The sequence below is a fragment of the Copadichromis virginalis genome, linkage group LG1 (assembly GCF_057382275.1).
Source record: "Copadichromis virginalis isolate Kocher_CV1m ecotype Utaka linkage group LG1, C_Virginalis_male_GT1.1, whole genome shotgun sequence".
Taxonomy (NCBI): Eukaryota; Metazoa; Chordata; class Actinopteri; order Cichliformes; family Cichlidae; genus Copadichromis; species Copadichromis virginalis.
This window is the reverse complement of record NC_140618.1, coordinates 42,392,686-42,464,774: the sequence shown is the minus strand read 5'-3', so window position 1 is coordinate 42,464,774 and position 72,089 is coordinate 42,392,686. Positions and strand designations below refer to the sequence as shown.

Sequence of the window (72,089 nt, the reverse complement as noted above, 5' to 3'; positions counted from 1 at the left end):
ACTTTGTATGGGATTCTTGACAATTCAATTGAGGATAAATTCATCAGTCACCAGCCTCAAAAATCGCAAGATCACAGCACCTCAGATAGAGCCCAGATAAATGCTACACAGAGTGCCAGTAGCAGACACATCTCTACATCAACTGTTCAGAGGAGACTGCACGAATCAGGCCTTTATGCTGAAATAGCTGCTAAGAAACCACAACTAAGGAAAAGCAACAAGCAGAAGAGATTTGTTTGGGCCAAGAAAGACAAGGAATGGACTTTAGACCAGTGGAAATCTGTGCTTTGGTCCGATGAGTCCAAATTTGAAATCTTTGGTTCCACCTGCTGTGTCTTTGTGGGATGCAGAAAAGGTGGCGTGATGTGTGGGGGTGCTTTGCTGGTGACACTGTTGGGGATTTATTCAAAACTGAAGGCACACTGAACCAGCATGGCTACCACTGGTTCCATCCGGTTTGCATTTAGTTGGACCATCATTTATTCTTCAACAGGACAATGACCCAAAACACACCTCCAGGCTGTGTGAGGGCTGTTTGACCAAAAAGGAGCATGATGGAGTGCTGGGCCAGACGACCTGGCCTCCACAGCCACTTGACCTAAACCCAATGGAGATGGTTTGGGATGAGATGGATCGCAGAATGAAGGCAAAAGGGCCAACAAGTGCTCAGCGTCTCTGTGAACTCCATCAAGACTGTTGGAAAACAATTCCAGGTGACGACCTCATGAAGTTCATCGAGAGAATGCCAAGAGTGTATAAAGCAGTAATGAAAGCAAGGCGTGGCTGTTTTGAAGACTCTAAATATAAAACATGTTTTTAGTTTTTTCACACTTTTTTGTTTACTACATAATTCCATATGTTCTCAATCGTAGTTATGATGCTTTCAGTGAGAATCGAAAGTGTAAATCATCATGAAAATTAAGAAAAACCATCAATAAGACAGTGTGTCCAAACTTTTGATTGGTAGTGTGTGTCAGGTCACACAACAACCTGAGCCTATAGCAGCAAAGCTAAGGGCTGATTCAGGGTCACTTGATCCAACCTTAACTACAAGTTTTATTAAAAATGAAAATAGCACTGTATAAAGTAATTATTCCAAAGAGGGTATTTGCATCTGGAAACCAAACTGGGGGATGCTTCCACAGCACAGGTGTTCTGCCTCTTGTTCTACTTTTGGAAATGCTAGGTCCCACAAGTCAGCCTGCACTCTGAGAGTGCATTGATAAGATACAATGATTGTTTAGGGTTTTAAGGGTTTTACTCTTACTTGAGTAACTTTTTTGACGACTACTTTTCACTTTTACTTGAGTAATAATATTTTAAAGTAATGCTACTCTTACTTGAGTACAATTTTTGGATACTTGACCCACCTCTGCCTGAATCCCCTTCGTGGTTGAACACTGCAGGCACTTTCACTGAAACTGCTGTTTGGTGTCTTTGTCAGAACTGCAGCTGTTTAAAGCACTTTGAGTGCTCGAAGTAGAAAAGTGTTATATAAGAACCAGTGTATTTACCATAACTGGAAATGCAACTTTCATTACAAATGATCGGCAGCATTTAATAACTACAACAACATTTTCATTTATATCTCCCATGGAAATGAGTCTCATATAACTTAAAAGGAATGAGTACAACAGAGTCACTTTTCCATTTACCAAAACTAAATATTTAATATTCACTTTTTAGTTAAACAATAGTCAAACATCAAATATGAAAACTCAAAAAAATGTCACACAAAAATTAAAAAATTTAGGCAACCGACTTCTTCAGTGTAACAGTGTTTTCTTGGTCTCCAGTAATGACACAATATGCTGTTAATATTTAATAAATATTAAAAAAATATCAAACACAAAGGCAATGTGTGCTTTTGAATATCTGAATATCACGTTTGATGAATTCCACTGTGAACTGAAACTCTAAAACTCTAAACTGTACATCTGTCCTGGTTCTGTTATTTGTCAGTACCTACTTGGTTAACATTCATATTCAAAATGACTATCAGAAATTTCTTGTAGTCTAGTTACTGCAGCAAAAAAAGAAAAAAGAAAAACAACAACAAAAAACAAGATACTGTGCTTTGATACAGTGATCCAGACTCTTGGGTCTATAAGTTGTGAAACAGTTTACCAGCTTCCAGACTATACTGTACACTGATAAGATTCAATGAATTCTGACAAAGATGGAACATATTTCAGAAATAGTAACAAAAATAGCCGATTTAACAGATATAATAAACTAGTAATACATTAGTAGTATAAATTAGACTTGTGTGATTTACATCAGACAGTTGTGGCTAGGTGTTAGCGTATGTTGTCTGTGCTTAACTGTATGAAGCTTATTAGACATTATGAAACAGATGATATGTAAAAGAGAATTTTGCCAAAGTGCTTAAGATACTTTTTCAATTATCTTTTTTTTTTCTTAAAGACATCTACTACATCATGTGTAATTTTTTTATGTCATGTGTAATTTTCATGGCAAATATTAATCGCAGTTAAATCGCAGAAGATGGCAGTAAAAAAATCTGGAGCTGTGATGTCATCTAGTACACTGCAGTTCCAATTGTAGAACGACTGTGCTGCGTTCTTACGAAGTCCAGACTAGCGAGAACGCGAGGACGGACTCACGTACTTGAGAAACGGCCTAACAGTCTGCAGTCTATGAACTAACCTCAGCTAATGCCAGCGAATGTTAGCTGGCGTTGGTGGTGAAGTATCCTTCATTAATAGTAAAATAGTAAAATTCACACAGCAATAGTAAATCGAAGATACTGAAGTTTCGCCCATCCCATTCTTCTTATGAAGCAGTGTCAGAATTTCCAAGTAAAAAATCAATTCCTGTTGCTGTTGTGCTGGCTCCGGGTCCATTGTGTAGCTGACGCCACCAACATTAATAGGATGCTTACATTAGAGGTTCTTATTGTGTGTTTATTCTTCTTATTGCGTGTTTTGTTTGGGTTTCCGGCAATCAGAATCAGAGAAACTATATTAATCCTGTGCCTGACTGCAATTAATCACCAAAATTGGAGAGGTGATATAGAGGGGATAGTTTAACATATGAACCAGGAAATGATCGCTGTGTGTTCCATTTATTTCAACAAAGTAACTGTCTAGCCGTGAGGCTGGGTCTCGACTGACTCGAACCACTGTTAGAGGTGATTGTGAACTGGCAATTAGACAGACCACCTTTTCACAGAATGTCATATCAGGGAGTGAGCTTCTGGAATACAACTCTCCCCATCTTTAAGAATCACTTAAAAGGGCGGCTGAGGGACACACAAACATGTGATTATGTTTAATAATCATGCTTTATATTGGACATGAAAAAGAGGTAGGGTATTATAAAAAAGGAAACAACTATTAGTGTAATGGGTCAGTGCAATAACAGGACAGTCAGGGCATGTGTAATACTGGGGTTTGTGCAATATAATTGATTGTTTGAGCGTTTCCGTTTTCCGTTGTTGTTATGTATATCGTCCTCTCTTGTCCACTCTTCTTGTCATTGTTTGTTCTAGTATAATGTGATCACTGTTTTTGTCCTTGTCACATGATCTGTAAATAGTGTCTCTGCATGTTTTTACTAACTTGTGTTTAACACCAACCTGCCTGAGGGTCTGCAGATGGAAATTAGCCAAAGGCTATGATCTGGCATTTTTACATTTGTTTAAATGTTCATTAATATGCATTGCCCCTCTTTCTAAATAAAATAAAATAAATAAAAAACAAAGTAACTCTATTCTGAATATCACCTATTTAAGCAGTAACTGGGGCGACCGTGGCTCAGGGGGTTGGGAAGCGTATCTGTAACCGGAAGGTCGCCGGTTCGATCCCCGGGCTCTCTGTCCTGGTCGTTGTGTCCTTGGGCAAGACACTTTACCCTACCGCCTACTGGTGTTGGCCAGAGGGGCCGATGGCGCGATATGGCAACCTCGCTTCTGTCAGTCTGCCCCAGGGCAGCTGTGGCTACAACCGTAGCTGCCTCCACCAGTGTGTGAGAGTGAATGAATAGTGGCATTGTAAAGTGCTTTGGGTGCCTTGAAAAGCGCTGTATAAATCCAATCAATTATTATTATTATTATTATTAACTGTAACAGAATACAGTTACTTATATTTTGTTTTTTGTTGTTGCTTGTTTTTTATTCCGTTACTCCCCAACACTGGCTATATACCAGTGCGTATAGTTTGTTTTTCAGCATCATTTTTTACCTTTAGATTATAACCGGATATGAAAATTTCCTGAATTTAGTGACTCTGTATTTCAGAATTTTTTCATTAGAAGGTTACAACTCTGTAACTGTTAGGAGACCTGGGTCATCGACCCAGAGTTTTGAGTTTTCATTATTACTGAACTTTGATTTTGATATTTTTCATCATTTCTAGTCTTTTGGTTTCTTTGTTAGAGTTCTGTCTTATGGTTTATGTCTCTTGTTCTATAGTTGCTCTGTCTCCCCTGTCAGCTATATCCCCTTATATCAAGTCTGCGTCTTTGTGTTGTTTCCTGTTTTACTTTGTGTCTCATGTTAATGTCTCATTAGCCCTAATTTATCCCAGCTGTGTTTCCCTCCTGTCTCTCATTCACTGATTGCTCCCTCTGTGTATTTAAGTCCTGTGTTTTCCTTTGTCTGTGTCGTGATCGCCATCATCCAACGCTGTGTGTTCCATCCATCCATCCATCCATCCATCCATCCATCCATCCATCCGCCTGCCAGTTTAGTTTCTGTATTCCCAGTTTACCCAGTTTTTATGTTTTTGTCATTTACTAAATGACATTTAGTAATAAATCTTTATTTTTAGTCTGCACTTTTGGTTCATCATTCTTCCTATCCTGCCTGCACACGCCCCACACATGACAGACACTCAACTGTTCAAGTGCTAAAATAACTAAGCAAACCATACGAGACTGTATTTTGTATTGTGGTGTAAAGTCATAATCATGTGACCTAAGGTTGGGTATCTTGTAATAAACAAGATTAATGCATTAGTGCATGAATACATGTAAACTCACTCTTTCACTATTGTTCTTTTATGAACATATAAACAAACAACTGTCTTACCTATATTTACTTATGTCCTCTTTGCTTTCCTCCTTTCCTTTGCTTGCCCCCTGGTAACAAATGAGTGCTGATGAGGAAGAAGAGGAAAGACATGAAAGCATCCTAAATATCAGACGAGATAACCACAATACTCGAGGTCTATGGTGTCACGGGAAAAGCATTGTCTTACTTCCCCTCTATGGTTCTTCAGTTCAGTTCAGTTCGTTTTATTTCAAACATTTCAAACATGTGCTTTCACAATCATTAAAAAATACCATTCCATTATTTGTTTGAAAAGGAGTAGGCAGAAGTATTTACTTATTTGTCCCTACCCCCTCAAGTTTTACCTCTCATTCATTTAATTTTCTTTTAGTCTTAAATTAAACAAACAACATATGAAACAAAATAAAGCAAAACAAAACAAACATACATAAATCAAAAACAAGAAATAATCAAGCTCCACCACAGTATAGTTTCTTTCATATGAAAAATACAGAATGTGTAAATTTGCAGATTCACAAGTTATAGAAAAACAAACAAACAAAAAACAAAAAACAAAAAAGAACTAAAACACCATTTTTTGTGTTTCTTTATGTCCTCCAGTTCCTCCTCGTTAACGTTGCTCCTCTTAGGCGGCATCTTATCAGCGTTAAGGCCCGCTGGTTGCGAAGCTCCTTGAGAGTTGCTGAAACCCGGCCTGTCCTGACAGTTAACCTCGCTGGCTGCTGGTGGAGCGAGGCTCGGCCTGCCAGCCAGCCTTGCTGGTTAGTGTTGGTACCCGGCATGGCCTGGCAGCTAGCCTCGTTGGCTGGTGATGGAGTTCTGTCTCTGAAGAAGAAAAACAGGGGATGTTGAGTACAGACCTCTCCCTGTATTTGCTGTAACATGGGACACAATCAGCAGTGCTTTGCTAGTGGCAGCAAACACACTCACTTTGCTAGACACCCATCACCAGGTTCAGTAATGTAGAACATGCTGAAAAAATAGGATAAGTTAATTGTTAATGGTGCCAAAGGAGCTTGTAAAGAAAAGCGTCTGGACTTCTTTAAGTTGCTTGAAGACGTTTCACCTCTCATCCGAGAAGCTTCTTCAGTTCTAAGGTCAAATGGTGGAGAGTCCCAGATATAAACCTAGTGGGAGTGACCCCCCACAGAGGGACAAAAGGACCCCCTGATGATCCTCTAATCGCCTGAGCCAAGGTGGGAAACTGGGTGTGGGTCCCAATCAGCCAGGTTTTCGGGTGTGTTCATTGTGAAACCTGGCCCCACCTTATCATGCGAATTCCTGAGGTCAGATGGCCCAGGATGTGAGTGGGCATTAAGGCGTCTGGGGAGGGATCTCAAAACTGGATTATAGATGGCAGAGAGTTGGTGTCGTAAACCCCCGCCTCTGTTCAAAGATGGTCGCTCACAGTGGACATAGATGGCTTCTTTCACTCCTCTTTCAAACCATCTGTCCTCTCTTTGAAGGTTACTTTGAAGGTTGCTACAGCAACCTGTTGCAAGATGAAAACAGGCTGGCTCAGGTAAAATAAGACTCAGTGAGGACTCTGGAAGCTCTGGGTCCACCAGCTCCAGAAACCATTTTCTTATGCTTATTCAGGGTCACACTTTAGGGGGTATCTGTGACTCAGGCACATGGGTGTCACGGCGGGGTGCGCCGATGTGTGCGGAAACAGGACCCAAAAGCAGATGATGACGAGGAATAGTAATGATTAACAGAAAAGTGAACCTTTATTGCGATGACGGCAGGAAATGAACCAAGAGACCAAAGCAAACAGGCAAAACACTAAGAAACAAAACACTGAACTGACAAAACACTAAGAAACAAAACACTAAAGGTACTAAGACCAAAAACTATAACTATGACCGAGGTGGAAAAATAAACAGGCTATGACTATGACTCTGGTGAGAATAAACAGACGAACTGACAATGGCATGAAGAAAACAAAAGGCTTAAATACAGACATGAGGTGATCAGGGGAAGTGGCGACACATGAGGAAACAGCTGACTGACATGAATCTAATGACAGGACCAGGAGGAGTGAAACTAAATACAATGACCAAAGAACACATGACACTGTCAGAATAAAACAGGAAACACTAAAACTAGACATGACAATACAAACTTAACATACCAAATACGTGATGAATAATGCAAGAACTCAAACAGAAAACCCAGGAACAATAACTGCCTAAACTAAAGGCAAATAGGAAATACCACAAAACTAACAACATCTCAAAAAATGAGAACAATACAAAGAAAGCTCAAAGTGCTGGGTCGGAAACCCAGCCTGTGACAGAGCCCCCCCCTCAAGGGCGGATTCCAGACGCCCTAAAACCTCGAAAAACAAAAACAAAAACAACCCACCAAGGGCGGGCGGTGGGGGTCCAGGACGGAGGGCCAGAAACAAGGCCAAAAAAAACCAAAAACAAAACGTCCATCAAAATCACAGGAGCGCAGGGAACAGTTCATGACTCCTCAGGGGGCCGACCCGGAGGGTGACAGTCCAGAAAATCATAGTTCATGTGATCAGGGGGCCGGCCCGGAGGCCGACGGCACAGAAGTCCATGGTCGACAGTTCCGGGGGCCGTCCGTGCGGACGGCAATGGTGGCGACATGGAAACCGTTCAGGGGGCCGACCGTGCGGACGGCAATGGTGGCGACATGGAAACCGTTCAGGGGGCCGACTGTGCGGACGGCAACGGCGTAGAAACAGTTCAGGCGGCCGACCGTGCGGACGGCAACGGCGTAGAAACAGTTCAGGCGGCCGGCCGTGTGGAAGGCGGCGGCGGCGCCCAAGTGTCAGGCGTACCGGCCGAGGCTTGGAGGGCACAGGACCAGGTGACGCTAAAGCAGAGGCAGAGGCCGGACCAGGTGACGCTGAAGCACAGGCAGAGGCCGGACCAGGTGACGCTGAAGCACAGGCAGAGGCCGGACCAGGCGTAGCAGAAGCACAGGCAGAGGCCGGACCAGGCGTAGCAGAAGCACAGGCAGAGGCCGGACCAGGCGTAGCAGAAGCACAGGCAGAGGCCGGACCAGGCGAGGCTGAAGACTCTGACGAGGCCGGACCAGGCGAGGCTGAAGACTCTGACGAGGACGGACCAGGCGAGGACGAAGACTCTGACGAGGATGGACCAGGCGAGGACGAAGACTCTGAGGCTGAAGACGAGGCCGGACCAGGCGAGGACGAAGGCTCTGAGGCTGAAGCCGGACCAGGCGAGGACGAAGGCTCTGAGGCTGAAGCCGACGAAGCACAGGCTGGAGCTGCGGCTGACGAAGCACAGGCTGGAGCTGCGGCTGACGAAGCACAGGCTGGAGCTGGTCCTGGCGTAGCAGAGGCAGAACCAGGTGACAGTGAGGCAGCCACAGGTGGTGAAGCAGAAGGTGGCCAGACGGGCTCCTCAGGCCCTCCAGCTGACGAAGCGTGAGGCTGGACGGGCTCCTCGGGCCCTCCAGCTGACAAAGCGTGAGGCTGGACGGGCTCCTCGGGCCCGCCAGCAGACGTGGCGTGAGGCTGGACATGGCGAGGCTGATGTGGTTCTCCTGAACCTCCAGCAGACGAAACATGAAGCTGGCTGGGTTCTCCCGAACCTCCAGCAGACGAGACATGAAGCTGGCTGGGTTCTCCCGAACCTCCAGCAGACGAGACATGAAGCTGGCTGGGTTCTCCTGAACCTCCAGCAAATGAAGCATGAAGCTGGCTGGATTCTTCTGAACCTCCAGCAGACGAAGCATGAAGCTGGCTGGGTTCTCCTGAACCTCCAGCAAACGAAACATGAGGCTGGCTGGGTTCTCCTGAACCTTCAGCAGACGAAGCATGAAGCTGGCTGGGTTCTCCTGAACCTCCAGCAGACGAAGCATGAAGCTGGCTGGGTTCTCCTGAACCTCCAGCAGACGAAACATGAGGCTGGCTGGGTTCTCCTGAACCTCCAGCAGACAGAACATGAAGCTGGCTGGGTTCTCCTGAACCTCCAGCAAATGAAGCATGAAGCTGGCTGGGTTCTCCTGAACCTCCAGCAGACGAAACATGAGGCCGGACGGGCTCCCCGGGCCCTCCGGCTGACACTGAAATTGGCCGCACCAGCTGTACCTCCGTCTCTGGCTCCAAACCGGCCTGGATAGCAGTACCACAGCAGCTTAGCTGAGCCTGATGGCTAGCTTTTCCAGGGCAAACAGTCTCTGTATAGCCGGGCTCATTAACCGGAAAAGTAGTGTCAATTTCAACAACTTCCTGAGAGAAAACATGAGGAGCCAAAATGTAATCACTCACTTGCGTTTGTGATACGGAGCGTCGGTGGCGCGCACGCCGCTTTTTCTTAGGAGTGGAAGACGGCGGAGCGATGGGTGGAAGTCCCTGGTAACTCCGAGGTCCCCCGAGGGCCAGTCGAGTTCCCCGGAAAGAGTGCTCGTGCTCCGGAATGAGCCACGGCTTCCACCGGAGCTCCTCCTCCAAGAGAGCGCAGAATATAGACTGGCGCTCGTCGTCGTCCAAGTCTATGGTGTGCGGCGCTTCCTCGCGCTGAACTGTGACAGGAGTATGGCGAGACTGTGATGAGGGCGTGGAAACTGGTGAGCTGAGAGGTGGTGACGCTGCGGCGAATCTCAGCGAACCGACACGAACACACTCAGGTTCCGGAGGCAGCAATGGAGATGACTGATTGTGGGGTTGTTGTGACTGGTGGGCGCTGGAAGCCATTTCCTGACTCGACAGTCCCTGGGCCTGCAGCATCTCCTTTATCCTCGTAAAGGCATCAACGATGGCAGGTGAGTCCGGGAGCTGGAGAAGGCGGGGATCCCTCTCCATAATAGCTTCAGCAGCGTTGATCATTACTAGCTTGCTCTTCAAATCGGGCGCTGTAAAGAAGCGGTCGAGGATCGCTTGGATCCGAGCAGTCTCCTCCAGACACTCGGTGAGAGCAGAATCCGCTGGGTCCATGACTGGTCAGTTCGTTCTGTCACGGCGGGGTGCGCCGATGTGTGCGGAAACAGGACCCAAAAGCAGATGATGACGAGGAATAGTAATGATTAACAGAAAAGTGAACCTTTATTGCGATGACGGCAGGAAATGAACCAAGAGACCAAAGCAAACAGGCAAAACACTAAGAAACAAAACACTGAACTGACAAAACACTAAGAAACAAAACACTAAAGGTACTAAGACCAAAAACTATAACTATGACCGAGGTGGAAAAATAAACAGGCTATGACTATGACTCTGGTGAGAATAAACAGACGAACTGACAATGGCATGAAGAAAACAAAAGGCTTAAATACAGACATGAGGTGATCAGGGGAAGTGGCGACACATGAGGAAACAGCTGACTGACATGAATCTAATGACAGGACCAGGAGGAGTGAAACTAAATACAATGACCAAAGAACACATGACACTGTCAGAATAAAACAGGAAACACTAAAACTAGACATGACAATACAAACTTAACATACCAAATACGTGATGAATAATGCAAGAACTCAAACAGAAAACCCAGGAACAATAACTGCCTAAACTAAAGGCAAATAGGAAATACCACAAAACTAACAACATCTCAAAAAATGAGAACAATACAAAGAAAGCTCAAAGTGCTGGGTCGGAAACCCAGCCTGTGACAATGGGGTGATCTACCAATCCACAGATTGAACCGGTTTTGCCCCCAGTGCATCCATTTGAGTGTGCTAATGTTAGATAAGCCACTATAGAGGGAAAAAGTGCTTGATTTGTCTAATTCTAAACTCAAGGTGTATTTAAGTAGAAAAGCGCTTTGAATGTATTACAGGGGTGTGAATCATAAGACTTATGATAAAAAGGCTAAAGTTTTATGCCTTTTTTTATTGCCTCACCAAAGTAATGAAATAAATAAATAACAGAAAGTGTCTGGGTTCTTTTTGTTTTTTTTTTTACAATGGGTTCCCAGTTTAAAAAAAAAAAAAAAAAAACTTTTGTAATTTTGTCAATACAGCATTACGGCTGCCGTAGGGTGGAGCTTCGCGGAGTAATCTGGGTCCAAAAACTCCGTCCACTTCAGGTCCCAAAGTCAAACGAACACTGTCTAAATTCTTTCATCTTTAATTAAATCATCAGCGTTGCTGCTTTATCGGGTGTAACAATTAAGTTTTACATCCAGGCATCCATGAAAACGGAATTTATTAAATTTAACGGAGTTAGAAGTTAACAGGAAGTTAGCTCGCTAGTTTACACCTAAACATTTCCTACCATGTTCTGACTGAGAGATTTTTGAAACTAATTCAAACGTCCAGCTCTGCTGTCACTTCCAACATAAATGAAGACAGAAAACTAAACAGCAGTGGTGTTTGCAGGGTTACTGAAGTTGGACTAGCTGGTATATAATGTTGTGCTACGTGATTGCTAGCGACACAGCTATGTTAGCATAACATTAGCACAGTGAAGCTGGAGGATGAACGCCAACTTTTTTTCCACTCGATAAAAGTTAACGTGAGTATTCTGGTGGCAAATGCAGTCGCATAGCAGGATGCTGTACACGGGCCAAACTTCAGTCAGGAGAACAACTGAGATTATTCATCCACAATACGAGGTTAGTCATTAATATACTGCAACAACATGGGAATAGAGCAGCTGCGAGAGAATTCAACATTAATGAATCAATGTTACGGAAGTGGAGGAAGCGCAGTTTTTGGCTTTCCCCATATTTCAACAGTGCTTCATCTCTTTGCTGTGACTGTCGCCCGCCATCATTTGCAGATGATAATGGTTGTAGCCGCTGCGATGCTTTCGACCAAAACAGGCGCAGCTTGATGACATCATCAACATGCGCTATCGGGATAGAGCGATATAGTCAAAATCTCTATCGTTGGCCAAATTTATATAGTTTCTATCGTATATCGTTTATATCGCCCACCCCTAGAGTAAATATTTTGTCAGTCTATGTTTTTAAGATTTTTGGGACTGAGTACAATAGCCTGAGCTGAAATTAGAGGTCATCCAGGCTTTTATGTTGGTAAGACATGCCTCTAGTTTAACTAGTTTACTTATGCCATCTGCCTTTGTTGATAAATAAAACTGGACAATGAAAATCTAGGTGCTCTTTCAAAAATGGTCAAAATGTGCATACTACCTCTGCTATGGTCGGGCAGTCAGCTAAACGCCTTCCCCACATCATGTCTCTGACGACACGATTCCCGGTTGTGGCTGTCCCCAATGTGGCTGTCATGAAGCAATTTTTAAAGAAGCAGGAAACGGGAAGAAAGAGCTCTGGTGTGGCAAATCACAAAAGAATTGGACTAGAAATCAGTGGAAACAGGTCTTAATGAGTGATGAGTCATTATTTACAAGATTTTTGACTTCTCTAAACTGTAGGGTAAGCCAGTAGATGTGTTTCTGTACTTGTTCAGGGAAACATTAAAGATGCTTTAACAAGCCTTTTATTCAACAATGTAGTGCCACACGGTAAGCGTGCATACAGGCCATGAAGGTTGAGTGGATTACTTATTGTTGTCTTTAAACCAGAGGTGTGGACTCGAGTCACATGACTTGGACCTGAGTCAGACTCGAGTCATTAATTTTATGACTTTAGACTTGACTTGAAAAAATGTTCTAAGACTTGTGACTTGACTTGGACTTTTATACCAATGACTTGTGACTTGACTTGGACTTTTATACCAATGACCTGGGACTTGAATTGGACTTGAACCGGTTTACTTGAAAAGACTTGATATTTCACCCCAAATATAAAATTTAACATGCATATTATATAGAGATTGAAAATGTGACGTCATTCAGGGGTAAAACCGCAAAGGATTCTGGGAACTCGTGGCAAGCGGTACTAGCGCACGCAGGCTTTCAATTGAAATCAGTCACACAGCGATAAAAAAGAAACACAAAAATGTCAAGAAGCTGTTGTATTATTAACTGCAATAGCCGGTCGCATGACAGCCACGGGAAGCCGACGGGTAAAGAGATCGGTTGTTATCGGATTACGTCGTTGAAGAGAAATTGTTCGAGCCATGTTTCCGAAGTAACAAAGAGGCGACGGATGGTCTGGATTGCAGCCATTCAAAGACCAAATATAACATCCCAGAACCCTCCAGCTCACAGGTTAGTCTGCTCCAAGCATTTACACGAAGGTCAGTGTTTTTTAGTAGTTAATACGTCATTTTCATAACATAATTGGTGATATAGGTTACAAGCACGTCTGGCGCTGAACAGAAATTGTCGCGCTATGCTCCTTTGTTTATTGTGCATAAATAGTGAATTGTCCTGACACAATATTGCGTTTCGCTTCTGTTATTATGGTACATTGACAAAAACATATACTTTTATTCACAGGGTAAAACAGTTGTTTTGTATCACTAATTGTCCAGTACGATTACAGCATACAGTATTATTGTCACTGCTACATTTCTGTGATGCTACCAGAAATTATTTCCACTACTAATTAATTACCGTTGAGCTCAAAGGTCCTATTAATAAACGGTTAACGAATGTGTATTTATGAAGACAATTTGTGAGACTGGTAAACTTATGATAGGTACGATGGTCTTTCGTTCTACACGGTGCATTTCAAGGTCCTGCACCCATCCGTCGGTAAACTGTACCTGGGCTTGTTGCAGTGACCTGAAGTTACTAAACTTCATGAGTGTGTGCACTCACTCCAAGAACCGTATGATTATAAATATGCATATAAATATGCTACGATGAGATAGCTGACTTCATCTAACTAGCAAATGTTGTCCAGGCTACGTTGGTGATGCAGTTTTTTTTAATATGTATGATATTTTTGTCATGCGATTTTAAAGCCGGTCCTACAACCGCATCCAAGAATAACATGCAGCTTATCTCAGAACTGTCGGTGAAAATTATTCTTGGAGCTAGGTTTAATTGAGCTGCATTTTAAAGAGGTGCAATTTCACAATTTGTGTATATTTTCTAAGTTCACTATTTTGTCATGTGTTGAGAAAAACACAGATTTAAAAATTACATGGTCTAATATTTACATTTAGCATAACTGCAACATGCTTTTTTCGTTTTTTTTTTTTTTAAAGACTCGAAAGGACTTGAAATTCAAAATTTCAGACTTGTGACTTTACTCAGACTTTTACACCAGTGACTTGAGACTGGACTCTGACTTGCCTGACATTACTTGAGACTTGACTTGAGACTTGAGGATAAAGACTTGAGACTTACTTGAGACTTGCAAAACAATGACTTGGTCCCACCTCTGCTTTAAACAACTGTACCTGCTGATTCCAGGTCTTTCTGTTGTGCTCCTTGGTCCTTGGATAGTTCCCTTGATAATTCTTTTCACTTCTTTCTTTTCATTTGAAATCTTGCAGGGATACCCTTGTTATGGCCATTTAAGGTAAAATTATGTTCTTTCCACTCCCAGATTATGGCCCTGACAGTGCTCACTGGAACCTTATGTAGTTTAGAAATTCTTCCATAATCAGTATGATTTCAACGGAAAGGTCGCATAGGCCTTGAGAGAGCTCATTGGTTTTACTCACCAGGAGTTTTTCTTGTGTGGCACCCTGGTAATGAGACAGCTTTTTATAGGCCATCAGTTGGAACTGAATCAGCTGATATCAATTTGCACTAAGTGGCAGTATTTCTTTCTAATGACTGATAGATTTCAGTTGGTGTCATATCTTTCCATGCCTTTTTGCACCTCCCTTTCTTCATGTGTTCAATACTTCTGGGGTGGCTGTAGCTCAGGAGGGAGAGCAGGTCACCTACTAACCATAAGTTTGGTCAGCTCTGTATGCCAAATATTCTTGAGCCATATAACCCCAAGTTGCTCTCTGATGCATCCATCGGAGTATGGTTGTGTGTGTGAATGTTAGATAAAGAGCAAAGTAAAAAGTGCTTGTGTGAATGAGGCAAGCACTTTGAGTGCTCCGTGTAAGAAATCACTATATAAGAACCAGCCCATTTGCTTTTTCAGTGTCCTTTCTCATTATTACACATAGATTAATTCATGGACATCTGTTTCTTTGCATGTGTGGATTGGATGGGTTATTACCCACATTTGATGATAATTTCACCTTTACAAATGTATTTTCTTAGATAAACTGCTGTGTCCAATACTTATTTTACCTGCTGTAAATGACATTACAGGCCAGCTTTCAAGTCAAGTTGTTTGTCATTTCAGCTATGGGTGTAGTGCAGCTAAATGTTGGTATATTGCAAAAAACACCAAGGACATCCTTTTTTGATGAGAGGTGGTAGTGGAGTATTGGGTGATTATTATTATTATTAGTCGTACTGATTCCTGAAATTAACTGGAGAAAGGTGTAAGCTGTGTTAGGTTGTAGTCAGTCAGACATCGAGACCAGTTGGCAACCATCAGGCAATTACTTCAGAAAAATGTGTATTCCCTGGCTAGGAGCATTTTGTCCAATATAAGTCATTCTTTTTTGGGTGTTAAATTACACACAGTTGTAGTAAATTGCTCATAACAAACTTTAGCGAATCCGATTTGCGTGATTCATTGATATACTCTACAAACATTGTGTTGTAAAAGGGAAAAAGTCCCAAAAATAACTGTATCCATGACAGATTTGTCAGTTTGCATCTTATACTAAATACCCACAGTACTTATATTAGCTTTTTAAGACTTGCGCGTGTAACCAGTATGTAACAAAATATATAAACAATGGGCAAATCAGAAGATTTCAGGAACGACAGGAGCCCAGAGGATGGGTAACCACAATGAAAACACAACTGCAAATGATGAAGCAATAGTTCAACTGTATTTGAAATTTGTGCACTGTATTGCCGTTACAATAACAACCAAAATTGTGTGTGCGCGCACAGATACCCAAAATAAAAAAGAAAAGAATGTTAGACCCGGGTCTTTTAAAGTGTCAATAGGATCCAGATCAGGCCTGTTTGGTGATCTGGTGAGTTATTGGTGTGAGTTCAGTCCACGATCGATGGATGGTTTGCACTGTTTTGTCCTACCACAGTTCAGGCAACCAGACTTCAAGATTCAATTCCAAATGGGCTGTGGCTCGCCATCCATTGCAATGGAAAATTATTCCTCTTCTGCGGATTTCCACAAAGTCTGTAATCCAATGTTCTCCGAGGAGTCTCGGCTCCTTTCTCCAACTCAAAAAACCTGACCTAAGAGTGAGGTCAGAATTACTTCAAATGAACACGGTTCACACTTAACTAACACTTCTGTTTAAAGTATAAATCATGAACAAAATGTGTTTCAATTTCTAATGTTGTACAACTAATCAAATTCTAAACGTTTTCATTACATGGCAATGTAGCTATCACCAATCATTAAAGCAATTCACACTGCTCATTAAAAGCAGCAAACTCAATATACTCTGCTCACGGTCAAGTAACAACAGTGATGAATAAAAGTAACACAATAAAACATTTCAATACAACAGATAGACATACTGTTTTTTCCTTAACCTAACAACAGCTAATAAGTTCTCAACTAACGCTTAACAACGGGAGTGAGCGTTTAGCACACTCGCTAGCTACTTGCATAGTACCGTCACCATTAGCGTTTGTTTTTTGAAGCGAACAACATTAACATTTCAGGATGCCGATCAGCGGCTATAACAGTTTCGTTACTCACCAGTGCAAAGCACTTCGTATTCATAAAACTAGCTTCGGCTATCCAAATCTGGCGGCTAATCAAGCAGACACCAACAGCTTCGCTGTTTCAACAGCTACCACGTTTTCCCCACAGGTACTGCTATGGCGCGTGTGGTCTAAGCAGCCTTAGCAGCGCAACCAAACATGAAAAACAAGGCGGGACAAACAATCCCATTGGTTGGACTGCATTTGTATCCAGGTCAAAAAATAACCTTTGAGAAACAAAATAAATAAATAACACAAATAATGCAATTCCATACAAAATAATTTGGATTTTTTCTTTAGAGTCTCTCTCCAATCATGAGTGCTTTTAACTGAACAAAATAAAACACCTTTAATAATAATTACAATAAACAGTCTCTAATTCCATCTGTTTGCCACTGGGCTACACTCTCCCCTCCTAAATTCATGCAAGTCCCTTTGCATGGGAGATGGCTGTGACCTCACCACTTGAGAGAGTGGCTCCTGGTAAGTTCCAACCTCCTTACTCTCTTGCAAAGCATCAGTAAAAGCTAAGCTCAAGCCTTGGAATAAGGATTGCACAATAGATATCAGTGGATTACCCAACTGGGTGTACTGCAGTCTTTCTGGCGGACCTCTATTCCTCACTGAACGTCGAAGAGTGTCCGTTTTATCACCTTCCACGCTCTGTTGTGAATCTTCTTTGTTAAAGGCCTCAGGCTCACTGTCAGAGTCTTCTCTGCTTAGAAGAACAGCTCCCTGAAAGGTGGATGTGTCTGCTAAGTCATTTCCACTTCCAGGTACATCAGCAGCTGAGCGTTTTTCACTCACGGCATCCAAGGCAGTATCCTCCAAAATGATTTCTGCATTTCCATGAGACAAGTCTTCTCTGACTACCGTATCATTAACAGCTAAGCAGTCTTCAGTTAAATTTATCTGTGCTGCCTCACCATCATCGGTGTCAGGGGATGATTTTGGAATCTCGTACAATGTGGTGAATCGAATGGTTTCTCTGGGACGCCTCTCACAAAACCAAACGGTATCCTCCTCTGTCTCAGAAGGTTCAGTCTCATCATACTGTTTAGCTGATTGCCGTGTTACAGGCTTGCGTGTGGAGTTTGTCATAACAGGCTTCTCCTTAGTGGGTGTGACAAAACCACAAGGGAGTAGGAGATCTCGATGGACAGTTCGCCAAGGAGCGTCTCTGTTCTCAGGTTTTATTGTGTAAACTGGGAGATCTCCCGCCTGCTTTACCACCACATAAACATCTGACTCCCACTTATCAGCAAGCTTATGTTTCCCTCTTAGGCGTACAGCACGCACTAAAACTCTGTCTCCTTCTTCCAATTTAGAAGCGGTTACACGCAAGTCAAATCTGGTCTTATTCTTGTCAGCAATTTTTGCTGCGTTTTGTGCCGCGATCCTGTAACTCTCTTCCAGACGTGACTTCAAACTTTGCACATATTGCGAATGTGACTTGTAGCCGTCGTCTCTGAGGGGAAGACCAAAAGCCAGGTCAATGGGCAATCTGGGTTTACGGCCATACATTAATTCATAAGGTGAGTACCCTGTAACGTCGTTCTTTGTACAATTGTACGCATGAACCAATGGTTTCACAAAGCTATGCCACTGTGATTTGTCCTTGTTTTCCAATGTGCCAAGCATGCTCAACAGCGTCCTATTAAAACGCTCTACAGGGTTTCCCCTAGGATGGTAGGGCGTAGTACGAATCTTGTGAACACCCAGGATGTTGCATAGTTCTTTGATGATGTGTGACTCAAAGTCAGGCCCTTGGTCACTATGCAAACGTTCAGGAATGCCGTAATGGACAATGAAATTATCCCACAGGCACTTGGCAACTGTTTGAGCTTTCTGATTGGGAGTTGGGACGGCAATGGCATACTTAGTAAAGTGGTCTGTAAGTACGAGGACGTCCTTAATATTGCTCCTATCAGGCTCAATGGACAAAAAGTCCATACAAACAAGCTCAAGAGGTCTGGTGGACTTTATGGTGACCAAAGGAGCAGCTTTTTCAGGAAGGGATTTTCTCAGAACACAGCGATCACAGGTTTTAACCTTTTTCTCAACATCTGCAGCCATCCTTGGCCAGTAAAACCTTGTTCTCACCAGGTCGAGAGTGCGTTCAATCCCTAAGTGGCCCATATCATCATGGAGGCTATGGAGGACTGTGTCTCGAAACTGCTCTGGAAGAACAAGTTGCCAGGTTACACAACCTCCATCTTGTCGTGTTCGGTACAGTATTTGATTGTGTAGCTCAAGGCGACTGAATTCCCTGATTAGTAAGGGAATATCGGGCAGTTGCTTTCTAACGGTGGGTGGAACCTTGTCCCCAGTCTCGAGTTGAGCTATAATTTCCCTCAAACACGGGTCAGCTCGTTGTTCTGCCCTTAGCTGCTCTACTGGCATATGGGGAATAACTGGTAACCCACCACACTGATCTTCATTCACAAACTCATCTGGTATAGCAGATACAGACATGGCCAAAGAGTCTACCAGGGTGAAAGCACAATCCATCTCTTTGTTTTCACTTGGGCTACAGCCAATGAGGTGCCTCTCACAGATAGCTGGGACCACGTCTGGGCCAAGAGTGACTCCTTGACCAGACAGATGTGTTTCAGTGAACCGCTGTATACGTTCCTGCTCTTTTTGTGAAACGGTGTCATTGAGCAGTTCTCCATGTGGTCGTCTTGAAAGACCGTCTGCATCAGAATTTAACTTTCCAGCTCTGTACTGAAGCTGGAAGTTAAACGTGGAGAGTGCTGCTAGCCAACGATAGCTCATTGCATCCAACTTGGCTGTAGACAGAACATATGTTAAGGGATTGCTGTCAGTTACAACCATGAATTGGCTACCATAGAGGTAATCAGAAAATTTTTCTGTAACTGCCCACTTTAGAGCTAAAAACTCTAGTTTGTGGGCAGGGTAGCGAGACTCACTCTTGGACAAACCTCGGCTAGCATATGCTATTACTCTCATCTGCCCCTCCTGCTCCTGATACAAAGCAGCACCCAACCCCATAGTGCTGGCATCCGTATGGAGAGTGTAGGGCAACTTGGGGTCAGCAAAACCCAAGATCGGAGCAGTAGTTAGCTTTTCAATGATCGCTCGGAAAGCTTGTTCACACTCTGGAGTCCATCGCTCACCAAAGGGTTTTTTCGGATCATGATACTGAGGAGTGTTAGCTTTGGGCTTGGTACCTTTGCGAAGGGGTGGGTAACCTGAGGTCAGATTGGTGAGGGGCTTCACTAGGTTAGAATAGCTTTTAATGAAGCGTCTGTAATACCCTGCAAAACCAAGAAAAGACCTCAGTTCTTTCAGATCAGTAGGCACTGGCCAAGTTTGCAGAGCCTTCACTTTTTCAGGGTCAGTCTCCACCCCATTACGAGACACAACATGTCCCAAGTACCTCACTGATGTCTGAAAAAATTTACATTTCTCAGGGGATAATTTCAACCCGTACTCTTTCAGACGGTTGAGAACTTTGATCAGTCGGGTCTCATGTTCTTCCAGCGTTTTAGAGAAAACAATGATGTCATCAAGGAAGACAAGAACCTCCTTCAGGTTCATATCCCCCATGCATTTCTCCATGAGACGCTGAAATGTGCTTGGAGCGTTCGTAATGCCCTGCGGCATACGGTTAAACTCCCAAAATCCAATGGGACAAACGAAAGCTGTCTTCGGTTTGTCAGCCTCTTCAACCTCAATCTGGTAGTAACCAGATTTTAAGTCGAGGACAGAAAACCACTGGGAACCAGTCAGCGTGGAGAAAGTCTCCTCCAAGTTTGGGAGTGCATAAGCATCCTTCACTGTTTGCAGATTGAGCTTCCTGTAATCAACACAGAGACGCACATCCCCATTCTTCTTCCTCACCACCACTATGGGAGAAGAGAAGGGTGATGTGGACTCCCTGATCACACCTGCCTGTTGAAGTTCTAGCAAGTGCTTTCGGACAGCTTCCAGATCATTTGGGTGTATGGGGCGTGCCCTGTGCTTAAATGGAGTCTCATCAGATAGCTTGATTTGGTGTTTTACCTGATTAGTTCTCCCAAAGTCAATGTCATTTTGCGCGAAGACCTCCGGCATATTGGCAAGTTTTTGTGTTACTCTCTCTCTCCACTCAGCACTTATGGGTGAGTCCTCGAAGTTGAAGTTGAGGCCTAGCTTCTGCTTGGTGCTAGAATCTGGTGTCACCACACAATGCTCATGTGAGAGAACACGATGAAATGCACTGATTTCCCCAATCACACACTTCTGGGGAATAACAACATCATGATCCAGCTCATTAGTCATTACGACTGGCACTTTATATGGCGCTTTCTGGGGCAAGTCAATGAGGCAAGGTTTAACTAACACCCCACCTGGCAGTGCTGACAAGGAGGGATGTTCTAAGAGGACAGATTTCTCAGTGGTATGACTGTTTACATCAATGAACCCCTCTAACACTACGGTTTGTCCTGCTGGAACTAGCTGGGGGTCTTTTCCGAGCGAGGTGACCAGACCAAGGCGGTTATCCTTGCACTGCCTGTGTCGCAGCCCCAAAATCTTTAGCACTGCTTTGTAACCATATTGTGATGGTTCATACTCTTCAGCACAGGTATCACGATGGAGTTCGTAAAGTAGATCTAGTGTGTTAGTACCTATCAAAACTAGTGGCTGGGGGACTGTACGAACATCTGGAACCACCAATGCTAGTGTGGGGACTTCAACCTCAGCACCTAAAAACTCTTTGGGGAATACAACATTAATCTCAATGTAGCCTAGATAAGGCACAGATTGGCCATTGGCTCCTTCAACCTCCAAAAGCTCAAAGAGAGGCCGGATCTCATGTTGTGACAGGTTCTGATTGTAAAACGACTGGGGAACAGTGGTGACTTGAGAGCCTGTATCCATTAAGCAGCTAACACAATTGCCCTCTATTTGAACCTGTGCTGTAGTTTTCGCCCCTATTAAACCTTTGGGTAATTTGAAATTACCACGCTCAGCATTCAATGTTAACATGGCACCCTTCTTAGTGGTCACTTTAGGCTTCTTATCAGCGGGACGTGTTTGACCCGTTGCAGTCCCCATCTGTCCCACGACAGGGACTGAATTCAGTTTAACGAAGGTGTGTTTCGGTGTTGGCTTTCCCATAACTGCTGACGGATTCTCAGTTCCTTTCTTTTAGCAGCTACCAGGGCAGGATTTGGATCTGACTCACAGGTGGCCACAATATGACCATCCTCCCCACAACGGAAACAGTACCACGGTTTTGGCTTTACAGTTAAAGCGCTGTGTGGAGGGGGCCCTGGTTCAGTCTTTGCATGGTCAGGTTTTTTAGTTTCATCTTTCTGCATGTGTTCTTTCTTAGAAGCAGTGGGTTTTCTTTGTTTCATGAGTGCTGTCAATTGACTCTTCAAGTCAGCAACTTGCTTCTTTAACTTACTTAGGTCACTTGATTCAGATTCAGCTTGTGTTTCGCTTGTTTCCTGAACACTCTGTCTATGGGAGACAACCTTAGGTTTGGTAGTACCAAGGTGCCGTTTCATTCTACTAGTTTTTGTTTCTTGCCTATTTTCTGCAGTACGCAGCAGCAACAAAAGCTCAGCGAGTGATGGGGGTTGTCGATCCTTAAGTTCTAGCTGCAAGACAGCAAGCAAGTCATGATTCCAACAACCCCTGTAAAATTGTTTCAGGAGGTGTTTGTCGACCTCTTGTGGCTGTACACCTCCCCTGCGTACAGTACGGTTTAGAGATGGCACGATACCACTTTTTTATGTCCGATACCGATACCGATATCATAAATTTGGATATCTGCCGATACCGATATGAATCCGATATAGTGTTTTTTAATCAACAAAACTGTTTTTTAAATATCTTGCTGCATTTTGTATAAGTTCATACTCAAGTTTAAAACAACAACTACACTAAAGCTATTCTGTTATACCTGTATGCAAAAAAAAATATTTCATAGTTCAGCAATACTGATCAATCTAATAAACTTAAACCTGCACCATCCTCCCTATTCTGGTATTTTAAAGAGTACTTAGCATAAATATTAAGCAACCTAACTAATAGGGTTCCAACTCCCAGCAACAACAAAAATAAATAAATAAAAAATAGGGAACCACCCCTCACGCTCCACCTCATGATGCTTAATCGACGTAATCAACCTTAATTTGATGCAGTGTGAAAAAAAATGCACAGAAATCAATTATTTTTCAAGAAATATTAAATAGATTCAACATCTTTCTTCAACAAAATTGCAGACTGCACAGATGGTACCTTCCCAAAGGAAAAAGTACTATAGCTTACTAGGGTATATATATTAGACGTAATAGTTACTATATACAGTAATTGACTTCTATTCATTTTACATCAAATTAAAACTTTGGGTGTCAGATAATTATTTATTAAAAGCTAGACATTTTAAATGAGAATAAGAAAGAAAAGTATGTCTTTGTGCCCCCTTTTCCCTGTTAATGCCCTATCGGCCCCCCTGGCTAAACTTTGCTAGATCCGCCCCTGCACAGTTACCAGCGTCAGCTACGTAGAAAAAGATCCTCGAGTAGAAAGTAATATTAAATACATTCTAACAACAGATGATCAAGCTTAAACGTGCTGCTGTTGTTCAGCCGCTGGTTTCCTCTTTCTGGTGCAAAGTGGGCCAAAAGCAAACTAGAGACACGGACTCGCGACAGAAAAGCCGATCAGCTGATCATTTAAGCAGTTTCATGATTGAAGTAGCAGCAGGAGAGGCAGTCGCTTGTTAAGCTTAACGCAGGAATGCTTTACAAACATTCAGAGATGGACTTACACACTTGCTTTACTTCTCTCGGGGATAACTTTGTCGGAGATGAAATGCCGGGTTGCTAGCGAAGCTCCACATGCTATCCAGACCACCTACAGGTCCCGCATGCCACAGCCGCTCTATCACGTGATGTATACTGCTCCGACGTGCTAACTTCTGAGGTGAGTTACGGCGTGTTGCAAGTTTTGTGAGGTGCTTTCGTGATATTTAATGGATCGGATTACATTTTTTATTTTTCTCCGATATCCGATCCAGTAATTTAGGTCAGTATCGGACCGATACCGATACGTAATATCGGATCGGTCCATCTCTAGTACGGTTCAATGCCACCTGCAGGCGATGCAGGTAAGCTGAGGGTTTTTCTCCAGGATCTTGCAACGTGTTCATGAACCTCACCAACAATTCCTCCCCATCCTCAACTGTGCCAAAGGCAGATTCCAATAATTGCAGGTAGGTAGATGGTGGCGCTTCAGGTCCAAGATGTCGAACTACATCTGAAGCAGGAATGAGGAGGCTCTCGAGAATTTTATGAGTCTTCTCCAAGTCAGAAACAGAAGTGTCCTCCATCATTACAGTTTTTTCTGAATGCCTAAACACTAACTGTGATTCCTGTAGCACAATCTCTAAAACTATTCAGACTTATAGCAAAACCACTCACTGAGTTTGCAAAACTAAAAGCACAAAAACTGCTTTGCACTCAGTTTGCAATTTTGTAACACACACTTTGCAAAACTGTAGGCACAATTCACTGCACAACACTCAATTACCAAATTTCCAACACACTCCTAGCAAAAGTATACACATGTATGGCTATCATTAACACTAATTTGCCAACTGTCTGGCACACTTTCACATGTGAAAACTTTTTTAGATAATTAGTTCACTTTGCAATCAGCCTAAGCACTATAATACAGGTAAGCTGTGTGTGCGGAGTACAATGGAGGGAGCAGAAAGAGTGAGAAGTAGAGGAGGCCGAGGAAGAGGACGTGGAGGTGAAGAAGTAGGATGAAGAGGACGACAAGGACAAGGAGGAGCAAGAGGAAGACGAGGAGGGGGGAGAGGAAGATGAGGAGGGGGGAGAGGAAGGGTAGGAAGAGTAAGAAATAGAATTGCTGATGACATCAGAGCTACAATAGTGGACCATGTAATCAACCGTGGAATGACCCTGAGGGTAGCTGGCCAACGGGTCCAGCCTAACTCGAGCCGCTACACTGTAGCAAGTACCATAAGGACATCTTGAAATGAGAATCGGTTAGTACAGTCACTTCGCACAAAGATTTGTAGCACTGCCATATGCCAATGAGAAACACACCAATACCATTGATGTAAAAATACTGAAATTGTTACTTTACAGAATTGCTAGATGACCAGATGCTGGGGCAGAGGAAGCATGTTCACTGCAGACCAAGTAACCCATATAGTCATTATGGCGATTGCAAATAATCCTATACTTGGAAATAAACACTTGTGTTTGTTTTGATGTGTGTGAATAAACACCAGTACTTGAAGTTTGGATTCCTCTATGCTTATGGATCTATGACAGAAGTATGAGCTCAAACTGACATAGCCTACCTTGTGCACAGAGGAAGCAAAAGCCAGATGTGTTTTGTATTCATACCATCAGTGTGCAGTTGGCGCATTGTGTGCTTAGTAGATGATGGCTTGTGTGTACTGTTTGATACGGAAACACCATTTTTACGAAGGTGTGAAGAGTTAATCTAGCTGTGTTTGCTTTTGCAAGAGAACTATAATGTTTTGATTATTGGGTGACAGGTTTTCTTATTTGTGTGAAGAGTTTTGCAAAATTAGCCAATAGTTACAATAAATGTGCTTAAGCAATCAGAAAAAACTGTAAATCAACATGAGAGCGCCAAGTATCATAATCAGCTTCATTATATGGCCGGGGAATCTTCCCAGAAAAAGCTCTCAGTCTCAAGGTGGAATGGGTACGTGACATCTTATCATCACTCTTTACAATGTGTTCAACCACAATTCTCTGTACGTCTGGTGGGTTAAGCTCACCAGGATTTAGAGTCAGGGATCTCTTGGTTCCAGAGCTTAAAGTCGGTGTGCGATATTCATCATCAGCGTGGCCAAGCTTAGGACAGACTGAAATACCAGCTGATTCAATAAAAGTAGCAGGGGTCTGGCTGGGCCTGTCAGTATGATCAACTTCCTCTATTTCAACCTCAGTACTGAGTGCAACACTTTCTTCGGCGACACCCACAGACTTTTCAATTTTTGTCATCACCTCTCTCAGTACCTCTTCAAAATCTTTCCCACTTAGCTTGGCTATTCCTCGCAGTTCACTCAGGTAAGTATCTGTGACACTCCCCCCAACTCTCTGGGAATAAACATCTGTCAAAGCATGTACAGAAAATACTACATCAGGATTGGCAGCTGAGGGGTGGACATAGGGCAACAAGGGTCCTAATGTTTGCACTGCTACTCCTGAGTTATACTCCACTATCTGATCCTTGTTGAATTCAGATACTTGATCATCAATGGTGAGGACCCTACTAATAGAGCCGTACTGCTTTAAGAACTCAAAAATCTCTTCATCCTTTTCTGATCCTGTTACCCCACGCACTATGACAGCATTTGGGACCTTAATACCTAATTTTTCAACAAAATCCATCTTTTGGTGCGACAGACGGTCTTACTAAAAGCTCAATCACACAAAATATGCTTCACTATCGTCACCCATTAATTCAAGGCTCCTGGCTGGCTCGCCACTTTTACACTGTAACCAGTATGTAACAAAATATATAAACAATGGGCAAATCAGAAGATTTCAGGAACGACAGGAGCCCAGAGGATGGGTAACCACAATGAAAACACAACTGCAAATGATGAAGCAATAGTTCAACTGTATTTGAAATTTGTGCACTGTATTGCCGTTACAATAACAACCAAAATTGTGTGTGCGCGCACAGATACCCAAAATAAAAAAGAAAAGAATGTTAGACCCGGGTCTTTTAAAGTGTCAATAGGATCCAGATCAGGCCTGTTTGGTGATCTGGTGAGTTATTGGTGTGAGTTCAGTCCACGATCGATGGATGGTTTGCACTGTTTTGTCCTACCACAGTTCAGGCAACCAGACTTCAAGATTCAATTCCAAATGGGCTGTGGCTCGCCATCCATTGCAATGGAAAATTATTCCTCTTCTGCGGATTTCCACAAAGTCTGTAATCCAATGTTCTCCGAGGAGTCTCGGCTCCTTTCTCCAACTCAAAAAACCTGACCTAAGAGTGAGGTCAGAATTACTTCAAATGAACACGGTTCACACTTAACTAACACTTCTGTTTAAAGTATAAATCATGAACAAAATGTGTTTCAATTTCTAATGTTGTACAACTAATCAAATTCTAAACGTTTTCATTACATGGCAATGTAGCTATCACCAATCATTAAAGCAATTCACACTGCTCATTAAAAGCAGCAAACTCAATATACTCTGCTCACGGTCAAGTAACAACAGTGATGAATAAAAGTAACACAATAAAACATTTCAATACAACAGATAGACATACTGTTTTTTCCTTAACCTAACAACAGCTAATAAGTTCTCAACTAACGCTTAACAACGGGAGTGAGCGTTTAGCACACTCGCTAGCTACTTGCATAGTACCGTCACCATTAGCGTTTGTTTTTTGAAGCGAACAACATTAACATTTCAGGATGCCGATCAGCGGCTATAACAGTTTCGTTACTCACCAGTGCAAAGCACTTCGTATTCATAAAACTAGCTTCGGCTATCCAAATCTGGCGGCTAATCAAGCAGACACCAACAGCTTCGCTGTTTCAACAGCTACCACGTTTTCCCCACAGGTACTGCTATGGCGCGTGTGGTCTAAGCAGCCTTAGCAGCGCAACCAAACATGAAAAACAAGGCGGGACAAACAATCCCATTGGTTGGACTGCATTTGTATCCAGGTCAAAAAATAACCTTTGAGAAACAAAATAAATAAATAACACAAATAATGCAATTCCATACAAAATAATTTGGATTTTTTCTTTAGAGTCTCTCTCCAATCATGAGTGCTTTTAACTGAACAAAATAAAACACCTTTAATAATAATTACAATAAACAGTCTCTAATTCCATCTGTTTGCCACTGGGCTACACTCTCCCCTCCTAAATTCATGCAAGTCCCTTTGCATGGGAGATGGCTGTGACCTCACCACTTGAGAGAGTGGCTCCTGGTAAGTTCCAACCTCCTTACTCTCTTGCAAAGCATCAGTAAAAGCTAAGCTCAAGCCTTGGAATAAGGATTGCACAATAGATATCAGTGGATTACCCAACTGGGTGTACTGCAGTCTTTCTGGCGGACCTCTATTCCTCACTGAACGTCGAAGAGTGTCCGTTTTATCACCTTCCACGCTCTGTTGTGAATCTTCTTTGTTAAAGGCCTCAGGCTCACTGTCAGAGTCTTCTCTGCTTAGAAGAGTTTCATCTGTTCCATCTGTTTGCCACTGGGCTACACGCGCCAAGCCATTCGTGCATTAAAGAATAACGTCACAACAATGTGATTGGTCACTTGCAATGTTGAACCTGGAACAACATTTTCATGATAATCTGGGAACAACACCAACACGACAATATCAGATCATCCGACCAAACTTATGGTTAGTAGGTGACCTACTCTCCCTCCTGAGCTACACCAGCATGACCTGCTGGTGGGGTATATGATTTTTAAAATCGGATCATATTATATTGACTTATTTTAGAACTAGTAATACAGTTATTTGTATGCCTCAAAAAAAATAATACTTATATATTCCTGCAAACGACTCCTGTCAGATGACCAGGTTATAGTCATCGTCACAGTGTACCTGAAGAGCAGCTGTCTGCTGAAAGTGGGTGTAGACTATTTATTTTAGCTGACATGTCAGTTAGGGCTGGAGAGCGTTACACCTTCCAGCTAAAAACCACACTTCTCTAAATGCAAATTGACATGAATGGGTGTGTCTTTTTTAGTGTGTATTGACATGTCTGTAATACAAAGAGTGTTTAAGAGGGGACTGCTTTATTCATACTTCTTGCTGATATTATTTATTTTAGTCTCAAAATCGATGTTTAAATTTAAAATTATTTATAGGAAGCACAAACATAGACAGTAGTTTATTATTGTAGGGTCTTTACCTTCCAGTATAAAGTGCCTTGAGCCAACCGTTGCTGTGTTTTGAATTTGATTTAGTAGTGAGCTGCAGAAAACTTAGTGTTACAAGTTATATTGAAACACATGCTAGCTCTCTCTAGTGAGATGTCTGCTTTGAGCTTTTCATGCAGCTCCTATCTTTCACTGTGACTATCTATATTTACATTCATCAAGCCATCTCTTGATTGGAGACTTTGTCAACAATACCTGTGCCTCCTAGAGGGTGTTCTTGACTTGCCTAGATGCTGTGATAATGTCTTCTTAATCGAGTTAAGAATTTTGCAGTCCTTCAGTTTGGCTGTCTTCCAGCCAGTAGGTTCCATGTTTTTAAGACTGCTGACTTGGCCATTCCTTGGTCACGCCCCCTTTTACAGAGTTCTATTGATGGCTTTCAGCTGCAAATTCAGCAGTCAACTCCATCTATCTTCAGTCTGCTTAATTTGCCATGGAATATGCATGAAACAAAAATTTTAAAAATGATAGAATTATTAACTTGGTATGTAATACCTTTTTAGTATAACTATAGAATTTAAGCTCAATGTCTGCACTTCAAGCACAAGCTGACGCTTGGTTTAAAATCAGCTGTGGTGGTGTCTGGTCTTTAAGTGACCCTTGGAGATCCTTAAAAAAGACATCCACCTTTGCTCTTAATGGACATAAATGTCCATTCCCCAAAAAGTGCAATAAAAATATTATATATTAATATTTTTTTCCACTTTAAATTGGTCAGTCTTTTAAAACTACTTCTCCCTGAAATATTCATATAAAGTTTTAATTATATTTTCGTTGTTTTAACCCTTTAAATCCCAGTTTTACTTCATGAGCGCCCTGTTTTTTTAGCCCCAAAAAACAAAAAAACTCAATATTTTCAAAAAAACCCATTTGAAGTAATATTTGATTGTTATTATAATTAGGCCTTTAGATGGACCAAAGATTGGCACCAACATTCATTTTGACCTGCCATTATTTTTTTTGCAGGAGCACATTAAAAAAAATGCATCCACCTTTATGCCTAAGGACAATTCCCCAAAAAGTGCTATAAAAACTTTATATATTCATATTTTTTTTCACTTTAAATTGGTCAGTCTTTTAAAATTACTTCTCCCTGAAATATTCATACAAAGTTTTAATTATATTTTCGTTGTCTTAACCCTTTAAATCCCAGTTGTATTACATGAGCGCCCTGTTTTTTAGCCCCAAAAATCAAAAAAACTAAATATTTTCAAAAAAACCCATTTGAAGTAATATTTGATTGTTATTATAATTAGGCCTTTAGATGGACCAAAGATTGGCACCAACATTCATTTCGATCCACTTTTATTTTTTTTTGCAGGAGCAAAAAATGGTCCCCAGGCGGCCAAGCTGCTGCTGCACCCCGGGAGGAGTGCCTCTCCCGCGGGTATGTCTCGAGCAGCCCCGGGGCATACTGGCTGGGTCTCCGTGTCTCCAGCACACACGTCCGATACCACGTGAAAACAAATATATAATTTTCTGTTGATTAAAAAAAAAATGCACCCTCTAAAAGCCCTAAGGGCAGAAAATGGTCCCGCCCGAGCAGCCGGCCAAGCTGCTGCGGCAAGCCGGGAATGAGTCTGCCTCTCCCGCGTGTCTGTCTCGAGCAGCCCGCTGGAAAGGTGTATTTTCGAGCAGGCGTCAAATGTGAAACAAGGGCGCCACCTGGTGGACAAATAAAAAAATTACAATTCTAAGGCCCCTAGTCCAAACTGAAACCCAAACTGAAAACATGACGATTACTTTAACGGTAATTATTTTGCAGTGAAAAATAGCGTTTATAATGGAAGTCAATGGGGACATTTTTTACCGAAGGGACTAAGGTGGATGCATCTCTGTAGCTTAGCCATTTTAGGCTAATTCAATGAATTTACACCACAATTATAAAATATAATTAAAAAGAAAATTCTTTGACAAATTTGGCTATATTCCACTCAACACAGTGAAAATGGTTTCAAATTAAAAATGCAAAAAACAATAAATGTCCCTAAGGACCTCTTTAAGTGATGACATATGAACCCTGCATCCCATTCCAAACTACTCTGGGTTTATTAAGGCTGTTGTGTTTTTAACGTGTTTTAATGCTTTGTATCTTGTTCTATTTAATCTGAACAAGCCCTTAAAAACACAGTGATCACTGTCGGCCTATCTTGCTTGTTATTACCCATATTCATTTTAAAACTCAGTTTTTAAAACCTTAGGATGTAACTACAGCCCAGCACATGCAGCAGTATATGAATGACTAACCTCGTATTGTGGATGAATAATCTCAGTTGTTCTCCTGGCTGAAGTTTGGTCCGTTTACAGCATCCTGCCATGCGATTACATTTGTCCCTAACTATTGGGAACCCTCACGTTAACTTTTAGCGAGTGGAAAAAAGTTGGCATTCATCCTCCAGCTTCACTGTGCTAATGTGTTTATATTATGCTAACCATAGCTATCATAATTAGCCACCATGTAGCACATACCAGTTAGCCCAACTTCAGTAACCCTACACCCTACAACCCTGTCACTGTTTTCTGTCTTCATTTATGGTGGAAGTGATAGCAGGGTTGTATCTTTTAATTTTTTTCAGAAATCCCTCAGTCTGAAAATGGTATATTATGTTTGGGTGGAAACTAGCGAGCTAACTTGCTTCTAACTCCGTTAAATTTCATAAATCCTGTTTTCATGGATGCCTGGATGTTAAACTTAAGTGTTACACCTGGTAGAGCAGCGACACTGATCATTTTATTAAAGATGAAAGAATTTAGACAGTTTGTAACTCTGTGATGCCGCAGTGTTCGATTGTTTTTGGGACGTGAAGTGGAGGTTGGACCCGGAAACAGCTAATAACGTCAGACTTAAAGACTTGTAGAGAGGCAAAATTAAAAAACTGTGAACTTTTAAATGTAACAAATATGCAAAAAGCTAAGAAAAACAGCACTGTATATATTTGACATATTTGCATACATATGACTTGAATCCCTAGTAACTAGTAGACTTGCTGGATTGTTACTGCGGGACCTGCATTGTGAGCAGAGGGTGTGAAGTTTACAGTTGGTCAAGCTGGTTTATGCAACGATAATTGAATAGTAAGCCAAACAGAACAGGGGTAGTGCTGCTGACTCAGACAAGATGACTTCATGATAAGAAATAACTGACATTCAAAACACTGAAGATAAAATACATTTTTATTCCATCCCAGTAAGCTACATATGTATTTTAATAACTGGCAAAAGTGCTTAATCACAGAATGCTGCTGTGACCTGCTACAGGTGGTATGCTACCCCTGAGTGTCAGCAACAGACTTTGGATGTGTTCTGATGCGTAGCGGTTTGTCTCTCATTTCATTACCATGCCTCGGATCCAACTGTAGAAGTTGTGTGTTATCTGTGTTCGCTCCCACACATTGCCCCTGCCTAGCTGGATAAGACTTTTACTGATAAAATACATTTCTGTGTAACTGAGGTGGGACAAAAACTAAAGCACGATAACACTAACTTTTAGGTCTGTGTTTGTGGGGTTGGACTTTGATGCATTTTGTTTTAAAAAATGCAGGTTTTACAGCTGTGTCATAGATTTCCTAGAAGTGAAAGTTTGTGTCAAACTGTTTTGAATTCAGAGATGTACTTTGTGTTTAGAGATGGCAGCTTGAAGGGGTTCTAAGTGGTCGTTATATTTAATGTTGCAAAGTAAAAACAACATAAATGCTGATCATGCAGCATTTTAGTGACCGAGGCCCACTTTAAATGGATCAGCTTCATTCTGCAGCTTACTCCTATGTGTTGCACTCTAAAGAACTCTACCTCTTATAGAGCACTCATTTTTACAAGTCCACCAGAAGTCCAGTATCTTCAGGTAATTCTGAAACTGATGTCAAAGCCCATGAATATAGTCAGAAAGAGATTTTTGCTAATTTTCCCTGAATGGAAGGTGTTTAAGTGTCTCAGGGGCTTACACTGAAAATTCACCTGTGAGTTCATGTCGTGTTTAATTTGTCCATATGTAAGAATGCTAAGGGGAATAGGAAACGGACATTTCATGAATCTATAATAAGTTATCCTAAAGACATGAGCAACTCTCTTTTTTGTGATCTGCCTCGGTAGAATTTCAAAATGGCATCATAAACAGAACATCCTGTTGTGTCTGTCCTGCCCAATAAGAGTGCAGTTATCCATTTTGGCATTGTAATGTGAATGAAGCCATTTACACAAGCTCTTAACATTTATCAAATTAATGTGGACATTAAGCTTAACTACAAACCTGATGGCCAAAAATAAATGCACATTTACATGACAAACATGTAAATAATATATTTTAAAAAATATGCTGTAATTACAGGTGACTCTGTGACAGAAAACACGAGACTTTGTGCTGAAAAGAATTCTTTTCTTTTTTTTTTATCTCTATGGCTGAGAGAGAGCGAAAGACAAAGACTGAGTGAGGAACTTTTGTGAATGGCCTAAAGGCCCAACCCAGGCCCTTCTCTGATTGGTCTGCTTTACAGCCAATGAGAAACTTTGATCCTTCAGCTTCATTCATGAAAAGGCAGCTTGGGAGGAGAATAACATGGAGGAGGGAAAGGAGCATGTGTTTGTTCTGCTAAGTAGCAGTTTGTGTGCGTCTCACTCAGGAGACAGAGTCATCACTTCCTCTTTTCATCGTCACTTTGGACTTAACAAAAGAGTCTTGCCTTTTCAACCATTGTAACACAGACTTTAGCTCTCTAAACAGTGAGAAACAGCCAGCTTGTGTTCTGTAAGTTAAATGCAGCAGAAACGAGTGTGCTGTACAATATGGCCAAGCAGAGGTGTGGACTCGAGTCACATGACTTGGACTCGAGTCAGACTCGAGTCATTAATTTTATGACTTTAGACTTGACTTGAAAAAATGTTCTAAGACTTGTGACTTGACTTGGACTTTTACACCATTGACCTGGGACTTGAATTGGACTTGAACCGGTTTACTTGAAAAGACTTGATATTTCACCCCAAATATAAAATTTAACATGCATATTATATAGAGATTGAAAATGTGACGTCATTCAGGGGTAAAACCGCAAAGGATTCTGGGAACTCGTGGCAAGAGGTACTAGCGCACGCAGGCTTTCAATTAAAATCAGTTATACAGCGATAAAAAGAAACACAAAAATGTCAAGAAGCTGTTGTATTATTAACTGCAATAGCCGGTCGCATGACAGCCACGGGAAGCCGACGGGTAAAGAGATCGGTTTTATCGGATTACGTCGTTGAAGAGAAATTGTTCGAGCCATGTTTCCGAAGTAACAAAGAGGCGACGGATGGCCTGGATTGCAGCCATTCAAAGACAAAATATAACGTTCCAGAACACTCCAGCTCACAGGTTAGTCTGCTCCAAGCATTTACACGAAGGTCAATGTTTTTTAGTAGTTAATACGTCATTTTCATAACATAATTGGTGATATAGGTTACAAGCAAGTCTGGCGCTGAACAGAAATTGTCGCGCTATGCTCCTTTGTTTATTGTGCATAAATAGTGAATTGTCCTGACACAATATTGCGTTTCGCTTCTGTTATTATGATACATTGACAAAAACATATACTTTTATTCACAGGATAAAACAGGTTTTTTGTATCACTAATTGTCCAGTACGATTACAGCATACAGTATTATTGTCACTGCTACATTTCTGTAACGCTACCAGAAATTATTTCCACTACTAATTAATTACCGTTGAGCTCAAAGGTCCTATTAATAAACTGTTAACGAATGTGTATTTATGAAGACAATTTGTGAGACTGGTAAACTTATGATAGGTACGATGGTCTTTCGTTCTACACGGTGCATTTCAAGGTCGTGCACCCATCCGTCGGTAAACTGTACCTGGGCTTGTTGCAGTGACCTGAAGTTACTAAACTTCACGAGTGTATGCACTCACTCCAAGAACCGTATGATTATAAATATGCATATAAATATGCTACGATGAGATAGCTGACTTCATCTAACTAGCAAATGTTGTCCAGGCTACGTTGGTGATACAGTTTTTTTAATGTGTATGATATTTTTGTAATGCGATTTTTAAGCCGGCCCTACAAGGGCATCCAAGAATAACATGCAGCTTATGTCACGGGAGTGGAACGGACTCAGGCGCAGACTGAGGTAGCACAGTTCAACGACACTTTATTAATCACACTGGTGCACTATATACACGTGAAGGGGGGGGGAAACACCAGGGTCCCGGGGATCACTTGGCTGGGGAGACACACTTCTTCGCACTCGCTCTGCTCCTCGTCCAAACAGTCTCCACACAAGCAGCTCAGCTCACTCTCCTACTCACGGGGTCCAGGGGTCACAAAAGGGCTGATCCAGGTAAACCTGTTTACACAGACGAGGGTAAGTCGAAGGCAAACACGGGAACAGTAGAATCGCAAGGAAGCCAGGCAATACTAACGAGAGTTACTCAATATTCCAGCGACGAACAGCTCAGAGCCCCAGCCTTAAGAGCCAGAGAACTGCAATCCGCTCGAGATCAGCTGCAGGTGCGTGGGCCAAGGGCAGGAGCCCAATCAGAGCTCCGCCCAGGCAGACAGGTAGGAGAGACAGAGTGAGAGAAAAACAACAAACACTTGTGGCCACACTGGGCTGGCCGGGGAGGCACAGGGACCATGACAGCTTATCTCAGAACTGTCGGTGAAAATTATTCTTGGAACTAAGTTTAATTGAGCTGCATTTTAAAGAGGTGCAATTTCACAATTTGTGTATATTTTCTAAGTTCACTATTTTGTCATGTGTTGAGAAAAGCACAGAATTAAAAATTACATGGTCTAATATTTACATTTAGCATAACTGCAACATGCTTTTTTCGTTTTGTTTTTTTTTAAAGACTCGAAAGGACTTGAAATTCAAAGTTTCAGACTTGTGACTTTACTCGGACTTTTACACCAGTGACTTGAGACTCGACTCTGACTTGCCTGACATTACTTGAGACTTGACTTGTGACTTGAGGATAAAGACTTGAGACTTACTTGAGACTTGCAAAACAATGACTTGGTCCCACCTCTGTGGCCAAGGTAGAAAATGTAGAAGAGAAGAAGAAAAAAGTGCAGCATGAATGAGGAAAACGAGTGCATTTTTTTCTTTTAGCCTTTCTCTCTCTCTTTTTTTAAATTTTCAAACAAATTTTGATGTTCTATTCAATATGAACAAATATATACAACACTGACAGTACTATTATTGACTATTATTATTGGTTGATCTGATATCCTTGTGTTGGTGTTGTTCCCAGATCATCATACTAAATGTTGTTCCAGGATCAACATTGCAAGTGACCAATCAGAATATTGTGATGTCATACTTTTGTGACTTCGGGAAAAACCGGCGTAAAACAAAAAACTGTACTAAAGCTGCGTGAAACCGCCTCTGTCCGCCGATCAACGGATCCTAACCGTAACCCTTTAATAAACAGTAAGCAGAATTGATATTGTCCTTGCAACATTGGAATTTCATAAATGCACGAATGGCTTGGCGCGCAAAAGAATAACGTCACAACAATGTGATTGGTCACTTGCAATGTTGAACCTGGAACAACATTTTCATGATGGTCTGGGAACAACACCAACACGAGGATATCAGATCATCCATTATTATTGTAGGGGCTACCTTAGAATATAAAGCGCCTTTATACAGGTGATAGCGCTGTGTGAGTAAAATTGATTTGTCTTCCAGGAAAGTGAACAGTGTGTTCTAGAATTATCGTTCCTCACAGTTAAAAAAAAACCTTCTGATATTACATGATATTACAATCACTGTCACTCAATGTTAAAATGAGTGACAGGCATAATGTGTACAATGTTCAAAATAAATAAGCATGTTATATAATAATAATAATAATAATAATAATAATAATAATAATAAATAGCACATTAGCATTTGGCATATTGTGAGTAAAGTAAACCTGAGGCTAATAAAAGTGACATTAGTTTTGTATATTCAGAAAACAAAGTATAGAGAAATATAAAATTCTGACAAGATGACAGCATTAAATTAACAGATGAAGGGATAATAAATAGGCTACAAACATGATTTTTGGAACTGGTGACAAAAACAATATTCAGACCATGAATATTAGTATGCTAAGGGTAATCTGTGCAGAGCTTCACTGGCTGCTCTCTGCCCAGCCTGGAGGTCACTGCAAACTCTCGGTACCTCAGCAGAGCTGGCAATATCATCAAGGACCACTCTCACCCCAGCAACCAACTGTTTGAACTATTACCGTCAGGCCGACGGTACAGGTCACATAAAACCAGGACAAACAGATTCAGGGATAGCTTCTTTCCCAGAGCTATCACCGTAGTAAATAAGCACAAAAACAATTGAACCTATTCCATACCGTCACTGTCATTATATTATGCTGCTATTCATACTGTCATTATATTAATGCTGCTATCCTGTATACATTGTACATACTATTGTTTGAGTACTTACGATTGTTTTTTTGTACTTTTTATATTTTACATTTATATTTATTATTGAAACTTGCACCAAGGGAGTGGCACTCCAATTTCGTTGTACTCTGTACAATGACAATAAAGGCTATTGTATTCTATTCTATTCTATTCTATTCTATTCCTCAGGGAGGGGCAATCATATGCCATAGTAGTTTTTTGTGTGTAGTCCAAATATGGACTAAAGACACTTGTATTTCGGTTGTTGTTTGTTTTGGCCTCTCAGTTGTTCCAATGGCTTTTCCAAGACCTGAAAGAATTAAATAAATTAAATTAATTGCCATTTTTTATCATGTTGTTTCCATTCCACAGTTGCTGGGATGGAATTCAATACCCGGAAAACACTGGTGTCTCTTTTCACATTCATGAGCCGCTCAAAATAAATCATGTCTAAGGCTACGTCCACACTAATGCATTTTCATTTGAAAAATGATTGTTTTCTCTCCGTTTTGGCCTCCACACTGAGACGCCGTTTTCACTCATGGAAAATGCAGCGTTTTGAAAGCGCTCTCAAAAACGCATACACTTGAAAAAGGTGCTTTCGCGTTGCAGTGTGGACAGCGAAAACGGAAACTTTCTAAAATGATGGCGCATGTTAGTCATATGATGCAGTCATGTGACCAATCAAACTAAGATAGCGGAGGGCATTATACAGCAGTTGTTTTGTTTTCTCTCAGTTTTGACAGCGCTATTAAAGATTAATATCAGTCTGTACGTGCTCCAGAGAGCTTTTCTTCAAATTCTTTAACTCTCACTCACTTTTGCAACTTTGTACTTTTGTGTTACTCGCAGCAACAACTCCAGCTCATTGTTGGTCCATTTAAAAAACTCGATGCTTTTCCTCGACATTTTGCTGCGATGTTTCAAAGAGCTGGAAAGTAAATAAGCAGCAGACAGAAATGAGGCAGGTCGAATCTTCTTGCGTTTCACGCATGCGCAGTACAGGAACATAAGTGTTTGAGGCCGTTTCAATGTGGACGCACAACTCTGTGAAAACGACTGAAAATCCTAGTGTGGACGCGGAGCGTTTTCAGACGAAAACGCCGTTGTCAAATCTATCCGGGCTAATAAGTGCTGCAAAGAGCCTAATAAGCTCTTTGCAGCACAATCCTTTTTACTGATTGCATGTTTATTATCATCTGTGGTTGTTTCATTTATATACCACTCCTCTGGGTTTCAGGCTTGTCTATGCTGCTTTTTCTTTTTTTCCATTTTTATGCAGGGCCTCTCTTATGAACATCCAGTCCTCCCTATCAAGGCATACCAAATGTGTGTTTATGTGTATCAGTTCCTACACCTTCAGAATACAACTAGAATGCAGTATGTAGAGTGTAGTGGGCCAAAAATTACTCATTGTCTCTGTCTGCTGGAGGCAGAAAGCAGCGGCTGCTTTAAGCCAGTTTCCTGCTGATACACAGCGTAGAATGTGCGATCTGTAAGTTCTGTCTGTCAAGATCTATTCTGTCTTTGTATTTTGCATCTCACTAGCAAAATTTACAGCAGGCACACATTAGTACATGTAGTCAAAAGAAACAAACGGATGGAAATATGAACATTGCAGCTACCATTGGGATGATGGTCTCTTAGTAGGTATGTTGCAGCAAGAAGCATTGGTAACAACTTTTTATTTCCCTCCTGGATCAGTTTGGCACATTGGTGACTTGCAGTGGGAGGATGTGTGCTGCACTAATTTGCTACTGAATTGCACCACCAATTCAGTGGCAAATTAGAATCCAAACAAACAAAAGAAAGATGTAGGTACAGAAACTGCAAATATCCTGGACAAAAGACTTCATGAACACTGGAAACACGAACGTAACAGACTGGAAACATCAGATCAAAACCAACAGCACGAAAGAGATTAGCACATGCCATTAAATGCTCAGTATTTGCCTTCCTGTTATATCCCATTTCTATACATTTCTGAAATATACACTTCAACACTCAAACATTTTCAGGATATGACTGGTCTGTCTGTGAAGGTCCTCAGTCATCGTCTGGAGTCCAGACGCTATTCTTTCCAAGCTCCTTAGACATATGACTGGTCCACTGTACGTACATGCTGCTCTCCTTTTTCATCTGGCATTTATCACATGGAATAAAAATTCTCAAAATTATTCCAGTGTATCAATTTTTAAGTGATATCAAATCCTCCCTGTATCTGTGATACAAAACCATATATATTTTCTTTGAGTTGTGCCCTTTAGAATAACTAAATTTTTCATGCAAACCAGACTGAATAAAAAAAGGCTCTTAACCAAAATGTAGCAAATAACCTAATATTGCAGCTTTGGAAAAGTAAAAAATAAATAAATAAATAAATAAAAATGTTTTTTTGTTTGTGTCTGTATATTCAGTTCCTCACATAAAGAAATTTTATAGGACTACAAGTGGAAATGAACTGAGGCCACAAAGGTCGGTGTGGGAAGCTGTTAGGATTGAGGTGAACATTATGGTCAGACTTAGCATTTGGTTGTTTCAGGTCAAAGAGGATAGTTGTGCGCCTCTGAAAGGATGAAGGGGTTAAGCTTCACCCCACCCATCTCCTCACCCATTCTGCACTGTCCAAGCCTGGATGACCTCCAAACAAAACCATCAGAATGTCCTGTCCACGGGGAGGCTATTGTTCTATAAAGTAGGTCAGAGCCTGCAGCTATCACAATCAATTTGGACTGATTGGAGACTATTGAGAATGAAGACAGCAAGATATAGGCTGCACAGCCGATCACACTTGTTGATATAAACTGAAGGAACAGGAATTAATTATAGTGTTCTTTCGATTTCATCGCCCTCTTTCTAATTTTCATGTGTCAGGCCTCCTTATCCTTCTAGTCATTGTTCTGTCCCACCCGTCCCAACCTTTCTCCTCTACATTAATACTCCTTCTTTCCTCATCCTTTTTGTATAATGTAATTAGTCATGTGGAGCATATGGAGCATCACATTACATAAGCCAACAGCAGCTGCAGCAGGATTCAACATAATGCAAATCGGGGGCCACATTTGTTTCGCAGAGCACTTCTACAGCATTCATCTGCATTAATATTAAACTTTATGGATTTATTCTTTATACTTTATGGATGTCACAGGAACAAGGAGCTCGAACAATAACTTGCTGGTGCTGGCCTCTTCCTTTCACAAGACAATGAAATTACATTCATAAACTATTGCTTCCTAGCCTGTAGTATTAATGTTGCATTAGTAAAATAATAATAATAATAATAATAATGGATTGGATTTATATAGCGCTTTTCAAGGCACCCAAAGCGCTTTACAATGCCACTATTCATTCACTCTCACATTCACACACTGGTGGAGGCAGCTACGGTTGTAGCCACAGCTGCCCTGGGGCAGACTGACAGAAGCGAGGCTGCCATATCGCGCCATCGGCCCCTCTGGCCAACACCATCGGCCCCTCTGGGGCCAAATATAAAGATTGGTGTTGATTAGATGCAAAAGGAGGTTTTGGTTTCAGAACTACTTGCAAACACTGTACATATAAATGATTCTTTGTTCATTTCTGGGCTATACCTTTTGTGTTTTCTTTGCCATTTTCATTATCAAACCATACTGCATCAAAAGTAATTAGTCAGTGTAATATAACCATATTTTAAATGCCTTTTTAGGCACAATAAGGTCAATGGTAGTGGCTGAAAAAGAAAAAGAAAGTCCTTTATAACAGAATAGTTAATCTATCCAACCATTTTCTGGGACCCCACTAGATGCCTCGTTATATCCCAAAAAGGTTGATTCTGTTCATCAGGGCGTAACGTTTTCAGTGTGAGAAACATTTCATCACTCATCCAAGTGACTTCTAAATTCTCTGCTGACAGCAGGTTTCCCTTTTCACATAAATGGCCTCCTTGACTGCCTGCTCAAACCAGCATCTCTGTCCAGGATGTTACATCCTCATCATTGAAAGAGTGTCCACTGGTCTGTAGGTGTAAATAGTGGAGTCCTGGCCTGACGAGTTGTATTCCCTGATGTATAAATCACAGCAAACCCCTGGCACTTAACAGCGTACACTACGTTACGGTGTTTGTGTCGGGGGACCGGATCCTTGGGGTGGACCAATTTTTAGCCCAGTGTGTTTTGGGGTTTAAAAGCCACAGAGACTCAGTGTTTAGAAAAAAAATGTGTCTCAACTGTTGTGATACTCCTGACACATATGGGATCTGTAAGGGTTTTTACTTAGGTAGCAGTTGTCCTTCTTCTCTCCTGGATCGCCTGGAGCTGTCTTTAGGCACCTTCTCAGCTTTGACAAATGTCCAGCTGGGATAACCACATTTACTCAGAGGGCCTTCTTGATGTGATGTTCTTCTGCTTCCCTGGCCACTGTGTCTGTGGGGACACAGCGGCCACGGGTTGTAGTGTCCCAATGACACCCAGTTTATGCTCCAATGGATGGTGAGAGTCAAACCTTAAATACTGATCCATATGTGCAGCTTTTAAATGTCCCATATTACTGATGGAAATCTCACAGTCTAAGAAGGCTAACCAGCCACTTTTCATATCGTCCCTGGTGAACTTGATGTGTTGGTCCACTGAGTCAATGTGATCCGTGAATTTTGGTGCATCCTGAAATTTGATTTTCGCCCAGGTGTCATCCACATACCAGAACCAATGACTTGGTTGTGTTCCTGGGTAGGATAACATGGCCCTCTTTTCCCCTCCCACATGTAAAAGTTGGCCACAATGGGTGAAACTGGGGAAACCATGGCACACCCATGTTTCTGCCTATAGTAATGACCCTTGTATGTGAAATAGGTGGAATTAAGACACTGTTTATAAGGTTGGGGAAACTGCAGTCAGCTGAGACTGAAGAAGTCACTTGGGTGAGTGATGAAACATTTCTCCCACTGAAAATGTCCAGATGAATAGATCAACCTTTTGGGATTTAGTTACTTGGTTGATTGAGCATGCATCAAGACATACCATGTTATACTTTTTACAATATATTTTTTAGAATGTTGACACCAGCACATAGTGCTAAATATGATATAAAATGATCTGATTGTGTTCAGTATTTAGATTTACAATTTTTTGCTTATTTAAGTGTTTTTATCGATTTCTATTTTGTTCTTTTTAGACTTATTCCAGGGCAAAATTCGTTATTTGTAGATAATTTATTTATAAGCTGTTTGACCTAAGTAAGACATAGTCCTAATTGGCTATTACTGTCAGGGCTTCTTAGCATGTGACCAATCATAGGTGATTAGATAAGAGGGTGCTGGTGCGCTTGACAAACATCATTGTGATGGACCGAGCAGCAAAGGAAACTTAGGCACAGGTTAAAGTCCAAAAAAAGGATTTTTTATTTAACCCAAAAACATTATTGGTTAACTCGTGCAAAAAGAATGAAAATCTTGGGCCCATAAAAAGCACCAGAGTATCTGTGTTTGTTGCAGAAACAATGATGTGGCTTAACACTCCAATGCTAGGTATTTAATGCAAGATCCCAACAAGCTCGGACCCAGTATCTTTCAGCCCAAACATTTGGTAGTGAACACAAGTAAGACTGGCTCAAATGGAACTAGCTCTTTCACCTCTTCACCTCCCTTCAGTAAGAGCATAATTATAGACTAATGGGTTCATTAGCCATGTGTTATTCTAAGGTTTGAATTAATCCTGGGTGCCTGTTTCCTAGCTTCTGCTACCATATGGCCCAGACTGGAATATACTGGCACAATGGTACATCTGATGAAAAATGTGGACAGTTGGCTAAGGTATTATGTAATGTTCTTATATTTGCTGATTAAGTAGTTATCTGATAATGTTATTTTGGTCTTTTGATGGTAAGTGTAGCATATGAATGAACTTATCTTATGTGGAGAATGTTCCTCACTGCTCCCCATTACATTACATTTACATTTATGCCAAACATTATATCTTGGTTCCATAAAAAACATAGCGAAGTCTTATTATTCTGTACATTTTGGTAAGTGAAAGAGTAAAGTTCTGAAGTATGTAATGTGAAACCTAAATTATGCAGCTATCAGAAAATCCCACTGAGTGGGACTCAGCAGGAAACTGGCCTGAGTGGGACTTATGATGCATTATTTGACTAAAAACACTCTTGAAAATTGGGCCTGGCATTGTCCTGTAATTACCCTTTCTTCCACAGAGGCAGCCATTGGGCTGAGGGTGGTCCCATCTTGATGTTTAGTAAGGTTTGGTGTGGTATTTTGTTTGTCAAACACTGGGATGTCCTTTTCCTCTGAGTTTCTGTGGGTAGCTACTGTCCATGTTTGTTTCATTCCAAATATGCCAGATGCAGAGTTTTGTTCATCTATATTTTCTAGTGAAGATTAACATGACAACTATAACTGGTTCTGTCAGTCACACATCAACCATGCTAATCTCATTTGAGGTTTACAAAAAATAAATAAATTTTGTCTTTAAATCTAATTGGAAGCATATGCCTTCAGTCATCTTATAAAAAACCATTACTTTATTTTTGTCGTTTTGTTGTCTTGCTACTATGTGGTTGTTTTGCATTCTTTGTTTGTGAGCCTTATGTCTTGTAATCCTCAATTGATAGATGTGTGATAATCAATACATTCAGCAGCTGTGGTAGCATGTTTGACCATAGGGGATTTACTTTAATAATTACACCACCCAACGCCAGATCAGTCAGCCACATTTATCCCCTGATACTACTAATTATAAAACTGTGCCTGTGCGCCCTTTGCGCTGTTCTTTAGATCAACAACTTTAATCTGTTGTAGTAAGGTATTAATTCCATTTGATAGATGTCAGCTTAGGTTTGTGACGATTAATGTGTGGCAGCATACTGTATTAGCGTGGGCCTCCCATTGTCAGGAGGGTGTGTGGATCATTAATTTTATGGGGGACAACTGTTTCATGGCTGAAATTGACAACCTTGCTCTGCTTCCTGAGTCTATAGGTGCTGTAACATAGTAATGTCATGTGCAGCCATTAAGAGGTCTGTTTTCTCAGAATTTATTGAAACTGATTATATTAGGCAGTATTTAAGTGTTATAAAACACAAATCTATGGAGCAGTGTAAAACATGTTTTGTTCCAGACTTCTTAAAAATTACAAAGGGAGCAGCTTAATAAGAAATAATGAAAAACACTTAGAGTGACAGAAATAGCCTATCATATATAATATTGCTAGTCATTATTATAGCAGCTGCCTCTAAATAATAGACATTGTTTCTTGTGCTCATTGATCTCTAATGGTAAAAGGAAATGTGAAATATGCACATGATGAACTCAAAGGCCAAATGTTCTTAAAAATTTAATGAGTCACACAAAATATCCTTTCTGCTATGACAAAAATGTATTATACCGGTGTTTATTTAAAACTTATATAAAACTGATAAAAATCAGAGCTTCTGAGATGCAAGTCTAAACCGGGCCTTACTCAGCTAGCACAGCAATAGTAGTGAACCTTTTATTGAGCACTTTGTTGGGGGTAACAGAAAGTTTATTTTAAGCATGACCATCCATCCATCCATCCATTTTCTGAGAATTAACTGGGGCTGGGTCAGTGGGGGCAGCACCCTAAGTAGAAGCCCAGACTCTGCTTCCACTATGGAAGGCATGTCAGTGGGCCTGTGAAGATCTCCAAAGTATTCCTCCCACATTCTGACTATATTCTCAGTGCATATTGAATAGGGCAACACCTCCCCTTCCCGAGTCACCTGATGATTTGCCAAAATAGTTTGGAGGCCAACTAAAACTTTGTCTTAACTCCTCACATACCCAAGTTTTTTGCCTTGGCTACTGCCAGAGCTGCATTCCACTTGGCCTGTTGGTACTTGTCAGCTGCCTCCGGAGTCCCACAAGCTAACTAAGCTCAATAGCACTCAATTCAGGTTGATGACTCCTTTCACCTCCGGTGTTTACCATCTGGTTTGGGGATTACGACCACGACAGGCATCAACCACCTTACAACCACAGTTCTGTGCAGCCACCTGAACAATGGAGTTGCATGACATGATCCCTTCAGACTTAATGTCCCCAGTCTCCTTTCGAATACTTTTGAATTTCTGCTAAAGGTGTGAATTGATGATTTTGTAGACCAGGGCCTCTTGCAGGTGCTCCCGGTGAACCTATTCTATACCTTTGAATGTTTTTTTGCCTCAAAACCCACCTCAGTAGTAGTGGTTAGCATGAATGTAAACACATGAATGGCTTGAGGGTTAGGGTAAATAAAAGACCTCATAGTACCGTATAACCCCAATAGAGCACTTCACTCTCAGACTGCTGGTTCTGATGAGATTTAAAAGTAGAATAGGAGGCAGCACCTTCAGCTTTCAGGACCATCTTCTATGGAACCAGAATAGGCTTAAAACTTTCCTTTTTGATAATGTTTACAGTTAGGGCTGGATCAGTGACCCTGAATCCTGTCTTGGTTGTGTTCCAATAGGCTCTAGGCTCCTTTTGGATTATCTATGTGCTCACACACCACTCTGCATTTAATCATTAGTTATTATTAATCTCTGACTCTCTTCTACAGAGATGGCAGATTTAACTCTTTATTTTCCAGACCCACAGCAAATTACAGTACAGGTACACACTGATCCCACAACATGTAAAAAGAGGGCTTGCATAAAAACAACTGTACCTAAAAGTGTACCTCAAAGTGACATTGTGGCTATACATTTAATAATAATAATAATGGATTGGATTTATATAGCGCTTTTCTTTTTTTTTTTTTTTTTCTTTTAACTTTGATTTTTATTAGGTTATTTTATCATTGTGGACATACAGTAAAGAAAATAACAAACAGACATACATATAAACAAACATAGAGTCTGGAGTTTACATATCTTTCTCCATTTATCACATTGCAGAAAAAAAAAGAAAACCTATTATGTTATTTCATTTGTGTCACTTCTGAATGTTTTCCACTTCCTCCATAGTCTGTCGTATTTACCTCCCATCAGTCTAATGTTGAGTGTTATTTTTTCCATCTCTGAGATATCCTCTACAATACTGATCCAATCCCGCTGGGTGGGAGGATCTGGATGTAACCACTTCTTTGTAATTGCTTTTTTTGTTGTGGCCAGAATTATTTTGACTAAATACACGTCCTCTTTTTGTATGTATTCTTTTATGTTTCCTAGATACATCACTTGGCAAGTATTTGGGAATGTATAACTCAAAATATTATCCATATTCATTTTTAAGTCTTCCCAATACTTTTTAATTTTAATGCATTTCCAGAATACATGAGAATGATCCGCTTCCATTTCTCCACACAATCTCCAACAATTTTGTAAACTTGAGGTCAGTTTGCTTTTTATTTTGGGTGTAATGAAAAAACGTGTCAAATTTTTCCAACAAAATTCCCTCCACAACGGCGAATTAGTTGTACTGTGTTGCAATTCACACATATTGAGCCATTCTTTCTCTGTTATTTTTATGGTCAGTTCAACTTCCCATTTCTTTTTAATATAGAGTGTTGAATCTTGTCTATTTTCTTCTAATGACCTATAGAAGGTGGAAATAGTTTTAAATTGTTTATGTTCATAGCAATCTTTTACTTTTCCGACAACCCCCAGTGGTTTCCCAAGCCAGTCAGATTTTATTTGTTTTGCGTAGTAGTCCCTAACTTGCAAATATCTAAAGAAATCTCTATTTTCCAATTTGTATTTGTTCTTTAGTTGTTGGAAACTCATTAGTCCTCCGTTTTTCATAAGGGTACAAACTGCTGTAATCCCTTTTAGTTCCCACTGTTTGAATGTTTGGTCCAATTGTCCTGCCTTGAAATTTTTATCATGTCTAAACCATCTGAGTATAAATAATTGTTCTTTTAACTGACATTTTTCTATTACTGTGTGCCATATGTCTAATGTAAATTTCACAATTTGATTCATTCCACTTTTATTCTTTGTCATTAAATGTTTGTCAGAGATAAAAATCTGAATGTTGTTTCCCTCGATTTCTTTCTCAATTTCCTTCCATCTTGCCTCATATTCTGGTCTACACCAACCAGCAAGTGGTCTGAGTTGGGCTGCATAGAAGTATTCCCTTAGGTTCGGCAAGGCCATCCCTCCCTTGCGCTTCGGGAGTTGCAGTGTTGTTAGTCTTATTCTGGGCTTCTTCCCACCCCAAATAAACCTTGATATCATCTTGTCCCATATTTTGAATTTTTTTTGAGATATAGGAAGTGGGAGTGACTGAAACATGTATAACAGTCTTGGGAGAACATTCATCTTTATTATTTGGATTCTTGAGTAGAAGTTTGTAGGTGTTGCCGACCACCGTTCTAGATCTTTTCTAATGTTGCCCTCCACCTGATTATAGTTTATGTCCGCCATATCTGATAATGATTTTGTCAAGGTTACGCCCAAATATTTCATGTTGTTCGAGTGCCAATTTAATTTGTATTCGTCTCTGATCTTTTGGGAGGGTATATAATTGAATGATAGAATTTGTGTTTTGGATACATTAATTTTATAGCCTGATAAGTATTCAAAGGTATGGAATAGTTGCATCAAAATTGGGAAGCACTTGTCAGGGTTTCGTAGAAAAATAATAACGTCATCAGCAAACAATCCAATAAGGTGTTTTTGTCCAGCAAGGGATACCCCCTCCAACTTTGAATGTTGTCGCACTGCTTGTGCTAGTGGCTCAACATATAAAGCAAAAAGAATTGGTGACAAGACACAGCCCTGTTTTGTACCTCTATATAGCCGAATTCTATCTGTCAGACTGCCATTCACCTTGATTCTAGCTGTAGGTTGATTATAGATTGTCCTTATACATTGTATTGAGCTGTCCTTAAACCCGAATTTTTCCAATACTCCAAATAGGAAGAGCCAGCTTACGCTATCAAATGCCTTTTCTTGATCTAAGCTAATTAACACAGTACTGATATTCGTTTTTTCTGCATTGTCAATAATGTGAAGGACTCTCCTTATATTGTCCTGTGCCTGACGTCCCTTGATGAATCCAGTTTGATCCACTTCTATCAGATCTGGTACAAATTTTTGGAGTCTTTTGCTAATGATCGAAGCGTACAATTTATAGTCGTTATTTAGGAGGGAAATGGGTCTATAATTCTTGCAGTATTCTTTGTTTTTTCCTTCTTTGGGTAAGATTGTTATAATAGCTTCTCCCCATGATGGTGGAGCTATTCCCTGATTCAGAGTCCAGTTGAAGCAAGATAGAAGAAGTGACTTGAGTTCTTCTTTGAAAACTTTGTAAAATTCAGCCTGAAAGCCATCGCTTCCTGGGGCTTTATTTGTTTTTTGTTCGGCAATAACTGTATCTAGTTCCTTATCTGTAATCTGTGAAATCAGTAACTTGTTTTGGGTATCTCCTATGGAGGGCAGATCCAGCGGGTCAAGAAAATTTTTTATTGTCTCAAGGTCTGCGGCTGCCGGTTGTGAATACAGTCTCGTGTAATATTTTTTAAATTCATTTTCTATCTCATTAGGCATATAGTATAATTTGTTACTATCCAAATTTCTTACTTTATCTATATATATATAGCGCTTTTCAAGGCACCCAAAGCGCTTTACAATGCCACTATTCATTCACACACTGGTGGAGGCAGCTACAGTTGTAGCCACAGCTGCCCTGGGGAAGACTGACAGAAGCGAGGCTGCCATATCGCGCCATCGGCCCCTCTGGCCAACACCAGTAGGCGGCAGGGTAAAGTGTCTTGCCCAAGGAGACAACGACCAGGACAGAGAGCCCGGGGATCGAACCGGCGACCTTCCGGTTACAGATACGCTTCCCTACCCCCCTGAGCCACGGTCTCCCTGTGTGTAGGGTAGTATGTGTAGGGTAGCTGCCCAGTAATAGAAGATGAAATTCAACATCACCTTTTCTCCTAACCGTTTAGGCCTCTATAAAGAAATATTTAACTTATCCTTAGGGGCTTTTTATTCCAAACAAAGCCCAAGACAATGCCATCAAGTTTCCTGATAAAGGATATGAGGATAAAATTGGGATAAAATTTTGGCAAAACATTCATTTTAACTACGCTTATCCGACTAGCTACAGATAAGGGCACTAAGGACATTCTCTCAAAATCTTCCTGTATTCTCATGAGGACAACTGTGAAATTGTATTTAAACAAGTTTTTAAACCCACAGACTTATAAAATATATTCTAAATTGTTTTAAATTGGATCGTATAACAGGGAGTTACAGGGTGCAGCACTGATCAGGAAAAATCTGTTCTTATCAAGAATCAGCTTGTAGCCAGAGGCCATGTCCACACGAATATGTTTTTCTCTCCGTTTTGGCCTTCCGTCCACACTGAGATCGCATTTTCGGTCAAAGAAAACGCAGGGTTTGAAAACGCTCTCCAAAGAGGATACATTTGAAAACGCCGTTTTCGCGTCCTGTGTGGACAGCGTAACTTTCGGCTTTCGGAATCTATGACACATTTTAGTCATATGATGCAGTCATGTGACCAATTAAACTAAGATAGCGGAGGGCATAATACAGCAGTTGTTTTGTTTGCTCTCAATTTTGACAAACCAAAGATTAAGTTTGTACATGCTCCAGATAGATTTTCTTCAAATTCCTTAATTCTCACTCGCTTTTGCAACTTTGTACTTTTGTGTTACTCACAGCAACAACTCCAGCTCATTGTCAGTCGATTTAAAACACTTTTCCTCGACATTTCACCGTGACGTTTCAAAGAGCTGGAAAGTAAATAAACGGCAGACAGAAATGAGGCAGGTCGAATCTTCTTGCGTTTCACGCATGCGCAGTACAGGAACATAAGTGTTTGAGGCCGTTTCAATGTGGACGCACAACTCTGTGAAAACGACTGAAAATCCTAGTGTGGACGCGGAGCGTTTTCAGACGAAAACGCCGTTGTCAAATCTAAAGGAATGTAAGCATTTCAGTTGTTTCAGTGTGGATGAACTACTGGTCAGAAACGATTGAAAATGATAGTGTGGATGCAGAGATTTTAGACGAAAACGCAGTTTTCAAATTTATCCAGATTAGTGTAGACGTAGCCAGAGATTGAACCACACAAGTTAAAGACAGAGAGGACTTACCTGGCAGAGAAACATTTAAAAGCAAACCATCACGCCACTCTTAATTGGTGATTCTAAATAGCCACAGGTGTGAATGAGAGTGTGAATGGTTGTCAGTCTCTCTGTTTTTTGGCTATGTCATAGACTGCTGACTTCCTCGGTGTGTGCTCTGCCTTTGAGGTGAGAATGGTTCAGGCATTATTAAAGGGCAAGATCAGAGAGGCTAAGGACAATCACAGGAAAAAGCTGGAGTGGAACTCCAGCAGAACAGCATGAGAGAGGTGTGGAGTAGCATGAAGACAATCACTGGACTCAGGCCATCCAACAGCAAGGGAGCTGGGGGCAGTGGATACAGAGCTAATGAGTTGAATGTATTTTTCAACAGATTTGACACTACCCTTACCCCACCTGTCACTTTCACTAATGACCAGGTTCAGAGAAAAATGAAGACTCCACTCAGGCAAGTCTGCAGGACCAGATGGGGTGAGTCCCCGTGTCCTTAAGGCCTATTTCCCCCAGTTTTGTGGAGTCTTTAATAAATGTTCATGTTGAGTCTGAGTCTGCAGGGGGTCCCAATGAAGACGTCATGTCTTGTAACTGTACCAAAGACCCAAGTCCCAGTGGCCCCCAGAATTACAGGCCTGTGGCACTAACATTCCATGTTATGTAGGCCCTGGAAAGATTCATACGTGACCAGCCCCCGTCTTTCAGACCACATCAGGATCCCCTTCAGTTTGCTTGCCAGCCCTGCCTCGGAGCTGAGTACGTCATCATCTACCTGCTCAATCGTGTCTACACCCATCTGGACCAGCCAGCGAGCACTGTGAGAGTCATGTTTTTTTTACTTTTCTTGTGCATTCAACACCATCAGGCCGACCCTCCTGGGTGATAAGCTGACAGCAATACAGGTGGATGGCTCTCTGGTGTCCTGGATTGTTGATTACCTCACAGGAAGACCACAATATGTGCTTCTTCAACATTGTGAAGAGGCACATATTGAGATCAGCAACACAGGGGCAACACTGGGGTACCGCAAGGGACTGTCTTCTCCCCTTTCCTCTTCACCCTCTACACCAGAGACTTCAGCCACTGCACAGAGACCTGCGTCAGAAGTTTTCTGATGACTGCGGTGGTTGGATGCATTGGTGAGGGTGACGATTCAGAGTATTGGGCTGTGGTCGACTCCTTTGTCACGTGGTGTGAGCAGAATCATCTGCAGCTCAATGTGACAAAAACCAAAGAATTGATTGTGGACTTTAGGAAGACCAGGAAAACCTTGACCCCTGTTTCAACCCAGGGGGTCGATGTGGACATTGTGGAGGACTATAAATACCTCGGAGTACATATAGACAATAAACTGGACTGGGTTAAAAACGCCACTGCACTCTACAGGAATGGCCCGAGTCTCCTCCATTTTCTGAAGCAGCTGAGGTCCTTCAACATCTATGGTCAGAATTTTTTACGAGTCTGTTGTGGCCACTACCATCCTCTATGCTATTGCATGCTGGGACAGCAGGTTGACACAGGAAATCATTCCTGCCTGTTCAACTCCTCCATCTAATGCACAGTACACACTACACTGTAATCCCAAAAGTTATTTGCATTCAAATGGTTTAGCTATAATCACTGATGGTAATTAATTTTCTTTGTAAAACTAAAATCATATAACTGTGTCAGACAGAACTCATTGGTGGAAGCTTTTTGCACTTAACCTATATTGTTTTGCATGTGATGCACTAAAATGAATACATTTAACATGGTCCTTTCTATTTTAAGTTCATTCTAATAAATAGTTTAAGTTCAATTTTTTATAAGAGAATACGTTTTAAACTCAACACTCAAATAATAAAAGTAAATTTGATGTTTACTGATCATGTTTAGTTGAAAGCACTTTCACTATTTTTAAGTTTTTGTTGCCCCTCCCATATTTTTCCCGGCACTGGAACCGAAGAGACGTCTGGACTTGTTTGTCAGGAAAAATTAAGACAAGTTGTTTTTGGTGGTTTTGCCTGGGATTGGACATGTTTGTTTCAGTCTACAGTCGATAGGGAGTACTTTTCCTCAAACCTCCACGCAAACTGGTAAGTTAAATCTTTGTATTTCAACTTTAAGCAAAAATAGTTGCATGTTACATTACGCAAATGTGCACGCTAATTCAATCTACAGTGAACCCTCGTTTACCGCGGGAGTTACGTCCCAAAAACAACCCGCAATAAGTGAAATCCGCAAAGTAGTGAAAAGTATTTTTTATAAATGTTTTAAGGCTGTAACCCTCACAGCTACGTGTTTTTACGTGTTTTGGAGTTTTTACGTGTTTTTACGTGTTTTGGAGTTTGTACATGCTTCAGAGTTCGTACGTGATTTGAAGTTTGTATGTGCTTTGTCTCTAGGGGCCACTGTAAATATACTTTTATTTATTCACTCCATATAAAATATAATAAATAAATCATATAATACAAAAATCAACTATTCACATTTCAACTTTTAACTATTTAAATTTTCAGCTTTTTCCTTTTACAAATTTAAAGTGAAACAACACAAAACACTGCAAACCACAACACAATTAAATATAAATTAAAATATGAAAACAAAAAGAAACATGCACATTATCTGTCATATGGGCCTGCATGAATAAACTTAATGAATCCTTTATCATCTGCAACCGAAAATAGTTGTGGATGATTACTATACCTTTCTAATGTGACGTTGTTGTCCCTGGCTCTCTTTCTCTCTCTCCCCCTCTGGATCTGTTCCTGTGTTACTGAGTGTAATTACCGCCCCTCCCCCTTCTGCCCAGCGTAAAGCACAAGGCTCGCTTGCTGAGTGAAGCAGAAAAAAAGTGCGAGAGAGAGGCTGAGAGAAAGAAAAAAAAAAAAACCCACGTGACGGCTCGCGATAAGGAGCCGGCTCGCGTCGTTCACGTCAAAGACCCGGCTCTAAGAGCCATTTCGTTCACGAACGACCCATCACTACCAGGGACAACAACGCCACATTAGAAAGGTATAGTAAACATCCACAACTATTTTCGGTTGCAGATGATAAAGGATTCAGAAAGTTTATTCATGCGGGCCCATATGACAGAGAATATGCATGTTCTTTTAGTTTTCATATTTTAATTTATATTTAATTGTGTTGTGGTTTGCAGTGTTTTGTGTTGTTTTCACTTTAAATTGGTTTAAAAGGAAAAAGCTGAAAATTTAAAGTTAAAAGTTGAAATGTGAATAATTGATTTTTGTATTATATGATTTATTTATTACATTTTATGTGGAGTGAATAAATAAAAGTATATTTATGGTGGTCCCTAGAGACAAAGCACATACAAACTTCAAAGCACATACAAGCTTCAAATCACGTAAAAACTCCAAAACATGTAAAAACACGTACAAACTCCAAAGCACGTAAAAACTCAGAAGCACATAAAAACTCAAAACACGTACAAAAGACAACAGAAGTGCTCCAGGATGCTGGGCGCAGTGTTGAGCTTTTGTTATCTTGTGGCTACACAAGCCAGCAAGTACCAACGACCGGATTTGGTGTGTGGTAGTAACAGGTAAATGAATTTTTTTTTTAATTATTTGAATATATATGAGTGCCTGTGTATAAATACACAAACAATACACACATGCTTTCAATTGTGTAATTTAAGTGATCTAGTAGCTCTGCTTTGGAAGTTCAGTTCATGCTAGAAATGTGTTTTGGAGTTTGTACGTGTTTTGTCTCTAGGTGCCACCGCATATATTTATATATAAACATATATAAATAAAACCACTTTTTTTTTACGTTAGTAATTCCTTTTGTGCATAATTTTATATTATTGTGAATAATAAATTAATTAAAGCAACAAAACAACCTGAAGAGCTGGTTCGGAGCCGAAAGTGAGCCGAACCGAAAGAGCCGGATCTCTAAAAAGAGCCGGAAATCCCATCACTACAGATCAGTTTTACAAATCAAAATGTATTAAGAAAAACTACTAAAAGCACAGAGCTGTAAAATCAGAAAAGTTCTTAAGGTAGCAGGGCTGAAACTGCAAGATAGTTAATTAAAACACTTTATTAACAAACAATGATAAAAATGACCAGGCTACATTAAAACCATAACAGCTTGATAAAATAACTAAACAAAATGGTGGAGACCGGCCACTTGAGGAGGCAACCTACAGAGAGGAGTGCCCAAGGGTGCAACCAATTACTCACCCGTGTAGTTCCACTACAAACCTCACTATCACTCACACTGAAATCTAGATGGTGCAATCTACCTATGCCTGGTGTGTACACTCTCATGCATTGAGGAGCGGATTCCACCTCACGTGCCTAGCCCCTCAACAAGCGGCCGCACCTCCACTAAAGCAATAAAGCATAAAACGTTAAACAAAATAGTAAAAGATAAATAAAACAAATACACCCTGAGTTACAGTACTTTATAAAAGCAAGATTAAAATATAGCAAACAATTTCGAGTAAAAGCCCATAAAACCAGGAGTCAGTCGAGGCCAGTCCATAAACGTTTGTAAGATAACCGGCCACAACAAGACAGAATAAAACGAACAAGACGGAACGAGACAAAATCGGAAAAGACTGCCAAATGCCTCCATGTGGTAGTGGTAATTATTAGCTGGGAAGGTGTGGACGTTAGTGCTGCATTTGCGGACATCACATAAAATCCTAACCCAAAATCTGCTTCACTACACTTAGTTATGCTGCAATAGACGTAGGCTGCCGGGGATTCCCATGATGCATTGAGTTTTTCCTTTCCAGTCACCTTTCTCACTCACTATGTGTTAACAGACCTCTCTGCATTGAATTATATCTGCTATTAATCTCTGTCTCTCTTCCACAGCATGTCTTTATCCTGTCTTCCTTCTCTCACCCCAACCGGTCGCAGCAGATGGCCCCGCCCCTCCCTGAGCCTGGTTCTGCCGGAAGTTTCTTCCTGTTAAAAGGGAGTTTTTTCTTCCCACTGTCGCCAAAGTGCTTGCTCATAGGGGGTCATATGATTGTTGGGTTTTTCTCTGTATCTATTATTGTACGATTTACTGTACAATATATAGCGCCTTGAGGCGACTGTTGTTGTGATTTGGCGCTATATAAATAAAATTGAATTGAATTGAATCAAGTGAAAGGTGCAGTGTCAGTATCAGCTTAGGAAACTTCCTTCTACAAACACAGTAGATTGCTTTAATGTTTCTTTGATAAAGTCTGAACTTGAAACTGAAAGATTGAACTTTGAAACCTTTCACCTTAAAGTGTGTCATCGTCCTGGGTTTTGGATGCTGTTTTTTGAGTTTTTGTGAATTTATGATTTTTTTTTTTTTGGTTGCGAGAATAATTTATGTTTAACCCCTTAACACCTAATGTATCATATTTGATACATGCAGTTTTTTGTGAGTTTTTGAGACTGCTACATCATCAGTGTGACTTTCCCCCCTGAAAGATATGAATAAATTGAGCATTTTTAAGCAATTTTAAAAAAATGCCAGAATGCCAGATTCCCTGGTTTTGTTCTCTAGTTTTTTTTCTGGACTCTATTAACTCACTGGATTGATAAGCATCAGTAGCTTGCTTTGACTTCAGCTCCAGTCTGTGATGTCCTGCATTTTGGGTCCACTATATACTGGCAGAATATGAAGTGCCTACAAAACATACTCATACTCAAACTCGTACTCATATTATTGGTTGATCCTGAAGTGTCTGTCTCACTTTATTGTCTTTCTCCACACCACTGAGAACACACTTTGATGTTAAAAATTTTGTAGAATTTGTGGAAGCCCTTCAATGGGGGAAATATATGGGCTACTGAGTATTCAGGTTGGGTGGCCAAATGGAAGTCAGTCCCGGACTGTGAAGGATATAAAAAAAACAACAACAGCAATAGAATAATATTAAACACAAAGTGAACCCGTCTTCCTTCATTAAATAGGTTCTTTTAGATGTTAAGGAGGAATTGACTTAACCAGGCTGGCGGAGAATGAAGACAACCGGACACCTGCAGCAGATGGGGAATCAGTGAACTTTTATTGAGACAGAGACAACCTCTCAACACAGCTCACATCAGGAGATTCCTAATATTTGCTGTAAGGATGGGTATATATTCTCTAAAACTTACAGGAGGGGGTTGTGAGGAAAGTGCTGCATTAGCAGAAAAACAACTCCATAAAAGGAAATCGGCCTTGGGTGTTCTAGTCTCTTCGCTTGCAGATATCATGCACCTGCAGGATGAGGCGATCGCTTCTTATCGCTCTCAAGGCCAAAGTCGTGAGCACATTTTTATTACACAGTTGCACAGTAACTTTAAAGCTGAACAATATTTAAAGCTGAATAATGTTTGATCAGATTATATTTTCTTCAAATCCCCCTTTTGACCCATCTTAAATGGGTCAACACACAAAAATAAGTAACATTCAAAGGAACACAGAGACGTGTCGAAGCCTGGCTCGAAAAACTCCTCGGGTCTTATCATTTGTCTTTATCTGTCATTGCAGATGAGGAGAAAAGAGTCCAGGCACCACCCTGCCCAGGGGTCGGCTGCAAGCAGTCTCGGTTCCCGATGAAAGCAGTAACAGCTGTCCTGCACAAAAGGATACAACGAGTCAGTGCAACCAGGGTAGTGACACAAAATTAACAGTACAGTTCCTGTAACCCAGCAACCAAAAAGCATAAGTAATGATAAAAATGTGGAGAGTACAGAGTATACTATAATAATGAGAGATGTAAACGTGAAAATGTGAAAGAATAAATCAACCGTAAAATAAACCCAGAACGGTAACTGCTAAGGACATTCAAAAGTGAATATGGTAAAACGTGAGGAAGGGGTGTGGAAAAAAACAATTTATATCCAGTGGTGGGAGTACACATTCGCTCAGGCTTAAGTCCGGAGACCCTGAGAACATCGCTTAACCCTCACAACCCGACCAGACACAGTTCAACCAGATATATCCTTCAAGAGGAAGTGGGTGAGGGAAACAATTAATAACAAGTCTAATACAAAACACCACAGAGAAACAACCATTCTAGAAGCATTTAAACAAGAGAAAGACGATAATGTTCGTCACCCTCACGATCAGAGTTTTCATCATCCGTTGGCGAGGAGGTGGTGGGCAAGACCCTAGGGGCTACATTTGTCAGATTGGGACTGTCAGAAGGGGGCGAAGCTTTTGAACTTGAAGGTGTCAGAAGTGTCGGGGGCCCTTCACAGATCAGGATTATGCCAATGGGAATGAGACCCAGGGCCAGGAAGCAAACAAAGACGCAACATCTTTGCCTGCCTGTCATTTCAGGGGGAAAGGGCCAAGACATGTTTACTTAGCTTGGATGTCGTCTAATAGAGGATGATGGGGCAGAGAAAGGTGGTCCAGTTCCCCCCACCTCGCCAAGGGCGTGTTCTAGGAGTTAAAGAGCAACAAAAAGTATCAGTGACACAACTTTAAATGAGCTTTCAGCGGTTAAAACTATTGCAATGTAAAATGTAAATCTTAAAAACTCAAGCCAATATAAAAGCAAAGTCATAAAAGATGTTAAAAATAGAAAAATAAAAATGTTTAGTTCAGTATGAAGAACACCCCCTTTTGTAACCAGCCGGCTTGTAGGTTGAGTTTTGGCTCCCTCAAGTGGTTGGTGATGCTGTTGCAGCTCCTTCTGACAGGTCCTTCTGCACCTCTCTCAAGGTTCTTCCTGGTTCGGTGGCAGCAGCGCACTGTGTGTAATGAAACCAGGTGTCACCTTTCCCTTCGAGCCTGACAGCGTGGGAGGTCCGCTCTGTTATGCGGTAAGGGCCTGTCCAGCGAGGCTCAGCCCACTTTCTCTTTGTGACTTTCAGGAGGACGTAGTCCATTCCAGGTGTAGCCGCCTCTTTCAGCTCTTGCTGGTTTCTTTCAGCGACCTGTGAGGAATACTGGGCAACAAAACTGCGGAGCATGTTATAATATGTCCTCGGATCGAGGTCTGAATCAGCTTCATCCGACATTAACAGGCGAGAGGAGGGGCCAGGAAAAGGCCTGCCATGCTCCAACTCAAATGGAGTGTAACCAGAGGTTTGATTTACTGAGCATCTTATGGACATTAATGCAAGAGGCAATGCCTTAACCCAATCTAATTTGGTCTGTGCACAGATTTTAGCCAATTTAGTTTTTAGAGTTTGATTCATCCTTTCCACTTTCCCCTGGGACTGGGGGTGGTAAACTGAGCCAAACTTATGTTTCAAACCTAATGCGGCTTCAACCCTCTGCAGATCGTGGTTCCTGAAATGTGAACCATTGTCCGACCTTATGACCTCGGGAAACCCATGCTGTGGTATATAATGATTAATCAGACACTTCACCACAGTTCTACTGTTTTCACTTGCTGTCGGCCAGGCTTCTGGCCAACCTGAAAATGCATCCACAGCCACCAGCAGGTACCTGTAACTACCTACTCTGTCCACCATGTCTGTGTAATCAATGATTATTTCTTTCCCTGGGCAAAGTGGGATGGGGAAGTACCCTGCTATTGGCTTGAAGGCGGGCTTGATTCCAAATTGGTTGCACTCCTTACAGGTTTTAACCATGTATTTTGTCATGTCTTTTAGATAAGGGTGCCACCAGGCAGCTAAGTTCCTCATCATTTGTGCAGGTCCCACATGCCCCACTCCATGTGCCTCTTCCATTGCTGTCTGTCTGACCCCTGGCGGTAGAATGGGCCTTCCATCTGGGCCACGCCAAACATCTGTGTTTGTGGCCCCTCTTGTTACCCATAATGATTTTTCCTGGGGGCTGGCTTTGTCCTGTAACTCTCTGATTGTGGCTAGGCCTAGTTGTATGGGTGGTCTTTCTGGAGGGGGTGTGGCTTCTGGGTCCATTACCATAATCAGGGAGGGTAAGTAACCAGCTGTCTGCTTAGCTACTAAGTCGGCCTGTTTGTTACCTAATGCCACTAAGTCCAATCCGGCACTGTGTCCTTTGCATTTTACCACTGCCACCTTAACAGGTAACAACAGTGCTTCCGCTAATTCCCTCATTTCCATCTCATGTTTAATAGGCTTTCCGCTGGCTGTCAAAAAACCAGCTCTTAGCCACTGCTTGAGCTCCACATGCACTGCTCCCACAGCATAAGCTGAATCACTGTATATATTCACTTTCTGTCCCTTTCCCATCCTTAAGGCTTCAATCACCGCTCTCAGTTCAGCTCTCTGTGCAGACTGTTGTCCTGTCAACTGCTCTGCTTTCACTGTTTTCCATCTCATGTCTGTCTGTTCCACTATTGCCCATGCAGCCTTCAACATTCCACTTTCAGTTCTGAAACAACATCCATCTGTGAACCAATCTTTTTCTGCATCCATTAGAGGTTCTGCCTGCAAATCTGGCCTGATTTTCTCCTGTACCTGCACAACCTCTTCACACATATGTGGTTCCCCCGATCCCATGTGATCAGCCATGTTTATGCCTTCATGTGAGTAGGTGATGTGTGGTGCTTCCAAAATGGTACTGAGGCGTCTCTGCCTGAGTGAAGTGAGTGTGAAGGCCTGTGAGGAGACGTAGGCCACCACACTGTGTGATGTCAAAATTTTTAGTGGGTGGTTCATCACTATGTGTGCTGTTTTCTGAATGATTTTTGCAAGTCCAGAAACGTGTTGTGTGCACGGTGGGTGGCGTTTTTCAGTGTTGTCAAGCATTACGCTTACATATGTCAACACTTTTCTCTCTCCCCCTTTTTTCTGGAACAGGATACCATTGATATGGGTTCCAGTTCCAGAAACATCAAGATGAAAAGGCAAAGCATAATCTGGCACAGCAAGGTCAGAGGCGACAGAAAGCTGTTGTTTTAACTTTATAAACGCCTGTTCTGTTTCTGTAGTCCATGAGAGGGGAGCAGAGAGGTTTCTCATGCCTTGTTCATTTACCAAAGCGCGCAAAGGGGAAGTAAGGCCAACATAGTCTGGGACATAGGTCCTGCTGTAACCAGTCAGGCCCAAAAATGACAACATGTCTTTTACAGTTAGAGGTTTTGGATGGTGCAAAATGGAGTTCCTGTGTTCTGGGGACAAGGAAATACCGGACTGTGAGACCATGCGGCCTAGAAAAGAAACCTGTTTTCTTGCAATCTGTAGTTTGTTTTTGCTCACTTTAAAACCTGTGTTGGCCAGGTGGTGAAGTACCACTCTGGTGGCCTCCAAGCAGATGTCAGCCGTGGGGGCAGACAGCAAAAGGTCATCCACATATTGTATTAACATACAGTCAGATGGTAGTGGGCTGGTTTGTAAAAGTTCTTTCAAACACTGATTAAACAGTCCTGGGGAGAGGGCAAATCCCTGTGGTAAGCGAGTGTAACGCCATTGTCGGCCTCTAAATGTAAATGAGAAAATGTCACGCAGTGACTCACGAAGTGGGAGGCAGAAAAAGGCATTAGCCAAGTCAATGCAGGTGAACCAGGCATGAGATGGTGGGAGGTTGGTCAAGGCAACATAAGGATTAGGCACAGGCAAAGTAGGAGTGCCAAGTAAGGCATTAATCCTTCTCAAATCATGTGCCATTCTGAACTTCCCCGTGCCTTTTTTCTCAACGGGTAGGATGGGCGTGTTCCACTTAGAGCAGGAGGGCTCCAAGACACCGGCAGTGACCAAACCAGAAATTGTTTCTGCAATCCCAGCCTCAGCCTCCGGTCTGTGTGGGTACTGAGGCTGCCACAAAGGGGTAGCAGATGACAGTTGAAAAGAGACTGGCTCCACATCAACTAAACCTACATCTGTGGGTCCATGGGACCACAAACAATCTGGAAGAGAGTCGAGTAAAGGCGCAGCATCACAGTGGTCTGTGTGTTCTCTTCCATGTGACCCGCTGACCACTCCATGTTGCAGTGTTGAGGAATTAAAGCAATCATTTAAAATTTGGTATGTCTTGGTAGATGGAGAAAACAAAACCTGTGGGAGTTTTGTAGGTGTCCAGTCAGTGGCCGCAAGGGAACGTTTAACCATTCCACCCAGCTCCTTAGCCTGGTGTCCAGGATGTAAGGCCAGTGACACATGGGGAGCTGCCTCATCAGACATCATGTACCACTGTAATTGATCTGTTGTAAAAGTAACCGCTGCTGCCACTCCCTCCGGTGCCGCAAAAATGCACGACATGTTCAGAGACCAAGCCCGCCCCTCACACTGCTCTTGGAACATGTGCTGGTACCAGGTGGTGTCATGCCTGTCATAAAACAGTGTAACATGAGGTGGGTCAGGGGGAGGGACATAAGGATGCAGGAGTGAGAGCCACGGCCGCCATTGCTGAAAAGCAGTACAAACTCCTGGTTCAGCAGGTGTTTCAACTTCCAATAATGCCCAGTAGATGTCAGCAGAGTCCGTCAAACAGGAGGAGGGTTGCAGCAGAAACTGACCACCTCCCTCTGGCCCATCAGAGCAGGGAAGTACAACCCCAGTAGGGAGAGTCACAGTTAGGCCTTGTGAAGAGCAGAGTATTGTGGCTCCTAATTTAATCAACAAGTCTCTTCCCAGTAAATTCACAGGCGCCTGTTTTGAACAAACATAGCTGTGTAACAAGGTCTGATCTCCAACCTTTGTGGGTAGGGGCACGGTGTAAGGCAGAGTTTTAGGTTCCCCAGATATGCCCACCACTGTAATCACTCTGTCAGTAAGTCTTTCACGAGCAACATCCTTAATGGTGGAGTACGTAGCTCCAGTGTCCACTAAAAAGCTGCTTCTTCTTCTATCTACAGTTATGGACAGCATAGGGTCCGCCGTTGTCCCTTCACCGTCCTGGGCAGTCTGTGGGGTGTCCTATAGCTGGGGACCACCCTCGTAGTACTCCCACCCCATCACAGGCATCTGTGGGGCCGGGGGCACTTCAACTAAAGCACCACGAGGTCCACCTCTGTGGCCAGGATGCTGATAGGGCCCACCACGGGCTCCCCTGCCTCTTCCAGCAGCCGGGTTCAAAGGGCACGCTTTAGCCCAGTGTCCAGGTTGTCCACACCGGAAACAAACATACATCTGGCCTCCCCTACCACCTCCCATCTGACCCCTTCCCCTGAAACCACCTCTGTTTCCTCCAAATGGGGAACCTCTCTGCCCATAAGGGGCCGGGGAGTGATAAGCACCATACTGGGGGGGCTGTGGATCAGTTGGCCATGGGTTCGGATACAAATCAGGGGCAACTGGACCAGGAGGGGGAGCCGCAGCGGCCACAAGCTGCTTTTTAGGCTTGTCACCTTTTCCACCCAGGTCGTTTTTAGCTTTCTGCAGCTGAACCTTCAACAGTTGCAACTGTAAATCTTCGACGCTCTCTGCTTTATCATCAGACTTAATCTGCACTTTGTTAAGATTAAAAATCAAATGTTTCTTCCAGATTGCAAAGTCACAGTCCTGCAAATCAGGATTATCCTCCATTTTCTGGCTTACTGACTCCGGAATGCCCCTCAGCACCGCCCTTCTAAACCACATGCTCTGTGAACAAGTCCTACTGGGGTGATGACCTGTATGGTTCACCCAGTCTTCAACAGCCTGATTTAGATAATGGGTGGGATTTTGCTTTCCCTCCCATTTAAATTTCTGTAAGGTGCCTTGATTTTTGGGTGGGAATTGTTTGCGCAGGGCCGGTCCAATAAACCTCAAGGCCTGCATTAGTGGCACCTCGTTCTCATGCATGGTAGTACCCGCATTTTGTTCCAGGTCCGCTGCCTGAGATCGGGATGTGCACCTAGTTATAATAGCTCTAAAATCTCCCAGTGCGAGGTCCTGTCCAGCTGTGTATTTATCCAAACCAGCCAACCAGGCATTCCCTCCCTCCATTATGTCAGGGAGTTTGTCCACTAGGGCCTGGACATCTCCGAATGAATAAGGTTGATACACTGGTGTACGTTGCGCTTTAGTCTGGACCAGGGGAAACATGCCTGGAGGCTGAGGCACAGGGCCCTTAGATCTAGTCTGATATCCTAAACTGGGAGAGGTAGAGAGGGGTGTATTGTTAAGGTCACTGAGTTCATCATCAGTATCCTCAGTTTTTCCCCGCCTGGTGGGTTAGCAGTGTCAGCAAAAACGTGGGCTAAACTCATCTGTGTTTCCGGATCCTGACGGCCCACCAAAGACATGGTAACTGTGACATTTGGTGAAGTGCCAGGCTCAGTTTTTGCAGTAGCGGTCAGATCTCCCTTAACAGCGACAGGAGTGCTGGCAAAGGGGTTGGACCGGGAAAGAGGGGCTGACGCAACACGATTATTCACCTGGACCACTGACCTATGTTCATTTAAGCAGCTGCGTAATGCTGCTTCTAGATCAGTTAATTGTTGTTCAGTGGGTTCCTGTCTGTTCATTCGAACCGCAAATGGTGCGCTCGCAAATGGGTCAGTTAGGCCCTCAGATCCGGTTCCAGAACAATGGGACATAGAAGAGGGGGCTCTACTACTAGCTGAGGATGTCGCCGACAGAGAGGAGCTTCCTGGGCAAAAATGCTTGGTATCTATGGGAGTTGGAGCTACGGGCGGTTCTTCTCCAATAGTCATTATTCCACCAGAGATATTAAGTACCGGATATATGCCTGCTGAGGGAGGAGTTGAGGCAGAATAGGGAGGTGGCTGAGACCTATTTTTCTTCATGTGTGGTTTTGCAGTTTCCCATAAACACACCCAGTGATTAAATTTAGCTTTGCGGCCTGCGTGCTTATCTGCTTCCTTTCTGTGTCTCACCCCGCTCATCACACCTGCACCTGCTGCTGCTGAGTTGGCTTCTTCCTCTTTCTCTTTTGCCTGCATAGCCTTATTCTGCCAAATTATTCCCCAATTACCACTACTCCCCTCGTCCTTTCCCTTTTCTTTCATTAACCTTTCAGCTGTTTTCCTCAATGACTCTTTCTGCTTTTTTGCTTCTTTAGGCTGGTGTGTGGAGTTGATGACTGTCTCAACACATGTTAATTGTTCTCCCAATGTGCTAAGAATAACACCGGGACCCCAACCATCATCATTAGTTTCTCGATCTAATTCTCCATCCATTTTACTGTCAATGGAGGAGTGTTCTTTTATTGATTTTAAAGGAGAATTTGGGCCAGCTGGGTTTCTGCCTCTGTTAGGCACTAACAGCTGGGGCGCTGCTTTAAAGGTGAGTCAGCACTGAAATATCCCTTCAGGTGTTACCAAGCTTCTACCAAACCGGAGTCTGGCGGGTAACCTTGCCTAGAGCTTCCTGATAGGGGTGCTAGTTGGTTGTCACCTTGTTCACACGTCTCATTCACACTTCATACATTACCTGCAGTCACTCATTACCCTCCTTATGTATGTAATAAATGTGTAAAAAAAAAAAAATTCTATGTGTGGTGTATTATTTTAACCAAAAGAGGAACCTAGTTCCTTTAATTGTGTAATCTGTGAACAACGGAGAACCAAACTGTCCTGCCCAGTGTTCCACAGCAAGCATTCAGCGTGTATTTATGTGTGTCCAATATCAAACAGAACATCAAAACATTTAAAACACTAAAATCATCGGGGTTTTAAGAAGAGATCCGTTTTCTCCTATTGATCAAAGGGACCCCTCCTTTGGACTCCAACCAGTACTTCTCCTTTTTAAGTTTTAGAGGATCTTTTCTAATAAAGTCCTCTGGGCCTTCCTAACCCTTCTGTAGTTTAGAGAATATTACTAAAAAATATTCTCAAGGCCTTTAACCTTTTAATTTGTTTAGAAAGGCGTTACTAATAAACCCTTTCAAGGTCCCAGACCTGCACTGAGGTATTTATCCGACACCGGAGAGCAACCCGTCGGCTGCAACCGTGGTCAGACCTCAGTTCACTCTTATCTTTATTCACTTATTCACTTATTTCTTATTCACTTATCTCTTATTCACTTGTCTGATTCTCAACAAGCCTTAAGTAAGCCAGACAATTTTGGTTATGAATTACTAGGAGTTTGGACACTAAGTATTTTTATAATGTTCAATATAGCAGAAATAAAAGGTCTGCTTACCTTGTTTTTGTGTGCACACAGCTTTTGTCCAAACTCCGTTCACTCAGACCACGGCCGATGTCCTCCCATCCGTTCCAGTTGCCCTGGAGCGGATCCTGTTTCGTGACGCCAATTGAAGGATATAAAAAAAACAACAACAGCAATAGAATAATATTAAACACAAAGTGAACCCGTCTTCCTTCATTAAATAGGTTCTTTTAGATGTTAAGGAGGAATTGACTTAACCAGGCTGGCGGAGAATGAAGACAACCGGACACCTGCAGCAGATGGGGAATCAGTGAACTTTTATTGAGACAGAGACAACCTCTCAACACAGCTCACATCAGGAGATTCCTAATATTTGCTGTAAGGATGGGTATATATTCTCTAAAACTTACAGGAGGGGGTTGTGAGGAAAGTGCTGCATTAGCAGAAAAACAACTCCATAAAAGGAAATCGGCCTTGGGTGTTCTAGTCTCTTCGCTTGCAGATATCATGCACCTGCAGGATGAGGCGATCGCTTCTTATCGCTCTCAAGGCCAAAGTCGTGAGCACATTTTTATTACACAGTTGCACAGTAACTTTAAAGCTGAACAATATTTAAAGCTGAATAATGTTTGATCAGATTATATTTTCTTCAACTGTCATTTTAATGTCCATCTCCTCATTCACCTGCTAATAGGATCAAAAGCAGGAGGGTCATGGCCTGGCAACCAGCAGGGCGTACCATCTGCCCCAGATAGACGGTCGAAGCCATCTCTGTGGATTAGGAACTACTTTGTTTGTGTGTGGGGATGATGGGTAGGAATTGTATGCCAATCATAAGATTTATATTACTTCCTCTCATTTTCAAAATGACACATCCATGTAGATTGTAACCACTTATCGCTTGCACTCTTCAAGTCCACTGTTGTGGAAGCATCTTTGTTCTCTTCCTTTAAAGAAACCAAACATTTAGCACCACAATATTAAGTTACAAAACCTGTTTTGGGCTGCAGAATCAGAATACTTTAACAAACCCTAAGGAAATGATGTGGGCTGCAGTTGCTCCAAGACAATAACAGTAACAGACTAAACAAATTAAACAATACAAATTTTGTAATACTAAGTTTAAAAAAATATAAGAAATAGATCGAATATATATACGAATAGCTCAATTTAGATATCAAGAATATTACAGAGTAGTGATGGTAAGTTCGTTTCTTTTTACTGAATCGAGTTTGAATGAGTCACTCACCGAAGTGAATCGGATTTTGAGTCATTTGAGTCACTGAGTCAGGTGACCAGAGAGTTCAAAAAATTTACATTTTCACTCAAACTTAATTTGTTTCTCTTTTCATGTAAATCCTACTGCTAAGATGAGTTGAGTGAAAAAGAAAAACAACGATTTTTATAGAGCAAAAAAGAGCAAAAAAAAAAGATTTCTAAAGGGAACATTTGTTTTATTTATTTTTATTTTATTTTATTAATATTTTCCTCAAATGTGTCAAATATATATTTTCTCATCTAAATGTCCACTGAGCTGTGAGCCAGGGGGCGGTAATGCGCCTTAACATTGGTTACCAACCAAGAAGAAGAAGAAGCTGTGAGCCAGGAGGGAGGGGGTGAGTGAGGGAGGGGGTGAGTGAGGGGTCGTGTCCAAATTCATGGGCTGCATCCTCCTGAGGACCCGGCCTTCGCGGTCTACGTGGGCCGAAAATGTCGAAGCACTTTTGCAAATATGCGATGTCTTGATAAACCGAGCAGATATTTGATGTTTACACAACTACTTTCTCACCTGAAAATATGTTAAAAGTTTATTTTGTGACCCAGAAAGATTAATAAGAGTAATTTTAAAACTTAGTAGCGGCTGCCATTGTTGGAAACTGGAGTTTGGCTGGGCCGCGCTATGAATTCTGGGATATGGTGGGCCACGAAGGACACACCCGACCCATCCTTCAAATTCGGGGAAAAGGAGGACGCATTTGTCGGCTGCATTCGGAGGAGTCTACGGATTTGGACAGCCTTCGGCGCGTTGCTGTGATGTAATCGGTCTACAAATGCGGCCTCAGGAGGATGCAGCCCATGAATTTGGACACGACCAGGGAGTGATTCGTTCATGCTGCGATTCAGCACAGGAAGGGAGCGGGTGAGTAACTCAAATGTGCTGTTAGCATGTTAGCAGAGCGATGCTACTGTGAACTGAAGAGCTATCCGGTTGTTCAGTGATGACACGACGAATCCTGCTTCCGGGCCTAAAGTAGTCTGCGTTTAATATGGCTTTTGTGTTGTTAACATGTTTAATGTTTTGTATTTTCTTCTATTTAATCTCAAAAAGCTCCTAAAACAGTCAGTGATCACTGTTGACCTCCCTCGGCTTTTATTACCGCTAATCATTTATTTAAGCTCAGTTTTTAAAACCTTAGGATGTAACTACAGCCCAGCCCATGCAGCAGTATATGAATGACTAACCTCGTATTGTGGATGGATTATCTCAGTTGTTCTCCTGGCTGAAGTTTGGTCCTTTTACAGCATCCTGCCATGCGATTGCATTTGTTCCTGACCACTGAGAACACTCACGTTAACTTTTATCCAGTGGAAAAAAAGTTAGCTTGTTTATATTATGCTAACATAGCTGTGTCGCTAGTGGTCACTATATACCAGCTAGCCAAACTTCAGTAACCCTACAAACGTCACTGCTTTTTAGTTTTCTGTCTTCATTTATGCTGGAAGTGTCATGGTTAGGGTTGCCAACTGTCCCTTAAAAAACTGAATCGTCCCGTATTTAGAAACAAAAGTACACGTCCCGTATTGAGCTAATAAGGGACGCACTTTGTCCCGTAATAAGTAGTCTATAAATGTTAATGGAATTAACGCTTTGTTGGAAAACATAATTCCCAGCCCCTCTCCTGCTTTGTGACCAATGAGCTGACAGCACACTTATGACAATTCGAGTATGACAATTCAGATTACCGCTCATCTCATTGGTTGAGGAAAGGTCGCTTGCGGAGAAAATACCGGAAGACAACAGATGACCACAACAACAAGCCTGGCCAACAGGGAAACAAACGCCGACACTGCGGTGCAAGTCTCGGACGACAGTACACCTAATGCTGGGCAGACACTGTGCGATTTTCAAACTGCACGATTGACTCGCAGGGGTTAGAAGTTGGTAGGTCACGATGCAGATCTCACACTATACCGCCCGATGCTCTGATGCGACCTGAGTGCTCACACTGTGCCTCCATAAAATGAAGGTTATAACAGAAAATCTGTCGCTCGCTCTCCCTCTCTGTCTGTCACTCACACAGACACACCACCACCATCAACTTTGCTAAATTGCTAATGAAAAACATGATCAGGCAGCTGTGACTGAGCAGCATGTAAATCCAACTATTTTCATGGTTGTTGTGGTCGTGATAATTTTGTGATGCCACATGGAAAAGGCTCGGATGAGCTTTCCAAAGTTCTACAAGTTGTGCCTCCATCGCTTGTGTCCAGATCACACGCTGCACAGCCGTGCTGCTCCGTCTTTTTCACCGACGTTTACGTGTTTGCGTGTGAGCAGTGGTCGTGAGGTGTTAATCATGTCTCGTTACCCCACGTATACTTTACGATGCACGACGCACGATGAAGGCCAAAATTGGGCTGATCGCCAAAACGGTCGCACGACTCAAAAATCGTCTCAAAATGGGCCAAAAACCGCACAGTGTAAGCCCAGCATTAGAGCAGCAATGTTTGTTCCCCTCAGAGAAAGAAAAATAGGCTGCAAAAGTACAGGGAGGAATGGGAAAAGGAAAACACCTGGCTGGAAAAGTGCACGATAACACCTTTAAAGCGCACTGCACTGTGTGCCGGCGCACTTTTTCCATAGGCATGCTTCTAGTGGTGGGCACATGAAGAACATGAGGGGCGTGAAAGCTCGGGGAACCCTTAACCAATTTCTTGTCCACCAGGCCACGGCAGAAGCAGATATGGGATGTAAACACTGGTGTGTTTGTTTTTAAACCCTCTGGTTAAGGTTAATATGGACATGTGCAGTGAATATCAGCGCTATGTGGCCAGAAGTGTGATAATATAATTTATTTTGTGTAATAAACAACTGCAAGGATAGATGATTACAACAAATAGATGACTAATACATAAAAGTAATACATAGATGAATAATGATGATGACTTAAGATGCGTAATCATGGGAACAAGTGGGTTTACAAACAGGAGCAGCTGATTAGCATTAGAAAAGCTGAAATAATACCTCCACTGAAGCTAATTGTACTAAATGCACTAAATGTGCACAGTTACAAGAATATTTTTCATTCTATTGTTTTCTATTAATTTATATAATTTTAAGTTAAGCAGGACAGAGTTCTTTTAAAGAAAGATTTACTTATATTCTCAAAAGTTAAGCATGACAGGCTTCTGTTTAAGAAAGAGACCTGTTTTACTGTGTTAATGTTGTCATTTTGAGCTAAAAATAAATAGCTAAATGATCATTTGTTTCCCATATGGTCATATCACAAAGAATATGCATCTGCTTAAATCAAATTCAAGTCAAATGGTAAAAAATAATTTCACACACAAAAAAAAAGAGCTAGAAAATTCACCACACTGGGAAGGGTGAAGACAACTGGGTTGCCCGGCCCTGGCCACGAGGTGTCCCTTATTTATTTTTCAGGGAGTTGGCAACCCTAGTCATGGTCGTGGGCCATGTTGGCCCAGTATTCTTAGTTTTTGTGTGTTTTGTATTTTGTTCCCTATTTATGCCTTGGTTCCTAGGTTATTTAGTTAAGATGTTCCTTATTTGGTTACCTCCTGTGTGCCCCTGTGTATCTGTGAGCCCTCGTCTCTTCTTGTGTTTTATTCCATGTTCTCCCCATGCTCTCTCTCCTCCTGTCTGAACCTCCGTGTACTTCCTGTTTTACTTTGACAGTCTCTCGTCAGTATGCATCATGTTGTGTTCACTCCTGCCCTGTCTCGTTATGGTTATCTGTGTCAGCTGTGTTCCCCGTGTGTTCCCACTTCCCTCGTTAACCCTCTGTGTATTTATGTCTGCGTCTCCCTCAGTTCGGTGTCGCGTTCTCCCTCATGCTGTGTGTGATTCTCCCTGTGTTTCTTGGTGAGCTTTATATTTAGTTTTTCCCAGTTTAGTTTTATATTACCCGTGATCTGCCTTTCCAGCAATAAAGCTGAGCTCTCTGAGTTTATTCCCCGTGTCCCCGTGAGTGTGCGTTTGGGTCCTCTCCTGCCTGCCACACAGCCGAATCATGACAGGAAGTGATAACAGAGCTGTACGTTTGAATTTGTTTCCAAAACCCCGCAGTCAGGACATGCTATATTGTATTTAGATAGAAGCTAGCGAGCTAACTTCCTGCTAACTTCTAACTCCGTTAAATGTCATAAATTCCGTTTTCATGGATGCCTGGATGTTAAACTCAATTGTTACACCTGGTAGAGCAGAACGCTAATCATTTTATTAAAGATGAAAGACTTTAGACAGTTTTTCAACTCTCAGTAATGCCATAGTGATCGTTTGATATATGGACCTGCAGCGGAGTTTAGGCCCAGACACGGCTAGTGACGTCAGACTGAACAACCGGATTGTCTTGATGTGGGCTTCTACTCAGGGTTTTTTCTTCCAGTTCAGAGCAGAAATGTTTTTGTTAAGAAACTGGCTGTTGTTTTTTCCACAGAATTTTAATTATAAGCTAGATATATTTCTACTAATGAAATTAGTTTGCTAACAGCAACAGGGATGAGTTAGTGAGTCAGTTGGGCTTGTGAATCATGATTCATGATTCAGTGAAGTGATTCTCGAGTATTGAACGATTCGTTCATGATTTGCACATCACTATTACAGAGATGAAAAATATATGATTGATAACTGTAACCTGTGAAACTTCCTCATTTGTTCTTTTTTTACTGTAGAGCATGTGCAAAAGGGTATAACTATCGCAGTGTGTACTAGGGCTGGGCGATATGGCCCAAAATTCATCTCGATATCCTTTAGCTGGATGGTGATACAGCAGGGCAAAAAAGTATTTAGTCAGCCACCGATTGTGCAAGTTCCCCCACTTAAAATGATGACAGAGGTCAGTAATTTGCACCAGAGGAACACTTCAACTGTGAGAGACAGAATGTGAAAAAAAAATCCATGAATCCACATGGTAGGATTTGTAAAGAATTTATTGGTAAATTAGGGTGGAAAATAAGTATTTGGTCACCTCAAACAAGGAAAATCTCTGGCTCTCACAGACCTGTAACGTCTTCTGTAAGAAGCTTTTCTGTCCCCCACTCGTTATCTGTGTGAATGGCACCTGTTTGAACTCATCATCTGTATAAAAGACACCTGTCCACAGCCTCAAACAGTCAGACTCCAAACTCCGCCATGGCCAAGACCAAAGAGCTTTCGAAGGACACCAGGAAAAGTATTGTAGACCTGCACCAGACTGGGAAGAGTGAATCTACAATAGGCAAACAGCTTGGTGTGAAAAAATCAACTGTGGGAGCAATCATCAAAAAATGGAAGACATACAAGACCACTGATAATCTCCCTCGATCTGGGGCTCCACGCAAGATCTCATCCCGTGGGGTCACAATGATCATGAGAACGGTGAGCAAAGATCCCAGAACCACACGGGGGGACCTGGTGAATGACCTGCAGAGAGCTGGGACCAAAGTAACAAAGGTCACCATCAGTAACACACTACAACGGCAGGGAATCAAATCCCGCAGTGCCAGACGTGTTCCACTGCTGAAGCCAGTGCATGTCCAGGCCCGTCTGAAGTTTGCCAGAGAGCACATGGATGATACAGCAGAGGATTGGGAGAATGTCATGTGGTCAGATGAAACCAAAGTAGAACTTTTTGGTATAAACTCAACTCGTCGTGTTTGGAGGAAGAAGAATACCGAGTTGCATCCCAAGAACACCATACCTACTGTGAAGCATGGGGGTGGAAACATCATGCTATGGGGCTGTTTTTCTGCCAAGGGGACAGGACGACTGATCCGTGTTAAGGACAGAATGAATGGGGCCATGTATCGTGAGATTTTGAGCCAAAACCTCCTTCCATCAGTGAGAACTTTGAAGATGAAACGAGGCTGGGTCTTCCAACATGACAATGATCCAAAACACACCGCCCGGGCAACAAAGGAGTGGCTCCGTAAGAAGCATTTGAAAGTCCTGGAGTGGCCTAGCCAGTCT

The 72,089-nt window shown here is 41.9% G+C and overlaps 3 long non-coding RNA genes and 1 pseudogene across 3 annotated transcripts; 1 reads left to right on the top strand and 3 right to left on the bottom strand.

Annotated features, from left to right (window-relative positions):
- Nucleotides 1–26,484: 26,484 nt before the first annotated feature.
- Nucleotides 26,485–27,827, bottom strand: LOC146719359 (uncharacterized). The gene is made up of 2 exons (XR_014920476.1): nt 27,115–27,827; nt 26,485–26,642 (listed from the first exon to the last, which is right to left on the bottom strand). It is a non-coding gene; the product is annotated as an uncharacterized LOC146719359 (long non-coding RNA).
- A 7,032-nt stretch (nt 27,828–34,859) lies between these two features.
- LOC146719358 (uncharacterized) lies at nt 34,860–35,215 on the top strand. The gene is made up of 2 exons (XR_014920468.1): nt 34,860–34,924; nt 35,004–35,215. It is a non-coding gene; the product is annotated as an uncharacterized LOC146719358 (long non-coding RNA).
- Nucleotides 35,216–56,466: 21,251 nt separating this feature from the next.
- On the bottom strand, nt 56,467–64,994 carry LOC146719356 (uncharacterized). The gene is made up of 2 exons (XR_014921435.1): nt 64,931–64,994; nt 56,467–57,389 (listed from the first exon to the last, which is right to left on the bottom strand). It is a non-coding gene; the product is annotated as an uncharacterized LOC146719356 (long non-coding RNA).
- LOC146719357 (uncharacterized) lies at nt 61,760–64,936 on the bottom strand (annotated as a pseudogene).
- Nucleotides 64,995–72,089: the final 7,095 nt, after the last annotated feature.